Source organism: Nicotiana sylvestris, chromosome 5 (genome assembly GCF_000393655.2).
Source record: "Nicotiana sylvestris chromosome 5, ASM39365v2, whole genome shotgun sequence".
In the NCBI taxonomy this organism is placed as follows: Eukaryota; Viridiplantae; Streptophyta; class Magnoliopsida; order Solanales; family Solanaceae; genus Nicotiana; species Nicotiana sylvestris.
In genome coordinates, this window is record NC_091061.1 from 41,019,286 (window position 1) to 41,091,374 (window position 72,089).

Genomic DNA, 72,089 nt, shown 5'->3' on the forward strand with positions numbered 1-72,089 from the left:
TGGTTTTGGGACTGTTTTTCGGCAGTTTTGAGGTGATTTTTGGCTGGTTTTTTAGCTCAGTTTTCATGATTACTTTGCTACGTTTTTTCAGCTGAGTTTTGGACTGTTTCACGGGGAAAAAGCTGGGTTTTCGAGCTGTTTCGGGGTCGTTTTTGTGGTTGATTTCAGTTGTTTTTCTTTAGCTTTGCTGGCTGCGTTCTTTGATGGGACAGAGGTATTTTCATGGCAGTTTGAGTAGTTGTTTTGGTGGAGGAAATAGATCTCTTTGTTGCTAGTTTCAATGGAGTTTCCAAGTGAGTTTAAGGCTGATTTTCATGGCCTTTTGGGAGGCTGACTTTGTGGTGTTTTCAAGTGGAAAAGGGATAACATTTTGGACTAGTTTGCTCACAGATAGAGGATGGTTGTTGGCTCTTGTCATGGCTAGATTTTTGGGGTAAGATAACAAAGACAATGACAAAAATGACGGCTTTTGATTTTAAGAACCTAATCAGTAGAAAATCAAATATCTTAGACAATCAAATTCAAACATCAGGCACGAAGCCGATCCTTGGAATCCAACTCAATATGCCAAATTATTACTCTACTTGCTTTAGATGTAATATCAAATTTATATAGCTGAGTTTATATACACTGATTTCACGTTTTTATTACCCGTCGTCATGACCCTTCATCAAAATTAAACTTCTTCTTACTCAAACTAATAAACACAGATTCATCATTCAATATGCTTATCCAAAGTAAGGCAACAGATTCAACCAAACAACAGAAAAAATTGGAGCCAAAACAAATCAATATTTCATTCATTCGACCTAGAAACAATCAAAGAAACTGGAAGTGTACATACCTAGTATTTAAAACAAACTTGTGAGGCCAAATAAGGCTAAGAAGGAGACAGAGTGGAGCTCAGCTGCTACATGAATACAACAACAGTAGATTTTCGAACTCAGCAATTTTTAGAAACCCAGGAAGCGTTTGGTTCTCAAAACTCGCTAGCCATCGAGTTGATTTCAGATTTTTCCCTTGAAATTCCACTTTCCCCTTTTTCTTTTGTTTCTTTTTAGAACTTTGTTTTCCACTCAAGCACATGCACAACTTCAATTTAAGTCCAAATTCAGCTCAAGCAACTATGAATTATTGAAAAAAACAACAGAATTCAGACTAGCTTTTCAAATCTTTTTCTTTTGGTTTTTGATTATGTTTTTCGAGAGTTTTCGCCAAATTTGGAATCTCAAATTCCAGTTGCTGCTAAGGCTTTTTGCATGTATATGTTAGTGAAATCAGAGAGGAAGGAGAGGGAGAAAGGATTATGTGAGGGACCTGAGAGCAAATTGGGATGGATTTTTCATTTCAAAAGAGAGCAGATATGGAGCGTCGTTGCTCTGTATTTTCCAAGGGTCTTAGGGGTCTAATGATCTAATGGATTTTTTCGATCTCCCCCTCTTTAATGTGAGGGATTTAGGGTATAAAGAGGGTAAAATGGTTAATGGGACAATGGTCTGGGCCTTTAAAATGGACTAGGGATTTAAATAAAATGGGTTGTTCCAAGCTGGCCCAGTCTGATTTTGAGCTACAAAATGGCCCTTGTGCATTTCTTTCTTTGTTTTCTTTTTCTTTTCTTTGATTTTAAAATCCAATTAATTAAAATCCTAAAAATTAAAAATCCTAAATTATCCATACGTGTGAAATTAAAATAATTAGCTAATTATAAAAATTATAAACAACACTTAATCCTAAGAGAAAAAATCAATAAAAGTGTAAAAAATGAAGCATGTTTTTGTGATTTTTAAATTTTTTTTATAAAACAAGTAACTACCGATTAATACTAAAAATGTACAAAATAAAACCTAAATGCCTTGCATGATATTTTTGGTTTTGTTCATGATTTAAATAAAATAAATGTGCACAGACAAATGCAAGCAATTAACAAAAAATGCTACAAAAATCTGCGAAATTGCAAATAATGGGAAAGATTTATTTTGTTTGAATTTATGGGAGTAATTCACTTAGGGCAAAAATCACGTACTCACAACACTTATCCCTTTACGCTGCGCCCATTGGACCCGGTCATCATCGACTTCTGTAAAAGGTACGAGGTGTGCCTTGGTCTAATTCACCCTTCATTCTGGAGGATCGTCATCCTTCTCTGGTTGTTTGTGAGCAAGATGGATGGATGATTTTTCACCATTGACCACCTCATGTGCCTGTATAATCATTGACTCTTTCGGGGGGGGGGGGCTGATCAAGCTCGCGCGTCGGGCTAGTAAAGCCCCTTTCTCGAGTATCAATGAAGATCGGGATCGAGGATGGCTAGGCCATTTTTTACAAGTGAGGACCTTGGACCTGATTCCAGCTGATCGCATGCCATTCTTCGAGAAGTAGAATGCAAAACATAAGTAAAATATCATTTTTCAATATTTCATTTTACTCTTTTTCCCTTTCTTCTTATCGGTGCTTAGTGGTAATGCTATTGTCGCTCCCAAATGCAGTTCCTAGACTCAAGGAGTGGATCGAGGGCATCATGTCACAAAAGTCATATTCCGAGTGTGCATAGCGTGAACTCTCGAAGGGCTGGTGAGAGGCCCGTTCTCATGGTAAGATTCCTTTCTTGAGTGAGTAATACTTGGGTTTCTTTTATGTCGCTGAGTTCTTACTTTTTTCGTTTCCCTTTGCAGGTTTATTCAAGGACGTCACACTGAGGCCTCCATCCGATGATGAGGATTGCCCTGCATAGTCCTCTACTTCAAGATAGGGTGAGGAGAATAAGAGAAAAGGGCTCCGAGTTCTCCGAACCCGAAGAAGAAAAAATCGAGGAGAAAGCTGGTGTGCAAATCCAAAGAAAGAACCAGCAACGGAGCGCTCTCACCGGACTCACTCCACCGGCTGAGGACAAGTCCGAAGAAAAAGAAGAGTTTGATCTGTTGGCCAGAGAGTTGTCGCAGCTCGAGGGTCAAGGAGCCTCCAAACCAAAGGAGAAGTTGAGTTGCCTCAACTCAGGGAGGTCGTGGCCAAGGCTTTCAAACCAGAGGGAGGCGAGGACATTTTACCTCAAGTTAGAGAGGCCGACAAGGAGGTCGTGGACGGTGCTTCTAGTGTGGTGGGCAATGCCCTGAAGGACATACTTGGTGTGATAGACCCCTCTGAGTTGCCTTCGTTCACTGAGTCCATGTTTAACGAGGCTTAGATGATGAAAGGATTCCCCAACGAGCGGCCCAAAGGGGCGGCAGACCCCTTCCACAACTTTTTTGATGGCGTAGACTCTACCGCCATGGAGGACATCACCCGGTTGGATGACTTAGCGGTGCCAAGGAAGAGTCCATCTTCGGGAAAAGTAAGCCTTCCTCAAGCCTGAAACTAGTCAACCGGTTCCCAGCTCCAAGTGTGAATCCTGACCGGAAGCGATCGATTATTATGTCTATTTCGGAGGATGCCCCGGTCCTCCCTGCCCCTGTAGACATGGCCAGTTATCTTCGGTGCCTGGTGACCGAGGAGAACCAATCCAAGATGAACGAGGTGGACGAGCCCTGTCTGTTCAATGAAGCACAACAGGCGTTAAACTGAGTAACTTTACATGCCTCTTGATGATTTCTAATCTGTACTTAGATTAATTTGTAGATAATCATAACTTTTTCCTTTTTGTTTGTAGGCCTCAGTGCTTCATCACGAGACTTTTCTCCGATATCAGGAAGAGCTAAACAAATATGAGGCCGAGATTCGAGGGCTCATTAAGAAGAGGGATGCTTACAAACTTCTCAGCAAGCAACGTGAGGGGGAGGTTAAGAGCATTCGGCCTGAGCTAGAGGCGACTCAGAAGGAGCACACCGACATAGTGGAAAAGGTAAAAGTCTTTGAGGTTAGTGACAATGAACTAGACTCAGTGACTAACGCTTCGAACCCACAGGTCAAATATAATCTTGATGAAATCGACCAATTTCGAGCAGAGATAGATGTGATAAAGGTCGAGGTCAAAGAAAGGAAAAGCAAAATAGATCGTTTGGCCTTGAAAAAGGAAACTGCCAGGGCACAGTTGGCTTCTGCTGAGGTCCAACTTCGGGCAGCAAAGGCAAACGCTGTGGTGCAGGCCAAAAAGATTGAGGAACTCCAGTCTCAGCTGAGTTCTGCCGCCCTTAATCGAGAAACTTTAGCCAATAAGCTTGAAACAGCCAAGTCGGTGGCCGTGGTGTTTAAATCTGATGCTGACGAGATGGTGGCCCAATATAAGGCCAACGCCGAGGCAGCTCTGGATCGAGCGAATATATAGTCGAGCACGCGAAGCGGCAGTCCAGAAGGGAGGCTCTTGAGGAGATTCATACTCGGGGTTTCGACCTGTCGGCTGAAATCGAGAGTGCTAATGGGCTCGAAACCCAGGCCAAGAGGTTGGCTTATCTTGAGGATGATGAAGGCTTCGAGAGTTTGAGCGGATCCGAGGGTGGAGGAGACACTGAAGCTCCTGGTGACGAGGTGGGCACCGGTGGAAACTAGGCTGTTTAAATGCCTTGTACATTTTTTAGTTGTTTTTTGTATATTTGTACTTGTGTACTTTTCTTTCTTTTTTGTTAATGTCGTTTGTCCTTTGTAAAAATTTGTATCGAGGTCGTTTTGGCCCTCATAAAAAATCTTTTGATATGTATATGAAGCTTTTTTCCTTCAGCAGTTTTTAAGTTTTTCCTTTGCTTTATTATTTAATTTCAAAGATTGAAATGTCTAAGCATGAAATAGTTAGGTTATGTTCGGAGGTTCAAACAGGCCTTACCTACAACATTATTTTGTTTAAGGCATTGTTTTTTGTTACGGATTTCGAATGTCTCCTAGCCATTTTAATATAGTCGTAGCCTATTTAGTTTAGGTGTTGCCTTGTGGGCTTGTTACCTTAAGTTATCTGGACTTGCCTAAGATAATAGTCCCTGAATGGGGATGGCCGTATCCTTTAAAATTCAGGCATTGCAAAATAGGTTTTGTGCCACCGAGCTCCGATAGCCCAGACCATTCGAGTTTGTCTTCGGACTGTAGTCCCTGAGAAAGAGTGATCATTTGAACTCAGATTAAATTGGCCCTTGGGATCGATACCTTTAGGGGGTTGGATGTAGGAAATTCATCAAGAAATGCAAGAAAAAATTTAAGGGACAAGATATATCCCCAAGGAAGAGACTTCTTTTTATTCTTGTGTGTACTAGTTACACATGTGTACATGCTTTATGCCAGGGATCGAGCAGTTTATGAGGGCAAGGTTCATTTGACCATTTGGCCCATACAATAAATCCTATCGATTGAGTCGAGACCATTCAATCACGAAGTTTCTTTCCTTGTTATAGTCGATATCCGAGGGTAATGCCCCCAAGTATTCGAGGTTGATCATAGAGAGAAGCATCAGATATTGTTGATGTGATCTTTGACACCGATTTATTACCGGTCTTCTATTGTAAGTTAGCACGATCCACTATTGCATCGTTAAAAATCTTGTCGGAAAACGCATTTGGGACAAAACCAGTTCAAGGGAAAAAGAGTGCAACGCATGCTCTCAAACCTAAAATTTGTATCGCTCCTTGTTGGTTACCTTAGCAGTAATATCGTTTCAAGTGAGTTATATTCAAATTGTTCGTAGTTTCTCACGTTCATTGTTCCGAGTTTGTAGGATCCCTTTTCGGTCATCTCAATAATTTGATATGGTCCTTTCTAGTTTGTCCCCATCTTCCTTTCATTCGGGTTTCAGATGCTTAGTGTGACCTTTCTTAGCACTTAGTCCCCGACATTAAAGTGTCGAAGGTTGGCCCTTCGGTTGTAATATCTCTCAATCCGTTGTTTTTGGGCGGCCAACCGAACAAGGGTGGCTTTGCACCTTTCGTCTAGTAGCTTCGGGCTCGTATTCATGGCCTCGACATTCGATTCCTTTGTTGCGTATCAAAACCTGAGACTTGGTTCTCCGACTTTAACCAGTATTAGGGCTTTGGCGCCGTAAACTAGCGAGAACGGGGTGGTCCCGGTGCTGGATTTCGAGGCCATACGGGATACCCATAAGACTTCGGGCATGATTTCCTTCCATTTTCCTTTGGTGCCGGTTAATCTCTTTTTGAGGTTTTGGAGTATGGTTTTGTTGGTCGATTCTTCTTGTCTATTCTCACTAGGGTGGTAGGGTGTTGATAGGATCCTTTTGATCTTGTGGTCTTCAAGAAACTTGCTTACTTTGCTACCGATGAATTGTTTCCCATTGTCGCACATGATCTCGTCCGGCATTTCGAACCAGCATATGATGCTGTCCCAAATGAAATCGATGACTTCCTTCTCCCCGACCTTCTCTTATGCTTGGGCTTCCACCTACTTAGAAAAATAGTCAGTCATAAATAATATAAATTGAGCTTACCAGTTCCCATGGAAGGGGGCCGACGATGTCCATTCCCCACTAAAGCCATGGTGACAAAACCGAATGCAGCAGGTCCCCGGGTTGATGAATCATCAGAGCGTGTCTTTGGCATCCAACACATTTTTGCACGAACTCCTTTGCATCCTTTTCCATGTCGATCTAGTAGTAGCCGGCTCTGATTACCTTTCGAACTAATGATTTGGTGCCTGAATAATTTTCGCAGATGCCCTCGTGAACTTCCTTCAGGACGTATTCGTTATCTCCTGATCCTAGACATATTGCTAGTGGGCCATCAGACATTCTTCTGAACAAGGTTCCATCTTCAAACAAGCTAAACTAGGCTGCCTTAGTACGCAGGGCCCTCGATTCTTTTGGATCCGATGGTAGTTTTCCAATCTTTAGATATTCTACATATTTGTTTCTCCAATCCCAAGTCAAGCTTTTAGAGTTTATCTCAGCGTGACGTTCTTCCACTACCGATCTCATGAGTTGTACGACTTCCCTGAGTTGATCTCGTTGTCCTCGACCGATGACCCTAAGTTAGCAAGGGTATCAACCTCACTATTTTGATCCGGAGGTACGTATTGCAAAGTCCACTCCTTGAACTGATGTAATGTTACCTACAACTTATCTAGGTACCTTTGCATTCGTTCTTCTCTGACCTCGAATGTCCCATTAAATTGGTACACCACGAGGAAGGTGTCACATTTAGATTTGATCACCTCTGCCTCCAAGCTTTTGGCTATGTCAAGACCTGCAATCATGGCCTCATATTCGGCCTCGTTGTAAGTCAATTTCACAGTCCTAATAGATTGTCTAACAACATTGCTTGTTAGTGGCTTCAATATGATGCCAAGTCTGGACCCTTTTGCATTTGAGGCGCCGTTCGTAAAGAGGTTCCAGATTCCCGAAGATGTCCCTGAGTTTACCACCAACTCTCTTTCAACCTCGGGTATTAGGGCCGACGTAAAGTAGACCACGAAATCTGCCAAAATTTGAGATTTAATGGCTGTCCGGGGTCGATATTCAATATCGTATTGGATGATTTCCATGGCCCATTTGGCCAATCGTCCCGAGAGTTCAGGTTTATGCATTATGGTAAGTAGTCGCAACACATGTTGGAAATTGCATACCTTGCCCCTCCCGGACCAGGACTCCACTTACTGCTATCTCCGATATAGTCAAGGTATAGCTGTTCGTCCGCTTTCAGCATGTGAAGCAATGGTCGGCTCGATAGATATCGCTTGAGTTCCTCCAAGGCTCGTTGGTATTCCAGGGTCCACGAGAAGTTATTCTTCTTGTTCAGTAGCGGGAAAAATTGGTGGCTCTTATCGAATGACCTCAAGATGAATCGTCCCAGGGCGACTATGCGCCCGGTTAATCTTTGCACGACCTTCATGTTGTCCGCCACAGTGATATCTTCGACGGATTTGATCTTGTAGGGGTTGATCTTGATTCCCCGGTTGGATACCATGAATCCGAGGAATTTACCTAATCCGACTCCAAACGCACATTTCTCCAGGGTCAGCTTCATATTGTACTTCTTCAATATGTTGAAGGTTTCCTACAAATATTTTAAATGGTTCCCTACTCGCAGAGAATTAACCAGCATATCGTCAATGTAAACTTTCATTAATTTTCCTATTTGTTCCTCGAACATTCAGTTTACTAGGCATTGATAAATGGCACCGGTATTTTTTGATCCGAATGGCATCACATTATAGCAGTATATGCCGTACTTAGTGATGAAGGAGGTTTTTTTCTGATCATCCGGGTTCATCCATATTTGGTTGTATCCGGAGTAGGTGTCAGGAAAATTGAGGATCTCGTGGCCGATCGTGGCATCGATCATGCGATCGATGTTAGGCAAAGGGAAAGAGTCCTTGGGACACGCCTTATTCAAATACTTATTGTCTACACACATTCTTAATTTAACCTCTCGAATGGACCCTATTTTAAGGAGTTTAGATACCTCGTCCTTGATGAAAGTGATCGGACCCAACCCTACACCACTACGAAGTGGCAAGAGCATCGAAGCAGCTTTTACCCGAGATGGTCAGGATCAAATCCACATGGAGCTAGACGTGGGAATTGGATTCCTATCTAAACTAGAGACGCGTATTGCTCTTAATTACTCTTCCAATCATCTTTTGGTTGGATATTACTTCTAATATTTATGCTTATGATAAGCTAAATTAAACTAAGAATGATTGCTTGTAGGGTTTTCTAATTAGTTAAAGAGGCACTAGGGAAGTGACTTTCTCCTAGGTGAATAATTGACGGGATGTAAAGCCTAAGGCAAAGACGTTATGTTGGGGATTGTGATATAGCCAATGCACGGAATTGCTCAATCTATACCTCTCAGTAGTTTGAGTGACTTTGCCCTAATTGACTTTCTCAAGACCAATTGGGTGTCAAAATTGTGCAAGTAATTTAGGCTCAAGTCGGGTATTACTATATCTAGGTTTAACCCTTTAATTGGGGCTATCAATCTCTTGATTACATCCCAATTCCTTGTTGGACTGATTTTCCTAGACTCAAGCTCTCTTTCTCAAGAAGAGCCCAAGTCAAATAGGCACAAATTAGTGTTTTCCACCACTAATTCAACATGAAAAACACAAATCAGTCCAAATATCAACTACCCATAAACATCTAAGCCTTAAATCAAAAGACCCATCAAATACCCACACTAGCATTGAGCCACAACCCTAGCTAATGGGTCTAGCGACTCATAATAATGAAAGAAAACAAAGAAATAGATGAAGAATAACCCATAAGATTTAATTACAAGCTAATAATTGAAGATTCAATGATAAACCCACTATAAAATTACTCAAAATAGTCAAAAACCACCGTTCACGTGCTCAGCTGAAAATTAGATTACAAAAGATGCTCAAAAAATGTGAAAAGAAAGTATTTATACTGGGTAGAACTTTCTAGACAAAAATACCCCTGACGAGGTATTGCGGTCCGCACAAAATGCACCGCGGAACGCGTTAAGGCTTTTTGGCTTGATTCTGCATTCTCTGAATCTGGCCACCGCGGTCCGCATAAAATGCACCGCGGCTGCGGTTGCTTCAATGCGATCCGCACAAAATGGCTTGCGGACCACGCTGGCTTCAATCTCCATTTTTCATAACTCTGTAAATCTCATCTCCGCGGACTGCACAAAATGAAGTGCGGCCACGGTGAGGCTAGTGCGGTCCGCACAAAATGGTTTGCGGCCGCAGTGCTTGAGTTACCAAAATTGCACCTCTCTGAATCTGCTCACTGCGGACCGCACTAAATGGATTGCGGCCGCAGTGGATCTATTTTAACTGTGCTTGGACTTGTTCTTGGTACTTGTGCATGTTTCACTCCTTTTTGAGCTGGTTTTAACTAATTGTCACCTTTTTGACCAACCCTGCAAACAAGTACAACATGTAAGCCTTTGGAACTGTTTTGTATTCATTTTTAATCAAAACGCACGTAAACAGGAGTGTAAAATGAACTAGAATCCCTAGTTATCAACTCCCCTAAACTTAAGCTTTTGCTTGTCCTCAAGCAAACAAAATAAGACCCACCTCCTTAAGAGTAAATCCAAGAAAATTCAGTTGACCTAAAGTGACCTCATATAGCATCAATTGGGACTAACAGTTGCCCTTGATTCAAATGAATCAGTAACAACATTCGACCTTCGAAGCACCATGGTTTTAGTGAAACACAAGAGCATCAAGAGTTTACTCAACCCATCAAAGAAACTCTTTCTACTACTTTGGTCATTGTGGAACCCAAACTCATACTCCTCAACTCTCCCTAAGCAAACCTCACTTTTAGATTGTAGCACTTAGAACGAGGATTGTGGAAAACACACTCATCTCTCTCACAGAAAGATCACAAGTCCGGCTCTAAGTACCATAAGCTTGCCCCTTATGTGAGTTACCACTAATGTAAGCTTCATTCAACTCAAGATCATATAGGGCTTTTGTCGAGATACAGTGAAGGCTTTTGGTTCAGGGTAGGAAATATTTGGTCTAGGTAGGTTCCATCTTCCCTTAAGCACTTCATTTGCTTCATTTTGGCACACATGCTCTTGATTTTTTGAGTCATTTAACTTCTTTCTTAGGGGTTAGAGAGACACACTATCACTATTTCTTGTTCATTTCAAACCTTTTTTCTCCTTTCTCAACTTTCCACACCTTTCATCTCTTTACTTTTGTTGAATCCCTCCATTTGTTTTCTACATTGATCATTCTTTTTGACTTTTTGATTTTCTTTCTTTTTCATTGCCTTTCCTTTTCTTCATTTTGTAACTTTTACCACTTTATTGCATTCCTCGTCTCTCCCCCCAAACTTATACTTTTGACTTGTGCTAAGGAAAGATCGGGTGCCAAGAAAGGGTATTTTTAGAATAGGGTAAAGGCTTGTATCGTGGTTTTTTGAAAGAAAAAGGTCTATGGCTCAAAAGGGCTGACTAGAGATATTATCATTGGTAGGCTATGGAAGTTTTCAAGACATCATTTGGATCAAGGAGAGCCTATAATCATATCTCCAGTCAAACTACACTTAGAATTTCGCCTAGACAAACATTCAGGGCAAGTTCTAGACTAATGGCTCGGGACTTGGACTTGCAATTCAAATTCTCATGACACAAGCTATAGGATTGCTAAAGAGACAGAGTCGGGGGCCCACAACAACCTTAGCTAAGATTTGAGCAACATGAATGATCCTAAAAAACCAATTGATAATTAATGGCCAACACAAGAGTCTCAAGGTCACAACTTTAACCATCCTATACACAACAATTTGTTTTTGATCATAGGATCAAAGGCAAATGTGTTAGGCCCAAGTGAAGCTTTGATTGAGGAACCCTTACTAACTAGCTACTATTTACACAAAAAGCAAAAGAAAACGGACTCAAACCCTTAAGAAGGTTGTCATGCCATCCATCATCGAGAAGAGCCACCCGATTCATACAAATTCCACCTTTGGAAAGAACCGTGACATTAAGAAAATCATAGGCTTATTGAATGCAAAACTCAAAATAAGAAGTTATCAAAATGAAATAAGAAGCAATGAAAGAAAAAAATGAATATGTACAAGAGGGGATTTAGATGAATATACATAAGGGGGAAAGAATATATACATCAGAAAGTAACTTTATATACAAACCAAAGTTGCAAAGTACGAAAAGTGAACTAAAATAGTAAAATTATGTACATACCAAAAGCAAAAAGAAAGCATAATAAAAAGAAAGTAATGTCATATATATAACCCCAAATCATCCAAAATAGGGCCTACCCCCTTAAATGAAAGATAGCATTGACCTCAATGCTAACTAACCAAAATAAGAACAATAAAAGATAGAGAGTAAAGAGAAACTCCCTATTGGCCCTCTGTTTGCATAGGATCATGAGCCTGGGTCCTAGGACTGCTCGGGAACTTGTGTCTCCACTGGGACCTGGGCCTGCACTAGGGACTGAGACTGGCTAGAGGAACCTCCCTACGGCTCATCCAACTCTATCATAGCTTCATCAGCACGGGGAATAACCCTATTCCTCTTTGCTGGCCTCTATGTCTCCTGCTCCGGCTCAGGCTGGGTAGCTGGAGCCGGGTCATGCAATAAAAGGTCCAAAGACAAGTGATCAACCTTCAATTTCTCCACCTCCACCCTCAACTCTTTCACCGACTCCTTGGATGCCCGAGTCTTTCTCAATTTCTTTGTTTCTTTGGTCAACTTCTTCAATGCTTTTCCATGAGAACCCACAACGTCCAATATTAATTCCTGGTTTTCCAGGAGCTCCTTTTGGTTTTCCAGAAGCTCCTTGAGAGTGTCCTCCACTGGCTATGGGACCTGCGGCTGAGGGAGTACCGACTGGGCTACCACCGAGGTAGAAAGTACATACAACTTAGAACTGGCTGCCTGCATCCAGTTGTTGATACTAGCAAGGGTCTGGCTCAAGCGGTGGGCAGTCAAAGGGTATGTTGCGGGTGAGGGGATATCTGGAACTGTAGAAGTGAAGGGTCCTGGGGCCATATCTGGGGTAGTTGAAGGAGGCTGAGTAGGAGCCACTACTACTACTACTGTCTCTTCATACTGGCCAGTAGAAGGTATTGGATTTGCCCTTGGGATCCTTGCCTTTGGGGTTGTCATCACCTTGTAGGCTATACCAGGAAAAGGGTGCCTTCGGCTTCACCTTCACATCAAATCTCCTTTTTTCAACATCTTGATCCTCAAAGTACATGGTCAGGAAATTGGGAAAGGGGTATGATCTATCACCTTCATTGACCACCCGTGTGATCACCCTCGACGTCACATTCCCGATGTTGATCGGGTAACCCGCCATGATAGAAGCTACTATAATTTCCTGGGAGATAGGAAGAGAGTTCTCATGAGTGGTGGGGTCTAGCCTGCTGCGTACAAACGTCTCCTATCCTTTCGCTTCAAAGTTGAGGGTTATCCTCAAAAGTTTTACCCACATTGTCAACCATGCTGGGGTGGTACCTGGGATTGCCAAGTACTCTTCTAACCATGGACAGGCATCCTCCCCCAAAGCTACTTTTTCTAAGTAAAATGTCTCATCCTCCTCTGGGAAGACCCGGTAGTCATTGATCGTTTTTCCATCAAACTTTATTTTTAAATTTCGCACCTTAGCCACTGTAGTACCCTTTTTGATGTGGGCAACATTGGTGTAGAATTCCTTGACTAAGTTCTCATTAGCATCCTCCGCGTGGCCTATGAAATAGTCCTATCATACTCTATCTCTGAATTGCCTCAGCACATTGGGGTTGTGAGGCAAAAGGTCCTTTGTAATGAATTTTCGCTCCGGTATCAACTTCCTCTCGGGCCACCATTCTCTGAACTTATGGTATGCCACTTCACTCACAAATCCATCTTGCCACACTTCTAGTTTTCTGGTTCTTGCCACCCCTCCTACTTGGGGCTCACCCCCTCCTTCTTCTATAGGATCCTCACCGGGCGTTGAAGCTGTAGGTAAGGTGGAAGAGGCATTGTCACCACTCTCAGCTGAGCCCTCATATGACTCAGAAGAAATAGCAACTGAAGCTTGAGCAGTAGGAGTGCCCGGAGGTGTATCTCTCAATCTAGGCCTCTCCGGGCAGTCAGGAACATATTCTGGCACGGAGTCGGAGTCGGATGCCTCCCGGGAGGGCACATACTCACTTCTCGAATGGGAAGCAGATCTATCTACAACCCTTATTGATTTTCTGGTATCTTTTATTGCTTGACGAGCTTGTGGGGTCAATCTGATCATGCCTCGTCCCCTACCCCGGGAGGACTCTTCTTTGCCTTTTTGTTTATCACTTCTGCCTCCTGATTTCACCATTATCAGCAAGGAATCATTTAGTTGAAGCTTGTTAGTATCAGAAGAATCAGTGAAAGACATAATTGTAGGAAACAAAAGAAAATAGCTGCAGACAGCAGACTGCGGTCCGCACAAAATGCAATGCGGCCGCAAAGGGACCACTGCGGACCGCATAAAATAGCACCACGGTCTGCATTGTGGTGGGGGTCAGACTACCCACTCTCTAATAAAGGCCACCCCAAACCACACAAAATGGCATTGCGGACCGCGGAGAAGCACCGCAGACCGTAATAAATCCACCGTGGACTATGGCAAGTTATACCCAACAACACCAACCTAGGGTTTCAATTTTCTTCACATTTTTAGTTTGATTTTCACCTATTATTGATTCTTAGGTGTTCAATCAGTATTTTTAACTAATTAGTACTAATCTAAACAACTTATGAAACCCTAACCTAAAAAATTAAAGAAAAACGGGAGAAGAAACGTAGAACTAACAATTTAAAAGAAAATAAAACACATATAAAAGCTAGGGAAAGATTAAAAGTACCATAAATGAGATGCAATGTAGATGAATGAGACTCAGCAATTGAATTCATGCAGCTAGGCATGATGAACATTGATTTTTCTATTTATTGTGCAGAAGAGCGAAAAGTTTAAAATGAAGGCCTCAGGTCCTATTTATAGAAAAAGAACCTAGGCCCACTTCACCTACCCATTGCGGACCTCACAAAATCGCACCGCAGTCCGCGGTACTCACAAGTCAGAAGCATTGGGGAGATGTCCACTGCGGACCGCAAGAAATGCTTCGCGGCTGCAGTGGTCCACGGCGGACTGCACAAAATGCATTGCGGTCGTGATGGTAAACTTCAAAGACCCCTCCTTTTTGAACAATCCACTATGCGGAACACATTGAAATGTTGTCCCCACACTAAGGCCATTGCGGCTGCAAGAAATGCAATGCGACCGCAGTGTAAACTTCAGAGAGTGCACATTTTTTCCAACTTGGTCCTGCACTACATCAAAACAATCCTACACACATCTCACAACCAGTTAGTCCAAGAGCAGATCCTATACTATAAAGAAAATCAAAGAAAAGCAAAAAAAAAGACACACGGGTTGCCTCCCAAGAAGCGCCTGATTTAATGTCGCGATATAACGCAGGTTACCATCAAATCACTTTAGATGGAGCAGTGCCACCATGTGGCTGTCATCAATTTTGCCCATGTAGTGCTTGACCCTGTGCCCATTAACTCTTAAAATCTCCCCATTTTTGTTCTTCAAGTCTAGTACACCAAACGGAGTCACAAACACCACTTTAAAAGGTCCACTCCATTTTGACTTTCCCGGAAATAGACGTAACTGAGAATTGAACAAGAGAGCCAAATTACTCACTTTAAACTCTTTGCCACGAGCATATTTATCATGAAGGTACTTCATTTTGTCCTTGTACAAGGATGAAATGGAGTAGGCATGGGATCGAAATTCATCAAGTTCATTAAGCTGCTCCACACGAAGATTTGCTACCACATCCCATTCAGGATTCAGCTTTCTCAAAGCCCACATGGCCTTGTGCTCTAACTCAACTGGTAGATGGAAAGCCTTCCCAAACACCAACCGATACGGAGACATACCAATTGGAGTATTGTAAGCAGCCATATAAGCCCATAGACCATCATCCAACTTCTTTGACCAATCGGTCTTATTTGCATTGACCGTCTTTGACAATATACTCTTGATTTCCCTGTTTGAGACTTCAACTTGGCCACTCGCCTGAGGATGATAAGGAGTAGAAACTTTGTGACTGACACCAAACTTTTCAAGCAAAGTGTCAAAACCTCTATTACAAAAATGAGACCCCTCATCACTTATGATTGCACGAGGAGCGCCAAACCTTGTAAAAATGCTCTTCTTGACAAACACAACAACACTCCAGGCCTCATTGTTGGGTAAAGCCACGGCTTCAACCCACTTTGAAACATATTCAACCGCCAGAAGAATGTATGTGCTCCCACACGAGCTAACAAACGGGCCCATAAAATCAATGCCTCATACATCAAAAATATCAACTTCAAGAATGGTATTGAGAGGAATCTCATCTTTTTTCGAAATTCCACCCGCTCTTTGACATTCGCCGCATCTCTTCATAAGTTCACTTGTATCTTTGTACAAAGTTGGCAAATAAAACCCACAACTAAGGACTTTTGAAGCCGTCCGCCCTGCCATGATGGCCACCATAGGGAGAGGAATGACAAGCCTCGAAGATACTCAATTGCTCCTCCTCCAGGACACACCTTCGGATCACACCATCCGTGCAGATCTTGAACAAGTACGGCTCATCCCAATAGAAGTCCAAACTATCTTATTTGAGCTTCTTCCTTTGGTTAGAAGAGAGCTCACACGGGATTATACCAGTCACCAGAAAATTAGCAACGTCCGCAAACCATGGTATACTATTCACCGACACAGAAAGGAGTTGCTCATCGGGAAATGAATCATTGATCTCTAAGCCATCACAAGGCCTCCCCTCATCCTCCAAGCAGGACAAGTGGTTTGCCCCTTGGTTTTCACTACCCTTCTAGTCCACAATCTCCAAATCAAACTCTTGCAGTAACAAGACCCTTCGCATCTGTCTAGCTTTGGAATCCTTCTTCGTCATCAAGTACCGGAGTGCGGCATGATCGGTATGAACTATGACCTTGGCACCCATGAGATATGGCTGAAATTTCTCCATTGCGAACACAATGGACAAAAGCTCTTTCTCAGTCACTGTGTAGTTCACTTAAGCATCATTCATTGTCTTGCTCGCATAGTACACCGGATGAAATATTTTTTTCACTCTTTGACCCAAGACCGCCCCAACCGCAACATCACTCGTGTCACACATAAGCTTGAAAGTCAAACTCCAATTGGGTGCGGTAATAATAGAAGTGGCAGTTAACTTGTGCTTGAGAAGTTCAAAGGCTTGCATAAATCTCTCATCGAACATGAACTTGGCATCTTTTTCTAATAAATTGCATAAGGGATTCACTACCTTCGAAAGTCTTTGATAAATCTCCAGTAGAACCCCGCATGCCTAAGAAAACTTCTAACTCCCATGATAGGAGTAGGGGGAGGGAGCCTTGAAATCACATCAATTTTTGCTTTGTCCACCTCTATACCATGATTTCAAATTTTATGCCCAAGAACTATGCCCTCCTCAACCATGAAGTGGCATTTCTCCCAATTAAGAACAAGATTGGTTTCTTCATAACGGGCCAACACTCTATCAAGATTTTTTAAACATTCATCAAACGAGTCACCCATAACACTAAAGTTGTCCATGAACACCTCCAAAATATCTTCCACCATATTGGTGAAAATGGTCATCATAGTTCTATCCATCATTTGTAATCTCATGGAAGTTGACCTCAGTTGCCCAATACCCAAAGTCTTGAAAACTGAGTAGGGCATCAAGTTGATACTTGCCCCCAAATCACATAGAGTTTTTGCAAAGTCTGCACTCCCAATTGTGCAAGGAATGGTGAAAGCACCGGGATCTTCTAGCTTCGGGGCCATTGAGTGCACTATTGCACTAACTTGGTGGGTCATCTTGATAGTTTCACAATCCATGGATCTTTTCTTTGTCACCAAGTCCTTCATGAATTTAGCATAACCCGACATTTGCTCTAGAGCCTCCACCAAAGGCATATTAATGGATAAACTCTTCATCATGTCAATAAACTTCTTAAACTGGTTCTCATTTTTCTGCTTCGCGAGCCTTCGAGGATAAGGTGGAGGTGGCCTTGGGAAAGGAGCTGTGGCTTTAGGCACAACCGTTTCCGGCATGTCTATTACGTGTTCCCTAGATAGGTTCACGTCATTCTGAGTTTCCACCTCAGCATCTTGAATATCAATCCTCACATCCTCATTCACGTTCTCATCAATCACATTTTCAACCACCAAAGGAATTTCATCTTCTTGCAACTCAACTTCATCACTCAAAATTTCTTTTTGCTTGGAGGCATGCACATCACAACCTCATCCACTTCTTGTAGTTACCACCATAACATGATTGTTCCCTCCCTTCGGGTTAACTACCGTATCACTTGGTAGAGCCCCCTTAGGGAGAGTATTTAAGGATTGTAAGATTTGCCCTAATTGAACCTCCAAGTTTTTGATTGAATTATTGTGGGACGCCAACTGAGCATCAGAATCCGCACTCTTTTTCATCGTTTGTTCAAACATCATTTCAATTCTCCCCATTTCATTATTGGAAGAACTAGGACCTTAGGTTGGAAATGTGGGTGGATTATTCGGTTGTTGATACATCGGGGGCCTCTAAAAGACTTGCTCCTGGTTTCTTTGATTGCCATTATTCCAACAACCCTGATTGTTGTTACCACCCCAGTTGTTGTTGTTGCCATTCCAATTACCCTGATTGTTATTCTGATTGCCCCAATTGGAATTTTGGTTGTTGTTCCCCCAATTACTATTTCCTTGTTGTTGTTGATTGCCCTAATTGCCTTAGGGTCTCCATTGTTGTTGGTTGGAAGAATTTCCCCTTTGGCCCTGATAGTTGTTCACACATTGCACTTATTCATTCTGCCCATCATAACCATCATCTTGGAATCCACCACAATCATTGTCATATTGATCTGAACTCCCTTGGTTCTGTTGACCTCTTTGTCTTCTTTTGTTCGCTAGCATGTTGACACCCTCCATAGCATTTAATTGGCATGGATTTTGAACCTGATGTAACTGTGCCTTTGCTAGCTGGTTCATTGTTTTTGTTAGCTCTACTATTACCTACCCATGATCATGTAGCTCTTTGTGCAAGTGAATGACCGTGGGGTCACCCTGTGGCACATTGGCTCTACTTTGCCAAGTTGAGGACGTGTCAGCCATCTTGTCAAGAATGTCACAAGCCTCATCATAAGATAGCTTCATGAAATTACCCCTAGCAAGTTGGTTCACTATGCACTGATTTGTTGTGTTAATGCCCTGGTAGAAAGTCTGTTGTATCATTGCCTCAGTCATATCATTGTTGGGACATTCCTTTAACATGGTTCTGTATCTCTCCCATATCTCATGTAATGGTTCGGTGGGATCCTGCTTGAAAGCTAAGATCTCATCCCTTAATGCTGCCATGTGCTCTGACGAGAAAAACTTTGCAATGAATTTATCCGCCAACTCATCCCAAGTAGTGTTGGAATGGTTGGGAAGTCGTTCAAGCCAATCCAATGCCTTCCCTCTAAGTGAAAAAGAGAATAATCTCAACCGAAGTACATCCTCTGACACATTAGTTTTCTTGCTCCCCCAACAAGTATCGACGAAACCCTTGAGATGTTTGTAAGCATTTTGATGGGGAGCACTCGTGAAATACCCTCGTTACTCCAACAATGTTACCATCATATTTGTAATTTGAAAATTGCCCGCCTTGATCTAGGGTGGGACAATTGTACTAGCATATCCTTGGTTGGGAAGCACTCTACCAGCCACTCTTGGAGGTGGCGGGGGAGGGGGTTGGGAACATTATCATTGACCTGGTGGCCTCTCCTTTGTCCTTGAGGTACAATAGGGACCTCATCATCAATATTGTCATCTACCTACTCCCCCGATGGAAGATCTCCAAGACGTTCATTGTTTTTTGCCATTTTGTACCTAAATATGCGACACACACAAATTAGTAACGCAGAAGAAAAGAAGAACAATACACAAAACTATTTAGATAGATAGCCAAAAATGTTAACTCCCCGACAACGGCGCCAAAAAGTGATTGGAGCCAACCCTACACCACTATGAAATGGCGAGAGCGGTCGACGCAGCTTTTACCCGAGATGGTTAGGATCGAATCCACAGGGAACTAGAAGTGAGAATTGGATTCCTATCCAAACTAGAGACGCATATTTCTCTTAATTACTCTTCCAATCATCTTTTGGTTAGATATTACTTCTAATATTTATGCTAATGATAATCTTAATTAAACTAAGAATGATTGCTTGTAGGGTTTTCTAATTAGTTAAAGAGGTACTAGGGAAGCGACTTTCTCCTAGGTGAATACTTGACGGGATCTAAAGCCTAAGGCAAAGATGTTATGTTAGGGATTATGATATAGCCAATGCACGGAATTGCTCACTCTATACATCTTTGTAGCTTGAGTGACTTTACCCTAATTGACTTTCTCAAGACCAATTGAGTGTCAAAATTGTGCAAGCAATATAGGCTCAAGTCGAGTATTATTATATCTAGGTTTAACCCTTTAATTGGGGCTATCAGTCTCTTAATTACAACCCAATTCCTTGTTGGACTGATTTTCCTAGACTCAAGCTTTCTTTCTCAAGAAGAACCCAAGTCAAATAAGCACAAATTAGTGTTTGCAGCCACTAATTCAGCATGGAAAACACAAATTAGTTCAAATATCAACTACTCATAAACATCTAATCCTTAAATTAAAAGACTCATCAAATACTCACACTAGGGTTGAGCCAGAACCCTAGCTAATGGGTCTAGCTACTCATAATAATGAAAGAAAACTAAGAAATAGATAAAGAATAACCCATTAGATTTAATTACAAGCTAATAATTGAATATTCAATCATAAACTCATTATAAAATTACTCAAAATAGTCAAAAACCACCGTTCACGTGCTCAACTGAAAATTAGATTACAAAAGATGCCCTAAAAGTGTGAAAAGAAAGTATTTATACTGGGCCGAATTTTCTGGACAAAAATACCCCTGACGAGGTATTGCGGTCCGCACAAAAAGTACCACGGACCGCGCTAAGGCCTTTTGGCTTGATTCTACATTCTCTGAATCTGGCCACTGCGGGCCACATAAAATGCACCGCGACTGTAGTGATTTCAATGCGGTCCGCAGAAAATGGCTTGCGGACCGCACTAGCTTCAATCTCCATTTTTCATAACTCTCTGAATCCCATCTCCTTGGACCGCACAAAATGAAGTGCGGCTGCGGTGAGGCTACTGCGGTCCGCACAAAATAGTTTGCGCCCGCAATGCTTGAGTTACCAAAAACTGCACCTCTCTGAATCTCGTCACTGCGGACCGCACTAAATGGATTACGGCTGCAGTGGATCTGTTTTAACTGTTCTTGGACTTGTTTTTGGTACTTGTGCATGTTTCACTCTTTTTTGAGCTAGTTTTTACTAATTGTCACCTTTTTTACCAAACCCTGCAAACAAGTACAACATGAAAGCCTTTAGGACTATTTTGTATTCTTTTTTAATCAAAACTCAAGTAAAAAGTAGTGTTAAATGAACTAGAATCCCTAGTTATCAGAAAGCATGTTTGACCTTGGATTGGGCCTCCTCTTCTTCTTGACCGGGTGGCATTTCGGGTCCAAGCTTAGCTTGTGAGTGGTTATCTCCGGCAGGATCCCTATCATATCAAGATGGGGCCAAGCGAAACAATCTATGTTAGATATAAAAATTGAATAATTTTTATCCAGAGCTCGGGACTTAACCCCGTGCCTAGGTATACCTTTCGATCGGGTAGATGCTCAATCAATATGACATGTTCCAACTCCTAGACGGTTGATTTAGTGGCATTGGAATCATCGGGGACTAGAAAAGATCTAGGAACCCGTAATCATCGTCTTCAAAAGCCCCCTATTTCTCCGATTGGGTTGTGGTCGATGTCGGAAATTGATATTTAGCCTCTTGCTTTTTGACCGAACTTGGTTCCTCTAACGTTGCGAGTGCGGATATCGAAATCACTTCATCGACCGCAAACATTTCCTTTGCGGCTAGTTTTTCTCCGTAGATTGTTTTAATCCCTCCTAGTGTTGGGAATTTCAATACTTGGTGAAGAGTCGAGGGCACTGCCCTCATGTTGTAGATCCATGGACTCCCGAATAGGGTGTTGTACCTCATGTCTCCTTCGATCACATAAAACTTGGCCTCCTGGATGATCCCGGCGGCATTCACTAGCAATGTTATCTCCCCCTTAGTGGTTTCACATGCCATGTTGAATCCGTTTAGAACTCAGACTGCAGGCATGATTTAATCTTGTAGACCGAGCTACCCGGATCAATTTGTTACACCTAATTTTCAGTGATGACAATAGAGAAAATCTAATTGTATCTATTTGATTGTAGGAAATTAGGAAGTAGCAGTACTTTAAAAGAAGTCTTTCTGGTAAGGACTTCAGAAAGGGAACGAGATCAAAGACAACATGAACGGTGCTAAATCAAAGGAAGTCAAATCCATCAAAAAGGAACAAAATCAAGTCCAGATGCTAAAGTTTCAACCAAAGGACATCGAGGCTCTCTCAAGAAGGAAACATATCAAGTGCAGCTGCTAAAGAATATCAGTCCACACTTCAAGGACTAAATTAGAATATGAAGATACTAAAGATTGATCAACCAAATCAATACCACAAATCACTCCTTAAAATATGGCTATGAAAGGGGAAGGACGTAAATGAATCCAACCCATCTCATATGCACAATTCGGAGGCACCCCTTGGGTCAAATCTCTTAGATGATTATTTGCCTCAATCAAATATCAATCTGCAACGGCTATTCAAACTCTCCTATAAGAAGACCGCAAACTTAAGAAGATGATTCACGCAACTATACAAACAGTTTCTAAGCCTTTCTGGTTCTTAGCACAAACACTATATTCTTGAGTCTTCAAGTGTCACAAAAGATAAGAAGAGTTAGAATACAAAAAAAGAGTTGTGTCAACATTGCAAAAATCACTATTGTTGTATATCGTTGATGGTGAACGTACTAAAACCATCAATACTATAATCATTATAAAAGATCTAAGAGAACCCTTGTGATCAAAGGGAACTGGACGTAGGTACCACACCGGTATAAAAATTAATGTGCCTTCTTTACCTTCTGTTCATTTAGTTCATTCCTACTGAAATTATTCACTGTGCGAAGTCTAGTCGACTAAACATACATTTAGTCAACCAAGATTTTTATATCAGCTACAATTCACCCCTCCCCCCCCCCCCCCGTACTTTCAATTGGTATCAGAGCAAGGCTCAAACTTTGCTTAACAGCTAGTGAGGAAAAGATCAGGGGATCAAAGAAAGTCACTGGAGCGCTATTTCAAGAAGGACCTCTCAGGTACAACCCTCGTATTTCAACAGGCAATGCTTTTCTCATTAGAAAGTGCGTATGAAAACATACACTATATCATATGACATTAAAGTTTTGCGCGTGATCAAAAAGGGAAATATTCCAATTCCATATAAGAAATATGAAAATGGTCAAGTCATAGTATCAACTGATCTACCTGAATTAGATAACTACACTGAAGAACAATCAGCCGTCATAACAGTGAATGCTAAAGCAAAAAATCTGTTGTACATTGCTATCAATGGAGAAGAATATGAAAAGATATCAAGCTGTGAAACTGCTAAGGAAATGTGAGATAAATTAGAGGTCACATATGAAGGAACCAACAAAGTGAAAGAAACAAGGATCAATCTTCTAGTTCGCGACTATGAATTAGTTCAAATGAAAGATGGAGAATCAGTAGAGGAAATGCTCTCCAGGTTCAGCAAAATCCTTAGAGATTTAAAGTCCTTGGTAGACCAATAAAAAGTGGAGAACATGTCTAAAAAATTATAAGAAGTCTTCCCACGATTTGGAAACCCAAAGTTATTGCTCTGGAATGTCATGATCTTGACAAAATATCCTGTGATGAACTTAGAGGTGATCTAATTGCTTTTGAGAAAACTCACTTAGACAGGAAGATTCAACAAGAAAAAAGAAGAAACTTGCATTCAAAGCAATTGTGGCTGAACCAGAAAATGAAAATGAAAAGGAAGGAGGAGAACAAGATGAAAACATAGCTATGCTCTCTCAAGTTGTAACAAGCATGATGAGGAAAAAACAGAAATAGCAGGAGAGGCAAATCAAACTTCAGAAAAGGAAGGTCGAATAATGATAATGATAAAAATGATGAAAGATACAGAAATGTGGAAAACATGGACACATTCAAGTTGAATGCCCTGAACTAAAGAAGAAACTCAACAAGAACTTTCAAAAGAAGAAGTCCTTTGGAGCTTGGAGTGATGAAGAAAAATCCGACCATGAAGAAATTGCAAATATGTGCTTCACGGCCATAAAAGAAGACAACAATGAAGACTCAGGTGAACTTGGACTCATGGAAGACGTAGGAACATGTGAGAAAGAGGACTCACACGAACTTGGTCTTATGGTAGAAGAAGGAACTAGTGAGGTACATCTTCCTACATGTCCTAATTGTTATGGGCTCCAAGAATTTGTTGATATTGCTCTTGCAGATATTAAGAGAGTTCTAAATGAAATCAGAACAATCAAAAGAGAAAATAAATAATGGGCTTTGAAGTTGGAAGTCTGTGAAATTGAGCGAGATATGCTTCAAGATAAAGTTAATGAACTTCAACTGAATGGATTGCATAAATCCACCAGTCATAGTTCTGTTAAATCAAATCAGATTGCTCCTCATACATCTTTGATTAGAACTAGAAATCCTACTGCATGCTCTTATTGTGGCAAAAATGGTCACAATACTAACTAATGCAGGAATAGAATCAGAGCAGAAAGAGGCTCTGAAAATCCCAACAATCCTTCAGGATTTTATTGCGGAAAACTTGGCCACACTTAGAATCATAGCAGGTTCAAGAATAGCAGAAGATGGGTCTAGAGACCTAAATCTTCTAGTCAAGCTAATACTCAGAGCTCTAACCATTCAGGACCCAAGCAAGCTTGGGTACCTAAAAATAAGTAATCTTTCTTTTTTGCAGGAACACCGAAAGAAGAATCGAAAAGGAAAATGGTATTTTGACAGCGGCTGTTCCAGACATATGACTGGTGACAAACAATTATTTAAAACATTCACCAAAGTAGATTGAGGAATAGTTACCTTTGGAGATAAATCAAAAGGAAATATAATGGGAGTTGGAAAGGTTCCTCTTAGCTCAACATGTGATGTGGACGAAGTATACCTAGTTGATGAACTTGGTTACAATCTTTACAGTATCAGTCAACTATGTGACAATGACTATGAGGTTCATTTTAAGAAATATGGTTGGTTTATTGAAGATGAATCAGGCAAAGTTATTCTTTCCAACAATAAAGACAGGAATATCTATACTATCAGTAATGTAGATAGTCTTGGTAATCAAATTTGTCTAGCATCTATGATTGATGATCACTGGGTATGGCATAGAAATCTTGGACATGATAGCATGCATACTATTCAAAAACTTTCCAAACACGATCTTGTCATTGGTCTTTCAAAACTAGATTTTTCAAAAGATCATATTTGTGATGCATGTCAATTAGGAAAACAAACTCGTTCATCTTTCAAAATCAAAAATATTATTTCTACTAATAAAACTCTTCAACTCTTGCATATGGATTTGTTTGGTCCAACTAGAACTGCTAGTGTTGGTGGTAGAAAATATGCTTTTGTTATTGTAGATGATTTTTTTCATTTTACTTGGTTTTTTTTCCTGAGTCATAAAGATGAAGCTCTAAAGAATTTTGAAGTCTTCTGTAAGAAGTTTTAACATGAAAAGGGATACTAAATTTCCACTATCAGAAGTGACCATCGAGGAGAGTTTGAGAGTAGAGCATTTGAAAACTTCTACAATGATCAAGGAATCTCTCACAACTTCTCTTCACCAAGATCACCTCAACAAAATGGAGTGGTAGATTGTAAAAATAGAACTTTGCAGGACATGGCAAGAACCATGATTGTGGAAAACTCTCAAACTCACCACTTCTGGGCAGAAGCCGTGAGCACAACATGTCATATTATTAATAGATGTCTGATTCGACCCATTCTTAAAAAAGACTCCATATGAGCTATGGAATGGTAAGAAACCCAACATCATTTACTTCCACCCCATTTGGATGCAGTGCTTCATCCACAATAATGGAAAGGACAATTTGGGTAAGTTTGATCCAAAAAGCGACGAAGATATATTTCTTGGATATTCTCCCTCAATTAGAGCATATAGAGTTTATAAAAAAATAACTTTATGCATTGAAGAATCAATTCATGATATTTTTGTGGATACTAACCCTCGCCCAAGGGACGAAAAACTTCCTGAAGATGAGTAAATTTCTATTGTCCCAAAGTTTGTTATTGTAGGGAAAGACAGTCAAGATGAGTCGACCAGTTAGCAGAATTAGTCAACTGAGGAGCACATTGAAATCCAGAAATCTTCTTCTACAGAACAGTCAACCACTGAGGAAAAGGAGCGAATCACAAACCTCCCAAATGAATGGAAAGTGAATCTGGATATCCTCACAAATTCATCATTGGAAATCTCAAAAGTTCAACTCTCACGTGGCCTTAATATCACAACTTGAGCCAAAGAAGGTGGATGGAGCGCTTAAAAATGACTATTGGATCAAAGCTATGAAATATGAACTTGATCAATTTGAAAGAAATAAAGTGTGGGATTTAGTTCCAAAACCATCAAATGCTTCAGAAATAAGTTGAATTAATTTGGTCAAGTGGTTAGTAAAAAAGCACAGCTAGTTGCTCAAGGTTACTCTCAGCAAGAAGGAATCAACTACGATGAAACATTTGCACCTGTAGCAAGATTGGAGTCTATTCGAATACTACTTGGTTTTGCTGCTCATAAAGGATTCAAACTATTTCAAATGGATATAAAAGGTGCCTTTCTAAACGGATACATCTATGAAGAAGTATGCGTGAAGCAACTTCCTAGCTTTGTAAGTGACAGCTTCCCAAATCATGTATTCAAGCTTTCTAAAGCTCTATAGAGACTCAAGCAAGCCCCCGATCCTGGCATGAAAGATTAAGTTATTTCCTTATAAATCAAGGTTCTAAACGAGGTATTATCGACACAGCCCTATTTATTAAGCACTCAAATTCAGGTAATCTTATTACTCAAATTTATGATGACGATATTATTTTTGGAAGTCCTAACTCTGTACTATGTGAAGAATTCGCTCACACTATGAAAGGAGAATTCAAAATGAGCAAGATGGGAGAGCTAATTTTCTTTTGGGCTGCAAATCAAACAATCTCTCAAAGGGATCTTTATCAGCCAAACCAGGTACACCAAGGAACTTATAAAGAAGTTTGGTATGGAGAATGCAAAGTCCATTGGAACTCCAATGACTCTAACAACTACGCTTGACGAAGACAATAATGGAAAAAGTATGGATGAAATAGTGTATAGAGGAATGATTGGATCTTTATTATATCTCACTGGTAGTCGACCATATATAATGTTCAATGTTGTAAATGTGCAATGTTTTAGTCAGCTCCAAAGGAATCCCATCTCACTACAGTTAAATCCATTATTAGATATCTTATTGGGACCACTGAATTAGGATTATGGTATGCTCACTCTAACAATTTTGTTTTAATAGGTTTTTCATATGCTGATTTTGCAGGTGATAGGATTGACAGGAAAAGTACTAGTGGCACAAGCCAATTGTTGGGAAATGCAATACTTTCGTGGCATAGCAAGAAACAAATTTTGTTCCTTTGTCAACTACTGAAGCAAAATATTTAGCTATTGGAAGTTACTGTACACAAGTTCTTTAGATCATGCATCAACTTCTCGATTATGATTTATCTCTTACCTCTACTCCTATATTCTATGATAATACTAGTGTTATATGTTTGTCAAAAAATTAGGTGCATCACTCTAGGGAAAAGCATATAGAAATCAAGCATTATTTTATATGTGATCATGTTGCAAAAGGTGATATTGTATTATAATTCATTAGTACTGAGTCTCAACTTACTGATATCTTTACAAAACCTCTTTTAGAAGAAAGATTTTGTTTACTGCGTAAAAAGATTAGCATTATGCCTTTCTTTTTAAAAATCTTTCGTATCTATATAAAATATTTTACTTCCTTACTTAAGTTTTCTTAATTGATGAGTGTATTAATTTTTATATGAGTGTAATTTTTACACTTCCATTGGTACCGGCAAAGCAACTCCTCAGAAGTGTCACTTTCTTTTGAACCTGGCTTTTCCCTTAACCGATACAACCTTTCAAACCGAGGGGAAATGAATATATACAATACATCAAGTGAAAGGGAGGAATATATATATAACAAAAGAGAAAATAAAGATAAAAGAAAAAGAATATTAGGGTTATTACAGGCCAAATGTCAATGTCATAATGAATCATCCAAAATAGACCACTCCCCTGAATAAAAATAAGCATCGTCCTCAATGCTTAACAAAAATAAGAACAAGGAAGGGTAGAAAGTTAAGAGAACTCCCTATGTGGTCTCAGTGTGCATGGCAGTATCAGCACCCTCTGGAACCTCTAACTGGATCTCATCATCACCTGGATGAGGGACAACAAGTTTGGTGAGAAACTGGAGCATCTCCTCAGCGGTGTGGGCAGCAAGGTATGGCTCTTCAAACTGTCTAGCTGCTATCTCTGATGCCTCACGTACTAATGGAACTACTGGTGCTGCGGGTGTCACTAGTGTTGTCTCCATCAGACGGTCAAGTGGAATATCCCCAGCTGAAGCAAGCTAGGCCACCTCTTTTCTCAATTTATCCACTGACTTCTTCGAAGCCTAAGATCTCCGCATCTTTTTCACCAGTTTGTACGACTCCTCAATGACTTCCCCATGTGCCACCAAAGTCTCCATAATGGTCTTCTGATTTTCCAGGACCTTTGACAAAGTTTTCTCCATTGACGGAGGTACCTGTGGTGCTGCTAGGGTAGAAGATTGTGCTGTAACAACATTGGATATGTTAGACAGCTTTGAAGTAGTTATCTGCATCCAGTTGTTGAGACTCGCCAATGTCTGGGAGACTTGCAGCGCAATCTGTGGATAAGTGGATGAGGCTCGAACTAACAATAAAGCTAATGGTCTAGAAAAAGAAGGTGCGGACCGCACAATTTTGTGTGGGGCTGCAAAATGGCTTTGAATTTTGACAAGCCAATCTTCAGAGAGCATGCACTTTTGGTCGTCCCGTTGTGCGATCGCATGCAAATCTTTGTGGCCGCAGAGTGATTGTGCAGTCCGCATAATTAGTGTGCGGTCCGTACTTTTGCAATACTTAGCCAAATATTTGATGCACACTCCCTACTATGCATACCCATTCCTGCATACACTTCAAAACTAGCTAGCAAAAAACAAAGCCTATCTAATGAAGAAGAAAATGACACATGGGTTTCCTCCCAAGAAGCGCCTGATTTAACGTTGCAGCACAACGCAGATCACCAATCATTTGAAATGAAGAACCGCCACGATATGGCCATCATCAACCTTGCCATGATAGTGTTTTACCCGTTGCCTATTGACTCTAAACACCTTATCATTCTTATTTTTCAAGTCCAAAGCACCAAAGGGGGTTACATTCACCACTTCAAATGTGCCACTCCATTTAGACTTCAACTTGCCCGGAAATATCCGTAACCGTGAATTGAACAATAGCACAAGATCACCTTCTTTAAACTCCTTGTTATGGATGTACTTGTCATGGAGGTACTTCATCTTTTCCTTGTATAGGGATGAGCTTTTGTAGGCATGATACTGAAATTCATCTAGCTCATTCAATTGTGCCACCCTTAAGTTTGCGGCGACATCCCACTCAAGGTTCAACTTCTTCAAAGCCCACATGGCCTTATGCTCAAGTTCCATCGGAAGATGACATGCCTTCCCAAACACCAACCGGTATGGAAACATCCCGATCGGTGTTTTGTAGGTCGTCTTATAAGCCCATAGAGTATGATCAAGTTTTCTCGACCAATCCATTCGGTTGGCATTCACGGTCTTTGATAAAATACTCTTAATATCCCGGATAGAAACTTCAACTTGTCCGCTTGCTTGATGATGATAGGGGGTCGATACTTTGTGAGTGACACCATAGTTTGTGAGTAAGGTACCAAAAGCCTTGTTGCAAAAATGTGAACCCCTGTCACTTATTAAGGCCCTTGGAGTACCGAATCTTGTAAAGATGTTCTTCTTCAAGAATGCCACTACACTCGTCGCTTCATTGTTGGGCAAAGCAATGGCCTCGACCCACTTAGAAACATAATCAACCGCGACTAGAATGTAGGTGTTCCCACAAGAGCTAACAAACGGACCCATGAAATCAATACCCCACACATTGAAAATATATATCTCCAAAATGGTGGTGAGAGGAATTTCATTCTTCTTTGAGATTCCACCGGCCCTTTGGCACTCATCACAATGCTTGACAAGCTCACTAGCATCCTTGTAGGGAGTAGGCCAATAGAATCCACAATTCAAAACTTTTGCCGCCGTTCTTGCTCCAGCATGGTGACAACCATACGATGAAGAGTGGCAAGCCTCAAGAATTCCTACTTGTTCCTCCTCTAGCACACATCATCGAATCACACCATCGGTACAAACGCGGAAGAGGTACGACTCATCCCAATATTAGTCAAGGCAATTCCATTGAGCTTATTTCTTTGGTTTAAAGAGAACTCATTCGGTACAATGTCACTCACAAGATAATTGTCACGATCCGGATTTCTCACAGTCGGGATCGTGATGGCGCCTACTCTTGAAGGCTAGGCAAGCTAACAGATACATTTCTAATGCATTAATTATTAACCCAAACAGTAATAAATAATAACTAAATAAGCAGATATAAAGTGCAGAAATTTCATAATAGTTCAAAATTCTAAAACAAGGCAACCCCAATGATCCGGTGTCGCAATTTCACGAACATCTAAGAATCTCTAAAAATACTGGTTTAAAGGAAATACAACTGTTCTCGAAATGAAAAGAGACAGGAAAATCTAGGATGGAGGGAAGGGGACTCCAAGGTCTGCGAACGCCGGCAGATCTACCTTGGGTCTCCTGTGGACTGAAGGCGGCAACCTCAAACTCTGATCAGTATTGTCCAGTACCGGGATTTGCACAAAAAGTGTAGAGTGCAGTATCAGTACAACTGATCTCATGTACTGTAAGTGCCGAGCCTAACCTCGACAAAGTAGCGACGAGGCTAGGACATAACAAACAATATAAACTTGTGCAGTTAAACAATATACTAAAAGAATAACAAGTATTAAAAATTGAGCAGAAACGAACGGAAAGGGGAAACATGCTATGGGGGTTCCAACACAAGGAATAATAGCAGTAAAGGAATCTAAGCAGTTAGATCAATTAGACCAATAACAACAAATAAACACAGCAATAGAAAATGCACGGCATCAGCCTTCGTGCTTTTACTCTCAATCCTCACCATGCAATCAATAATAGAAACGTGCACGGCATCACCTTTCGTCCTTTATCACTCTTCCTCACTATATGAATAATAGAAATGTGCACGGCATCACCCTTCGTGATTTATCACTATTCCTCACCATATGAATAATGTAAATGTGCACGGAATCACCCTTCGTGCTTTATCACTCTTCCTCACCATAAGCAACAACAGAAACAATAACCACCCGGCAAGGGCATCACAATCAAATAACTTCATTTCATCATTTAATTTTCACAACAGAAGTCTCAACTTGAGCCAATACTCAACAAATATCCAAAATCAAGAAAAACATAGTAAGACTTGTTTAACATGAGTAATAACTAGTTTCAGCAAGAACAATACGTATAAAGGAACACAACGGTCACAAGTATAAGACTCACTCGCATGCTATGACCCTACAACAATGTATAGATACTGGTCACCACACATATACGTCGTACCTAAAAGCTAAACAAGTAGCAAATAAGGCAACAACACCTAATCCCTCAAGCTAAGGTTAGCCACATCACTTACCTCGATTCCACGGCCAAACTCAAGCCTCAAATACCGTTTTACCTCTCGATTCCACCTCCAATCCGCTTGTATATAGTCATAATTATCTTAATAACATCAACAAATGCTAGAGAACTCAACTCCAATGCTTAATTATAGATTTCCCAACATTTTTCCCAAAATGTCAAAAACAGGCCCCAGGTCCGCTTGGTCAAAACTCGATGTTTGGACCAAAACCCGATTACTCATTCACCTCCGAGCTTGGATATACAATTGGTTTTTGAATCCGACCTCAATTTGAAGTCTAAATCCCTAGATTTTGTGATAAAATCTTGTAAAAAGATGAAATAGATTGAAGGAATTGAGTTAAGAATCATTTACCTATATTTTGGGGAAGAACTTGCTCTAGGAAAATCGCCTCTTGGAGTTTAGGTTTTTAAAATTTGAAGAATGAATGAAATTGCGCATTTGCGACCAAGACCCCTTTTACTCAGCTACAGATGTCGCATTTGCGACCAGAGCTTTGCAAATGCGAAGCTCGCAATTGTGAAGCCCTCACAATTCCTACTGCCTTCGCAAATGCAAGGAAAGTGTAACATTTGCGATCACAGACCTCGCAATTGCGAACAAATGATCGCATTTGCGATCTGTTCCCCTCCCAGACTCCCTTCGCATTTGCGAAGGTTTGTTCGCATTTGCGAAGGTTTGTTCGCATTTGCGAACTATGCTAGCCGAGCCTTCTAATCGCATTTGCGAAGGCTCGAAAATACGGACCCTGCCGGGCTTGCAATTGCGATGCCTAATCTCGCAATTGCGAGATCAGAGGCCTACCACAGCTGAAGCATACCAACAATATTTTCCTAAATCCAAAACACTTCGTGGCCTATCTAAAACTCACCCGAGCCCCCGGGGCTCTAAACCAAACATGCACACAAGTCTAAAAACATCATACGGACTTGCTCATGTGATCAAATCACCAAAACAACATCTCAAACAACGAATTTAACACCATAACTCATGAAATCCTTAAGAACATTGAATTTTGTATTTTCACAACTGGATGTCCGAATCACGTCATATTAGTCTCGTTTCTTACCAAATTTCACATAAACGACTTAATTACTATATCAAACCTGTACTGGGCTCCGAAACTAAAATACAGGCCCGATACCAACCAGATCACACACTATTCCATTTCCAAAAATTCTTATATTTCTAGCAAATAATTTTCTTCAAAAATTCATTTCTCGAGCTAGGGACCTCGGAATTCAATTTCGAGCATACGCCCAAGTCCCATATTTTACTACGGACCCTACGGGACCGTCAAATCACAAGTCCGGGTCCGTTTGCCAAAAATATTGACCAAAGTCAATTTTAATGGCAAAATTCAATGGTTTTCTTAAATTTCACATAGAGGCTTCCTGGAAATGCACCCAGATTGTGACGAAAATCGAGGAGAATGGAAATGAGGTTTTTAAGGCCTCAGAACACGAAATTAGATTCTAAAACGAAAGATGACCCTTTGGGTCATCACATTCTCCACCTCTAAAACAATCGTTCATCCTCGAACGGATATAGAAAAGTACCTGAGTGGGTGAAAATATGTGGATATCTTCTCCTCATATCGGACTCAGACTCCCAGGTATATGCCTTAACAGGCTGACCTCTCCACTGCACACGAACTGAAGGGAAATTCTTCGATCTCAACTGATGAAGCTGCCTGTCTAAAATAGCTAACAGCTCCTCCTCACAGGTCAAGTCCTTGTCCAACTGGACAGTGCTAAAGTCTAACACGTGGGATGGATCGTCGTGATACTTCTTAAGCATGGACACATGAAACACTAGATGCACAGCTGATAAACCCGGTGGCAACACAAATCGGTAAGCCACCTCTCCCACTCGATCAAGGATCTCAAAAGGCCTGATGAACCTAGGGCTTAACTTGCACTTATTTCCAAATCTCATCACGCCCTTCATGGGCGACACCTGAAGCAACACTCGCTCTCCGACCATGAATGCTACATCACGAACCTTACGGTCAGTATAGTGTTTTTTCTTGGACGGAGCTATACGAAGCCTATCCTGAATGATCATAATCTTATTCAAGGCATACTATACTAAATCCGTACCCAACAACCGAGCCTCCCCTGACTCAAACCACCAAACTGGAGATCGACAATGTCTACCATATAATGACTCATAGGGAGCCATCTAGATGCTCGACTAATAGCTCTTGTTGTAGGCAAACTCCGCTAACAGCAAGAACTGATCCCAAGAACCTCTAAAGTCAATAACACAGGCGTGAAGCATATCCTCCAAAATCTGAATACTACGCTTGGACTGTCCGTTCATTTGAGGATGAAATGTTGTGCTCAACTCAACCCGCATACCCAACTCACATTGTACAGCCCTCCAAAAATGCGAGGTAAACTGCGTACCCCGATCAGAAATGATAGACACGGGCACATCATGAAGATGAATGATCTCACGGATATAGATCTCAGCCAACCAATCAGAAGAATAGGAAGCTGCCACAGGAATGAAATGCACTGACTTAGTCAGCCTATCCATAATAACCCATACTGCGTCAAAAATCCTCTGAGTCCCTAGGAGTCCAACAATGAAGTCCATAGTGATACGCTCCACTTCAACTCAGGAATCTCAATCTTCTAAAGCAAACCAGTAGGTCTCTGATGCTCGTACTTTACCTGCTGACAATTCAAACATCGAGCTACATACGCAACAATATCATTCTTCATCCTCTTCCAGCAATAATGCTACCGCAAGTCCTGACACATCTTAGCGGTTCCCGGATGGATACAATACCGAGAACTATAGGCCTCATCTAGAATCAACTCACAAAGTCCATCCACATTAGGCACACAAACTCAATCCTACATACTCCAAACTATATCATCTCCAACTGTAACCTACTTGACATCTCCGTGCCGCACCGTGTCCCTAAGGACAAACAAATGAGGATTATCATACTGTCGATCCCTGATACGCTCAAATAATGAAGAACGAGTGGTTGTGCAAGCTAGAACACGGCTGGGCTCAGAAACATCCAACCTCACGAACTGATTGGCTAAACCTTGAACATCCAAAGCAAACCGTTTCTCACCGACTAGAATATATTCAAGGCTACCCATACTAGCTAACTTCCTACTCAAAGCATTGGCCACTACATTGGCCTTCCCGAGATGATACAAAACGGTGATATCATAGTCTTTCAATAGCTCCAACCACCTCCTCTGCCTCAAATTTAGCTCCTTTTGCCTGAATAAGTATTGTAAACTCTCGTGATTCGGTGAACACCTCGCATGACACACCATATAAATAATGCCTCCAAATATTCAACACATGAACAATGGCTGCTAGCTTCAAATTATGAACTGGATAATTCTTCTCGTGGATCTTCAACTGTCGCGAAGAATATGCAATAACCTTGACATTCTGCATCAACACCGCACCAAGTCCAATACGAGATGCATCACAATGTACTGTATATGGCCCTGAACCTGTGGGCGATACCAACACCGGCGCCATAGTCAAAGCTGTCTTGAGCTTCTGAAAGCTTGCCTCACACTCGTCCCGCCACCTGAACTAGGCACCCTTCTAGGTCAACCTGGTCATTAGGGCTGCTATAGATGAAAATCTCTCCATAAACTGATGGTAGTAACCCGCAAAACCCAAGAAACTCTGGATCTCTATAGCTGATGTAGGTCTAGGCCAGTCCTTGACTACCTCAATTTTCTTAGGATCCACCTGAATACCCTTTGCTGATACAACATGACCCAAGAACGCAACTGAACTCAACCAATACTCACATTTCAAAAAATTAGCATATAATTAGCCGTCTCTTAGAGTCTGAAAAACAATTCGAAGATGTTGCTCGTGCTCCTCTCGACTACGGGAGTAGATCAAGATATCATCAATAAAGACAATAATAAAGGAATCCAGATAGGGCTTGAACACCAGGTTCATCAAATCCATAAATGTTGTTGGGGCATTCGTCAACCCAAATGACATTACTAGAAACTCATAATGCCCATATCGAGTCCAAAAAGTTATTTTAGGGACATCAGATGCCCAAATCCTCAACTGATGGTAGCCAGACCTCAAATCCATCTTCAAAAACACCTTGGCACCCTGAAGTTGATCAAATAAATCATCAATCATCAACAATGGATACTAATTCTTGATTGTAACCTTGTTGAACTACTGGTAATCTATACACATTCGCATCGATCTGTCCTTCTTCTTAACAAACAATACCGGTGCACCCCAGGGTGAGACACTAGGTCTAATAAAGCCCTTACCAAGCAAGTCTTGCAACTGTTCTTTCAATTCCTTCAAATCTGGCAGGGTCATACAATATGGCGGAATAGCAATGGGCTGAGTGCCCGGAGCCAAATCAATGCAAAAGTCAATATCCCTGTCGGGTGGCATCCTTGGTAGGTTTGTAGGAAATACCTATAGAAACTCCTGGGCAACTGGCACAGAATCCATCAAAGGAACGTCAGCACAAGAATCACAAACATAAGCCAAATAAGTCAAACACCTCTACTCGACCATACGTCGAGCCTTCATATACGAGATAACCCCACTGATTGAATGACCAGGAGTCCCTTTTTACTCCAATCGAGGAAACCCCGACAAGGCTAAGGTCACGGTCTTGGTGTGACAATCCAATATGGCATGATAGGGTAACAGCCAATTCATCCCCAAAATGACGTCAAAATCCACCATATCGAGAAGTAAGAGGTCTACACTAGTCTCCAGACCCCCAATAACAACCACGCACGAACGATAAGCATGATCTACAATAATAAAATCACCCACCAGCATGGATACATATACAACAGCACTCAAAGAATTACGAGGCACAACCAAATATGAAGCAAAATAAGAAGACACATAGGAGTATGTAGACCCTGGATCAAACAAAACTGAAGCATCTCTACTACAAACCAGAACAGTACCTGTGATAACTGGATTGGAGAACTCAACCTCAGTCCTAGCTAGGAAAGCATAACATCAGGGTTGGGCCCCACCACTCTGAACTACATCCATGGGATGGCCTCCACCTCTAGTGGCCTGACCTCCACCTATAACACCTCGACCTCCACCTCTAGCTGCCTAAACCCTACCTATAGTTGGCTGAGCACGCGGTGGAACACCCGATGCCGGAACCATGGCACGAGAATCCTGATGTTGAGAACTGCTTGAGGCTCGAAGGCAAACTCTAGAAATATGCCTCATATCGCCACAAGTATAACAAGACTTCGGTTGCTGAGACTGCTGACCCTGAAACTAACCCTCACGGCCTGAGTAACCACCTTGAAAACTCTAGATCAGAGGTGCACTGATAGGAGCTGGTGGTGCACTGTAGGGTAGCTGATCAGAATACTGCATATGAGAACCACAGCCACCTGGAGCACCGTGGGAAGCCTGAAGTGCTGAATGAAATGGCCTGGGAGGATGGCCCCTACCAAAAGAATCCCTACCTCCAGAAGAGACACCACTGAATCTGCTAGAATGGCGAGGCCTCTTGTAAGACCCCTGACTGCTCCCCTAAGCTAGAACCATCTCAACCTTCCTGGCAATATTGGCCGCATCCTGAAAAGAAATCTCGTTCCCTATCTCTTTAGCCATCTACAATCTAATGGGCTGAGCGAGTCCATTGATAAACCTCCTCACCCTCTCTCTCTCTCTCTCTTTCTCTCTCTCTCTCGGTGGGGAGTATAAAAAGAGCATGACAGGCCAAATCAATAAACCTCATCTCGTACTGGGTGACAGTTATAGGACCCTACTGAAGAAGCTCGAATAGACTGCGATACTCCTCTCTTTGAGTGACGGGAAGGAACTTTTCAAGAAATAGCTACAAAAATTGGTCCCAAGTCAAAGCATGCGACCCAGCTGGTCTGTCCAAACAATAATCCCTCCACCATTTCTTGGCGTAACCTAATAGACGAAAAGTAGCAAAGTCGACCACATTGGTCTCCACTATCACTATGTTTCGTAGAACCTCATGACAATTATCCAAATAGTCATGGGGATCCTCTAAAGATGTACCACCATGGGTAGTAGTGAAAAGCTTGGTGAACCTGTCCAATCTCCACAAAGCATCTGAAGAAATAGTTGACCCATCACCGGTCTGAGCTACCATACCTAGTGGAACTACCCCAACTAGATGAACTACTAGAGTCTGAAACTGGGGAGCCATCTGCTCCGGAGTGCGAGTAGCGGGATTCTGTGCTCCTTCCCTAGCTTGAGAGACGGCTGGTGCTACAGAAAGTATTTCGGCCTTAGTAACACTCTCCATAAGGCCCACCAGATGGACCAAAGCGTCTTGAAGTACCGGAGTAGCGATGAACCCCTCCGGAGCCTGAGCTGGATCTACTGGAACTGTTTGGGCTGGAACCTCATAATAATACTCTACCTGAGGCTCCACAGCTACTGATGTTGCTCTAGGCTGAGCCTTGCCCCTGCATCGGCCTTGTCCTCTACCATTTGTAGGAGCTGTCGCTGGGGGCTCGGGCTGCTGATCAGCTGATGAACCGGTACGTGTTCTCGCCATTTGTGAAAGAACAGAGTAGGAGTTAAATTAGCATCGAGAAATCAAATCGCATGACAGAGACGAATAGATGTGAAGTTATTCCTAAACACTGTAGCCTCTGGGGATAATCATAGATGTCTCATTAAGATAGAGTGTCCTCATTTTATATCAAAACAATCAGCTCTTTCAAAAAAATTAAAAATCAATCTTTTTGGTAGATTTTTCTACAAAATCTGCTCTTAAATTCAAAATGCCAGACTTTCTGATTCAAATATTGTCAAGTATTTCAAACAGAATCTGCTCTCCACTATTCAAAGACAGACTTTTATTCAAACACTGTCCAAAGGTCTACATTTTCTTACCAAACAATTTGACTTTTAAGTGTTGTACTCAAAGAGTCTTGAAGTAGTAAATAAACAATCAAACAAGTATCATATACTCTTAAGTATTTTTCACTACCTCACTTTTATCAACACAAAACTATTTTACTACTTCAACAATTGCAAAAACAGAAAATTTGACATTTCAAACTTCAAAAACTAATGCTAAAATAATTAATAATAGACAAAAATAAGATCCGAAAAAATAAAAATAAAATAAAAAATTAGCCACGAAAAATAATAGGATTTTTACCATTTTATAATTCAAGTGGCCGAAAAAATAGTGGTATGCCAAAAGAGGGTGTTCGGGGAGGTCGCCGAAATTTGGCCGGATTTTGATTGCCGGATTTTCATGGTGAAATTGGTATCAATAGCTAGGTCTTGAGGAGCTCTATCCATTGATGTAATTATTGTGGGGTGGTAGTGGTTGGAGCTTCAAGAATTTGGGCAAAAAAGTGACGGGAAAGTTTCCTAGATCTAAGATTCAAGGAGTTTAAGGGATTTTTGAAGGATTTGGTTTGGAGATATGGAAGGAGGAAGTTGTGGAGATTACATAGTGTGAATTTGGAGGTGTTTGGAAGTGGTCCGCCGGCGGCGGTGGGCGGAGCTGGGGCGGCGTAGAGAGAGTGAAGAGAGAGGAGAAGAGAGAAGAAGGAGAAAAGAATTATGGGTGAAAATGAGGACAATTTTCAGATTTTTGAGGCTTTAAATACCTAAGCCAAGAGTGAATGAGATCCATTGGATCAAGATGGAATGAATGGGTATGATTTGATCTTGTTTCATTTAGTGAAACGATGTAGTTTTGATGCAAAACTACGTAGTTTCAGACCCTTTCAATGGCAGCCCTTTATCTTGCACTCTTGGACACTTTTTCTTTCAAATTTGGCCAAATTTCTTCCTTAATCCTACTTATTAAACTAATTTTACACAAATAAATTAATTAAATAACTTATTCTAATGATCAATTAACTAGATTAATTCACCAACTGAATAGCTAGTTAATTCTTAAATGCACAAATGAAGAAAGAACTATTTTTTATTTTTAGTATTTTATGATAGGAAATATGCAATTAAAATCACAAAAATTGAGAAAAATAATTAAAATAACAAAACACAAATAACTTTAGGAGGTGTTAAATAGTGCAAAAATTAGGTGTTCACAGCTGCCCCTCTTTGCTCGAGAACATGAAGAGTTTTCGTGCAAAGAAAAGTGAGTGTCATAGCTAATTTTTGCTCACATGTCACTCCAATTGAAGCAATTTTTTTTTTTGAAAAAAAGGTGACCGAACCTTGCTTCCGTGGCTGCCTACATATCCTTGGATATAAAGGAATCAGGTCAGTGTAGTTCTGAAAAAATTTGGTAGCTGGGACTACCGGACACTAGAGTTAAGACTGTTTCTGCTGTAGCTGTTGTTGTTGCTATTGTTGTTACTCGCTTCTTACATCAAAAAAGAAAAAGAGAAGAGTACTATATATGTCTGCAAACTAAGAGTACAAAATTCCTATCTATGCGTCTTCTGGAGTCAAATCTTGATTTTTGACCTCCTCGCTTGCGTTGACCTTAGATTGGATTTTGATACTCTTTGAAGAAACGATTATGACTCAATTTCAGTTGCTTGCTTTCCTGATCTGAATTGAGAAGATGAATCTTGAGAAGCTGGGTTACTGACACATTGTCAAAGTTAACTCCAACTATCCTGTGATCGAAAGACTTCTCCCTTCTAGTGAGAAACTGAAACTGGAAGCTTTAATCTTTACTTGTGCTATATGGCCGAGCCTGCAAAACCATCAAAGACAAACAAAAACTTTTCTGCCCCAGTCTGGCACAAGAAAATTTTTATGAGTTATTAGAGAAATTTGTAAATTATCTAATTTATTGAAAAGGTAGACTGAAATAGTAGTATAAACTAGCTAAAAGAGATAAAATTTGGTAATGAATGATTGTGTAACCAGGGATCGGTATCCCGTACTACAGAAAGGAAATGTAACCAGGGGTCGGTACCCTATCTTACTGGAAGGAAATAGAATCGGGTGTTAGCACCATGTATTATTGATAAAGTGTTGAATCCTTCTAGGTGAAAAAAGGTTCGATCTGAGTTAAACTGTATTAAACAACCTGAGCGAAAATTACTTCTACCCGAAACTATGAGCTGGATCCTCCTAGGAGAAACGGTTCTACCTGGGTTAAGCTACGTAAAACACCTTGAGCGAAGATTACTTCTACCCGGAACTACGAACTGGATCCCCCTAGGAGAAATGGTTCTACCTGGGTTAAGCTACGTAAAACACCCTGAGCGAAGAGTACTTCTACCCAGAAACTAGGAGCTGGATCCCCCTAGAAGAAATGGTTCTACCTGAGTTAAGCTACGTAAAACACTATGAGCGAAGAGTACTTCTACTCGAAAACTATGAGTTAATCCCCCTAGGCGAAACGGTTCTACCTGGGTTAAGCTACGTAAAACACCCTGAGCAAAGAGTACTTCTACCTGGAATTATGAGTTGGATCCCCCTAGACGAAATGGTTCTACCTAGGTTAAGCTACGTAAAACACCTTGAGCGAAGAGTACTTCTACCCGGAAACTGTGAGCTGGATCCCCCTAGGCGTAACAGTTCTACCTGGGTTAAGCTACGTAAAATACCCTGAGCAAAGAGTACTTCTACCTGGAAACTGTGAGCTGGATCCCCTTAGGCGAAACGGTTCTACCTGGGTTAAGCTACGTAAAACACCCTAAGTGAAGAGTACTTCTACCCGGAATATGAGTTGGATCCCCCTAGACGAAATAGTTCTACCTGGGTTAAACTACATAAAACACCCTGAGCGAAGAGTACTTCTACCCGAAAACTATGAGCTGGATACCCCTAGGCGAAACGGTTCTACCTGGGTTAAGCTACATAAAATGCCTTGAGCGAAGAGTACTTCTACCTGGAAACTATGAGCTGGATCCCCCTAGGCGAAACGGTTCTACCTAGGTTAAGCTACGTAAAACAACCTGAGTGAAGAGTACTTCTACCCAGAAATATGAGCTGGATCCCCCTAGGCGAAAAGTTTCTACCTGGGTTAAGCTACATAAAAACAACCTGAGCAAAGAGTACTTCTACCCAGAACTATGAGCTGGATCCCCGTAGGCGAAAATGTTCTACCTGTCTTAAGGTAATGTAAAACAACATTTGCGAAGAGTACTTCTACCCGAAAATATGAGCTGGATCCCCCTAGGCGAAAAGGTTCTACCTGGGTTAAGCTACGTAAAACAACCTGAGTGAAGAGTACTTCTACCCGGAAATATGAGTTGGATCCCCCTATGCGAAAAGGTTCTACCTGGGTTAAGCTACATAAAAATAACCTGAGAGAAAAGTACTTCTACCCAGAACTATGAGCTGGATCCCCCTAAGAGAAAAGGTTCTACCTGGGTTAAGCTAATGTAAAACAACCTGAGCAAAGAGTACTTCTACCTGGAACTATGAGCTGGATCCCCCTAGGCGAAAATGTTCTACCTGGGTTAAGCTAATGTAAAACAACCTGAGCGAAGAGTACTTCTACCCGGAAATATGAGCTGGATCCCCCTAGGTGAAAAGGTTCTACTTGGGTTAAGCTAATGTAAAACAACCTGAGCGAAGAGTACTTCTACCCGAAAATATGAGCTGGATCCCTCTAGGCGAAAAGGTTCTACCTGGGTTAAGCTACGTAAAAACAACCTGAGCGAAGAGTACTTCTACCCGGAACTATGAGCTGGATCCCCCTAGGCGAAAAGGTTCTACTTGAGTTAAGCTACGTAAAAACAACATGAGCGAAGAGTGCTTCTACCCGGAACAATGAGCTGGATCCCCTAGGCGAAAATGTTCTACCTGGGTTAAGTTTTGGTGACATTCGTTATTTTAGAATCACCATTCTGCATGCTGTGTTCCTGCCTTAAACAAAAAAATATTTGTGAGTTTTCAAAGTGGTGGTTGGTTTTGTGGCCTTGATTGTTTTGATCACTTGATCTCGGCCCTTTCAACTGAAACTGGTTGCTTCCTGAATACCGATTGTCTTTCTGACTCTGGAGAAACTCTAGCTTATCTAGACTTTGTCATGATGATTGGTTGGTGGAACTCAACCTTTTCGACTTTATCTTGCCTTCATAGCCTTTTCCTTCTGATTTCTCTTTTTTTTCTTCTTTTTTTTTATATTCTTTTTTTTCATCATTTTTTTTCTTTTCTTTTCTTCGGAGCATTGGGGAACTTTCGGCTCCTCAAACTTTGCTGCAACGGCTAGTCGTGTGGGACTTAACCTTTTCCAATTTTATTTCGCCTTCGTTGGCCTTTCTTTTCTGGCTTCTTTCTCCCAACTTCAAATTCGGAGCATTTAGGATGCCTTGGCTTTTTTCAACTCTTTGTCGAGATGGTTAGCCACGTGGGACTCAACCTTTTTAACTTAATTTGCCTTTATAGGCGCTCCATTTGATTTTCTCTTTCCAAGAGTTTTGATTTTGAAGCATCGGCCGCCATGGCTAATTGGGGTCAACTTGATGCCCGTACGAGGTTGGGTGCCTTTCTGCACATTAGCTCATGCCAAATGAGAACCCTATAAATCAGTCTTGCCATCCTTTCTTTGTCTTAGTTTCGGAATAGTGTTATACCGAAGGGATTCAAAGAAAACAAACAATGGAATGGATAATGAGTTTAAAACAAGAAGTGTCCCTTTCGTGGAAAGGAAAGAAGGACTTATCTGGAGTACATGCGAACTTCAATGAACATGACATGCCTTTTGGACTGGATGCCTGATCTGTGTAAACCGTTCGACTCTCAGAAATTCATCACAATTTTTTCCTCAAAATCGAGAAACCTTGCCAGGACTTTGTCGGTGCCGATGGCTGTGAGGATCCTCTTTTTGATCAGGGGAGCCCTTTGCGGGTTTTCACGAGCTGACCTCTCTCATTTTTCTTCTCCCCTTATAGTGCTCTTTACGAGTTTTCACTAACAAGACTCTCTTATTTTTCATTTCTCTTCTTACCATCGCCTCATGGTGACCGTGTGGGTTTTCACCAATAAGACTCTCTCATTTTATTTGTCTCATTTTTATTGCATCGGATCCATGTAATTGTATTCTCTGATCCTTGAACATTCTCACCGATTGATCGGAAGGACTTGAAAGGGTTTAGGTAAAAATGATTTGGATCGAATTACAACTTTGGAACCATTCAGGCGGGATCATCACCGGACCATTACAACATCTGCCCCAGTTTCACTTTAGGGGGAATTAGGATTTTTATTTTGGTGTGACTGAACCCCAGAGAGGGGTTGCCTACGTATCCTTTCGGAATCAAGTCGAACGTAGTTCAGAGAACTTTTTTTTTCTTTCGTTTTTCTGTTTTGTTTTGTTTGCTCTTTCTCTTTCCTTTTCCTCTTTTGTTTTTCTTTTTCTTTGCCTTTTCTTCCTCTCTTTTTTTGTACATTTTTTTTCTTTTTCTTCTTCTTTTTTTTCATTTCATTTTTCAATAACACTTTCAAGTTCCAAAGAGGGTGATCAAAGAATGGGAGTCGACTCAAAAGGTTTGCAAAGGGTTGATAGTGTTTGGTTAGCGAGAATGAAAGCATTCGTCATCCCAATTGGCGAATATTAGTACTATATGGAGGATCCAACATAGTACCTTTTGATTGCATTTGCATTGACAGTTATTTCAGGGACATTTCCTTCGATGTGTCCCAAGTGCAACGCACTCTTTTGGCAGTACTCTTGTTACAATGTACAGACCTTTCTAATCCGGGAACCAATTTTCCTTCAGTTGTTCCAACTCTTTTTTTTATTTCCTTAAACTTTATCTTCATTTCGATCTAATCCTTGATTCATTATTTCGAGGCCTGACAGCTCTCAGTATCTGGGCATGAAGTTCGCAAACATATCATGTTATTGAAATCTGCATTTAACAAAACTTAAAAGAGAATAAGAAAATGACAAGATTAAGAAAAGAGACAATCCTAGACAATGAAATATTAATTTGATTTGATTTTTTGATTTTTTTCAATTTTTGATTTTTTTTGTTTTTTTTATAGAAGAGTTTACATCAGAAAATAAGACAATTAAGTAAAACATCCAGATTACACCCTAAGATAATTCGGACGCAGAAAGGATAGCAAGACTGGCTACTAAGACTCCCGTCTGATAGGGAACTTTCATGCTTGGCGGCCATTTTTTAGCTTTTCTTCTGTCTCGGCAATGGCTACAATGGCCTTCAATGTCGGATCAAATTCCTCACTTTCACAAATCATTTCGACCATTGGCTTGATGTTGTGGTCAGGCAACAGATTGTTCATCACATCAGGAGCTTCTTCATCCCGAAAAATGATTCTTTCAGCTTCAATCAAATCTTCAACTGCCCTTTTGAGGGTCCAACAGTCCTTTGTACTGTGTCCCACTACTCCAAAGTGGTATTCAAACCTAGCGTCAGCTCGGTGCGAGGGGGACTAGGGGTTCGGCCATTTCGGGGCCACTGGCTGCAATAGATCTAGCCTGATTAGCTTTTGGAACAAGCTTGAATACGATTCACCAATAGGGGTGAACTGATTCTTTCTGAAAGGCTCTCTTGGGAGAGGATTATATCGGAGATCATTTGGTTGGGGATTATGTGGACCTGGGTAAGGATGTGCATTTCTGAGAGGTGGAGCTCGGTTTTGTGTATAATGTTGTGGCCGCGTGCAAGGTTGCTCGTTCATCACTGCATACCAATAAAACCAACCACTTGAACAGAACCTGACTAATTTGCTCACACCACAACCTGGTTGGTTTTGAGGCATTTAACACATAGGAAATCGCACGTTGGGGATGCATTGCACCTAGTAGTTAAACATTTCTACCATGTGTTTGAACGGTTGCATGTTTCATCCCGGCTTTAACTAACCCTTTAAGTATGTACCTCTTTTATTTCTACCTCTATTTAATCACTCTTGATTTTTTTCGTCTCTGTCGCTTTTTATTTTTTTGGCATTCTCCTTTCTTTTTTCTTTTTGGTAACTCTTTTATTTTTTGTCACTCTCTTTGTTTTCTCTTTTTTTTTCATTTTTCTTTCTTTTCTTTCTTTTTTTTTTAATTTATTTTTTCCTCAGTTAATTCTATGGTTATGATCGAATCCGATGGGGATTGCCTACATATCATGACGCCGCATGAATCAGATCATTACGTAGTTCAGAAAAATCAGGAATAAAGTACACAAACTAACTCTCGTTTTTTACTCATATACAAATAACTCCACGAAAGCTTCTAACAAGGAAAATAATTTTGGATTTTTTTTTGGTAGAAAGAAAGGATTCAAAAGAAGAAAGAATTTTTTTTTAGATTTCAATTTTTTTATTGAATTGTTGAAAGTGAGACTTCTAAAGAAGAGCGATATTTTTTTTTGAAATTCGATTTTTTTTTCATTTTGTTTTTGGAATTGTTGAAAGAAAGAATTAAAAAAAAGATTTTTTTTTCATTTTTAAAGTTTCTTTTTTTTTGAATTTTTTTTTGGAATTTTTTGAAATAAACACTTCTAAAGAAGAAATAAAATATTTTTGAATTTCGAATATTTTTTTTATTTTTGAAAGAAAAACTTCTGTAGCTGAAAAAAAATATTTTGGAATTCAACAAAAAAATTTTGGAATTTTCGAATTTTTCTTTTTCATTTATTTATTTTTTTGTGATTTTTGAAGAAAAAAAATAAATCTGATTTTGATTTTTCTTTTGTGGAAGAAAGACTTATAAAAGAAAAAAGAAGAAAATATTTTTGATTTTTTTTTTATTTTCAAAAAAATTGGGGTTTCTAAGAAATTATTTTCTAAAGAAGGAAGTAAAAGGAAATATATTTGATTTTTTTTTTTTGAAAATTGGGGGTCAACCCTGATGAAGGTTTCCTACGTACCCCACTAAAATTGTGAGAATCGGACCTGCGTAGTTCAAACCAAGACTACACCATTTTTATATTATTTTTATTTGGTAAAAACGAATTACCTGTACAAAACTGGGGAATGACTTTTCTTTTTCTTTTTTCGCGCAACTAATTTTCTAAAGACGGTCAACAAATGCAAAGCCTTCCAAATGATGCAACAAGTAGCACATAAGTGAACATGATGGTCTCAAAAAGGATACCTGTCTTATACGGACTCGGCCTCTGTGCCGAGCTTCGTTAAGTCAAGTGCATATGATGCAACAAAACGATCCTACTAGGGATAACCAGTCATGTGGCTTGTTCTTCTATATTTTAAAAGTCCTAGGGAATGAGGCGTATCTAGACTGACCATAAAACGAGCGAACAACTCGAGTTGGGAAGGGGTAGCGTACCGGGAGCAATACTTTTTCGGCTTAACTACTGGACCTTCCCCGTTCTTAAATATGGGTGACTAATAATCCTTCACCGGGAGCCCAGGCCCACCGGCTTTATCTCAACAAAGAATGGGACGCGTATCCGTGATTTCCGAGGTTGTATTCAAAAGACTCAAAGGGGGTGCGCAAGAAGACAATTTATAAAACAATTCAACAATATCAAAGTGGTAAAGAGCAAACAAGTAGCACATTATGCCCAAATAGATCACAGTTATATACAAAAAAATTAATAAAGCCAAATAAAGTCAATGTACAAGCTCGAATTCTGGTTGTCCCCAACAGAGTCGCCAGAGCTGTCACGCCCCTTTTTACCCTTCCAAGAGATAATGTAAAATGTTGTGAATTGTGGGTTAGAGAGCTTTTCCAATTAAAGTGACAAATTTGAAGTAGGGATTATTTTATTTATAGAGTCGCCACTTGGAATTGATTTCTACTGGTGTTCCAAGTCACCTTTTATTTGAATCCCTATTCAAAGGAAGGTTTGACTCTATTATTATTGGTCTGCGAAAACAAAGTCCGGGTAAGGAATTTTGTTGACCGGGGAGAAGATGTAAGGCATTCCCTGAGTCCCGTGGTTCTAGCACGGTCACTTTATTGACTACATTTGGCTTGAATTAAACTTGGATAAACTGTGGTTTATTTGATTTTTATGCTTTTCTTATGTCCGTTTTTATTTATTTTAAAAAAATATATATATTTGAATAATAATCTACCACTTAACTAATGAGAGAAAATTATTGTTATGAGTACTAATTTAAAAGATGAGAGTAATGAGAGAAAATTATCAATTGACATTGCTTAAAACTAGTAAGATGTGAGTTTGTCTTGACATTGAATGAGACAGCCCACTATTGGGTTGATGGAGTCAAATGGGCTCATGTCCAAGACAAAATCCAAAAGCCCATATGCTTTTGGACTTTAAATATGCAGATATGGCCTTTTAAAGCTATGTTACAGATTTGGCCATATCTTGCTATTTGCAATCCGTAGCCAACTATTTACAAAAATAAGTTTAAAGATTGTCTTTCTAATCTACAACTTAACTACCTTACTAAATAAGTATTTTTTAAGAGATAAATAAAAAGATTATTGGGACTCTAAAATATTATAATAATAATAATAATAATAATAATAATAATAATAATAATAATAATAATAATAATAATAATAATAATAATAATAATAATATCTTAGCTTGGTGACAACAAAAGGACAAACATGACTACAAGGGTTCAAATTTTAATATATATGCTCCTTTCAGACAACCAAATGCTAGTGGAATTATATCTAATGCTTTGCAAAAATAAAAATAATTAAAGATGCTTAACACAATTTAATTAACTAACATATCGTTATAACATTATCAAACATTCAAGAGCATATAAAAATGAATTACAATAGAAGGATAAAGCTACTAATATTTCCCAGCGTCATTATCTTTCATTCCAACTCGATTTTATGAGTTTACATGGTCCGAAAATTACATGGACAGCAGAAAGAAGAACAAATACAGCAGAGTCAGCTCTTTCCAAAATCAACAGCAAAACAATTAAACGGGCAGCAACAACAGCAAAAGACAGCGACAACCGGTAGATTCAAACCCAAGAAAATAAACTAGAAATACCCCAGCAAAACAGTACAATTATGTAACTCCAGAAAAATCTTTCAAGACTACTCTATTTTCCTTAAACAAGTTTTTCACTTAAGAATCAACTCACAAAACCTGCTAAGGGATATTGTAGCTACTGATTTTTTCTCTTTTTTGTGTGTCTAGAGCTCTCTCATTAAGATGGAGTGTCCTCCTTTTATATCAAAACAATCAGTTATTTCAAAAAAATTAAAAATCAATCTTTTTGACAGATATTTCTACAAAATTTGCTCTTAAATTCAAAATGCCAGACTTTCTGGTTCAAATCTTGTCAAGTATTTCAAACAAAATCTGCTCTCCACTATTCAAAGACAGACTTTTATTCAAACACTGTCCAAAGGTCTACATTTTCTTACCAAACAATTTGACTTTTGAGTGTTGTACTCAAAGAGTCTTGAAGTAGTAAATAAACAATCAAACAAGTACCATATACTCTTAAGTATTTTTCACTACCTCACTTTTATCAACACAAAACTATTTTACTACTTCAACAAGTGCAAAAATAGAAAATTTGACATTTCAAACTTCAAAAACTAATGCTAAAATAATTAATAATAGACAAAAATAAAATCTGAAAAATAAAAATAAAATAAAAAATCAGCCACGAAAAATAATAGGATTTTTACCATTTTATAATTCAAGTGGCCGAAAAAATGGTGGTATGCCAAAAGAGGGTGTTCGGAGAGGTCGCCGGATTTTGATCGCCGGATTTTCATGGTGAAATTGGCATCAATAACTAGGTCTTGAGGAGCTCTATCCATTGATGTAAGTATTGTGGGCTGGTAGTGGTTGGAGCTTCAAGAATTTGGGCAAAAAAGTGACGGAAAAGTTTCCTAGATCTAAGATTCAAGGAGTTTGAGGGATTTTTGAAGGATTTGGTTTGGAGATATGGAAGGAGGAAGTTGTGGAGATTACATGGTGTGAATTTGGAGGTGTTTGGAGGCGGTCCGCCGGCGGCGGTGGGCGGAGCTGGGGCGACGTAGAGAGAGTGAATAGAGAGAGAAGAGAGAAGAAGGAGAAAAGAATTATGGGTGAAAATGAGGACAATTTTTAGATTTTTGAGGCTTTAAATACCTAAGCCAAGAATGAATGAGATCTATTGGATCAAGATGGAATGGATGGGTATGATTTGATCTTGTTTCATTTAGTGAAACGATGTAGTTTTGAGGCAAAACTACGTAGTTTCAGACCCTTTCAATGGCAGCCCTTTATCTTGCACTCTTGGACACTTTTTCTTTCAAATTTGGCCAAATTTCTTCCTTAATCCTACTTATTAAACTAATTTTACACAAATAAATTAATTAAATAACTTATTCTAATGATCAATTAACTAGATTAATTCACCAACTGAATAGCTAGTTAATTCTTAAATGCACAAATGAAGAAAGAACTATTTTTTATTTTTAGTATTTTATGATAGGAAATATGCAATTAAAATCACAAAAATTGAGAAAAATAATTAAAATAACAAAACACTAATAACTTTAGGAGGTATTAAATAGTGCAAAAATAGGTGTTCACACACTTCGATCGGTATCAAGACACAGCTAAAATAAGAACCGGAAGAGAAAAATAATGTATTGCTTTCGAATGCGTGTTACAATGTATTTTACAAGTAATCAGACCCCCTATATATAGTAGGGGAGTCCTACTTTAGGTACAATTTTATAAAAGGTAAAAATCTCTTGATTTGTTGATTTGCCAGTTTTTTATTGATACGTACCGAGATTCCCGCTGTAATATCCCACCGGTCACGGATATTTCGGTCTTATGTTATTTCGGTCTTCCGTTGGTTACGCTGACAATGTTTCCTCGAGCTCGTTCGGGGTCAGGTTCGATTCCGCGATCACGGACTCAATGTTCTCGAGGACAGACATTCTGATCTCTGGTTCTGGCCTGGTGGGACTTGGGGTCGATCTTCAGTCCCTCATATTTCGAGTCCGATCTACCATATCGTAGACTAGCCCAATTTCTACCGTATACAATTGCGGTGAACCTGCTTGAATAAAATGATAGGTCTACCACCGTATACTACGTATCCGTGCACATCTCCTTACATAATAGCAATTATTGTTTCTAAAGGTATAATTTTGCCTCATGTCCTTTTTTGAAATCGAAAATTGTTCCAATTTCCTAATGAGATATGCAACTGAGCCCCAAAATAGAGTTTCAATTCAAAGGTTTACTCTCTCTTGATCGTCATTAAAGAAATTGACATCCGAGGCTTCCTCTTTCCCTTTAAATCTAGTGAAATCCTAAAGTTTTAAATGTACACCTCCTTAACCACATATTCCTAATGAGAACAAATAATAAGACGTTGAAAGAAACCCTTTAAAATTTGTCAAAATTACACGAAAAAGTATTATAAATTATAATTGTTAATAATCCAATATATAATTATGGTCAAAGAAGAACCTCTTTGACTCTCCAATTAATTTATGTGGTGCCACATAAAATGTAACATAGATTGTATTTAAAATATTATTATTTTTTCTTTGAGACAACGTAAGACAAACATGTAACTTAGAATTTCTGTAACGTGCTCGAATATGATTCTGAAATAGTATTATGAAAGCGTCGTCACTTTGGCATGACAAAACTACGTTGAGTCTTTGACAATTACACGAAGAAAAATTGAATGGTAATTCAATAAAGCTTTATATTTCTTAATTTTCTTATTTCTTATTTATGATTCATCCTAAACTTGTACTTTCGTAACTAAGTACCACGTTTATGGTCAATAATGAACTAAGAAATTAACATTCAACTGTATTATGATAGTCATTGTTGCGGCCAAACGCACACGCAAGTATACGCGGTCGTCAAGTAATAAAGTGACTAAAAGTCGGATGTCGAACCCACGAGGACTTGTGATTAACTATTAACTAAATTAGACTATCCTAACTATCTGAACAAGAATTAAACCTAGCGGTATTTGATTCTAAACTAATTAAAATAAAGAAAAATAAATAGTAAACTCTCAACAAAAGAATAGTAGATTTTTATGTTATTAACGTGATTAACGCGATGAAAACGATCTAGGGTTATGGGCTATCTAACAATCATATTGTATTCTTCAATTGAATTAACTAATTAATTTATATGGTTTATTGGTTGACAGGGTTAATATTGCTTATAAGAATCTGTTGAGTTCCTATTCGCCTATTCAAGCTAACCTAACACCTATATGTCTAATCAACAAGAACGCACTTATAATTCTTGTACATCAACCAAGCAAGGCAATTATATATATGTCTATCCTAACCGCGAATCCGTTCTCCGATGCCCAGGTTCAAGAACTTACTCTACTCAATCCTATAAGCAATCTAGAATTCCCACTTTCGAGTTCAATTCTAGATTCGTAGATTGTATTCAATTGGTGATCAAGCAATTAAATAATTAAGCGCAGGATTGAATAAATAAACTAATATGATAAATCAATAAACCAAAATCAATATTTGAATAACAATAGTCATGAAAGAACCACAACCCTAGAACGTGAAGTTTAACTCCACATAGACATGGTAGCAAAACAACAAATCATACAAAGAAACATAAAAATTACTAAGTTTGGTAAAAGAAAGATGAAACCTTTCCTCCATGGCGGCTCTATGCTCCCCCTAGGTCGAATTCCCTTCAAAAAGTGTGTTAGATGACCTAAAAGGAGCGTTTTTGGCCTATATATTGCGTACATAAGTCGTGGGCCAAAGTTCACCTTCTCCTAATCCGAATCAGCTTCCACTTCTCAGCTTCGCATGCTAGGGTCATCCACCCTTTGTTCCTTCATCTTTGATGTTCCCTGGTGCGGATGCTATGGTCTGACTTCACTGCTAAGAGTGCACCAACTAGCCTTCTTTTCAAAGTTAGATGCGACGCATCCACCCTCTTCTCCTCTACTTTGAGCATCTTTTCTTCATATTTTTGCACTCTAAACATCCTAAATCATCACACATAACTTAATTAGTCATAAAACTAATAATTAATACATATTGGGCATTTTTAACACCAAATAGTACCAAAAAGCGATTAAAACATGGGTAAAGTAACATCAAAACATATAGAAATATGTCCAACATCACCACCCCACATTTAAACCTTTGTTCGTCCTCGAGCAACCATCACTATAGTAGACGAAATAAAATTAAGCTCTTATCATTTAAATTATAGTACACCAATGACCATGGTTGATAGTAACAATTAAGCTCTAGCATATGCATTCACATACACTTTTAATGCCAAACTTCAAAAATATTCAAACAAAGACAACATACTCATAACAATCCTAGCCTCAAAAACCGACTTAATGTCATAATGCACTCATGGCTTGAACACTCAACATCGTAGAGAAGTCTAATAATGTAACCATCCCTCATGAAGCCATGTGCCCTCACAACAAAAGCAAAGAGAGTAAGTTGAATCCGCACACCGACCCAAATATGGTTTAAGGACTCACTTGTATATAAAAGAAATCTCTCCTCTGACAAAGAAGTCACATGCATGCAATCGGTACCCTAGGCTTGCCCTTAATGTAAATCTCTACTAATGTAGGATCACTCGATCTAAAATCAATTATGACTTTCCATGGTTGTAATGTAGGCTAAGGGACAAGTAGGATATATTTAGAAATAATGGTTCATGTTAGCACAATGGACAGATTGTAGAATATCTACATTAATATATTCTCGATATGGTAAATATATGGGATATTATTAGGGATATTCTACATTTAGTGTAGAATATTGTGTAGCATTAGTTGTAGAATATATGAAGAATATTTTGTAGGATTTACACTTCAGAAAGGATATTTTCTCTTGTGTATAAATACCAATGTATGTAATGTATTTGAATCAAGTAATTGAGATAGTCATTCTTCAATTTCTCTCATGCTTTCTCTATTCTTGACATGGTATTAGAGCCTTCTTTTCATAGTTTTGATTCTTAGTGTCTTTCATCTGTAGTTCTTTAAAAAAAATTGAAAGTTTATGTCTCTTGGTTCTCTTGATTTTTTGTCAACAAGCAGTCCTAAGCATCTAGGGCTTTTGGTCTTGGTCTTGATCTTGATCTTGGTTATTCTAGCTATTTTTTTCGTATCATTGTGTTTTTGATTTTCTCTATTCAAAAATATGACTTCACATCAGTTTGAGTCCTTCAGTGTACGTTTCACTAGGAAAAACTTTTCTGCTTGGGAATTTCAGTTTCAATTATTTGTTACGGAAAAAGAATTATGGGGCCATATAGATGGAAATGATCCTGCTCTTACTGATCTTACAAAGTTAGGTCAGTGGAAAGTCAAAGATTCTCGGGTGATGACATGGATTTTAGGGTCAATTGACCCTCTTATTGTTCTTAATCTCAGGCCGTACAAGGCTGCAAAGGCCATGTGGGATTATTTACAAAAGGTTTACAACCAAGACAATAGAGCAAGACGATTTCAGCTAGAGCACGAAATCGCTACTTACTCTCAAGGAGGTCTCTCTGTTCAGGATTATTTTTCTGGATTTCAGAACTTATGGGCTGAATTTACAGATATTGTTTATGCTAAAATACCTGCTGAATATCTATCTATAATTCAAGCAGTTCATGAGCAAAGCAAGTGAGACCAATTTTTGATGAGATTGCGATCTGATTTTGAGAGTGTTCGCTCTAACTTAATGAATCGTGACTCGCCTCCCTCCTTGGATGTATGTTGTAGGGAATTACTTCGTGAAGAGAAGCGCAAGAAAGTGTTCATACTGTTGCATTTGCTACTCAAGGAAAAAGAAAGAGCATGGATATGAGCACCACGCAATGCTACAGTTGCAAAGAATATGGTCATTTTGCTAGCAATTGTAGTAAGAAGTTCTGCAATTATTGTAAGCAGCACATGCATATTATCAAAGAGTGTCCCACACATCTTCAAAATCATAAGATCAATGCTTTTCAAGCTGGGATAAATGGTTCGACTGATGATCACTCATCTTCAACTGGAACTAGCAACCAGTTTGCTACTCCAATAGCTAGACAAGTTCTTACTCTTGAAATGGTACAACAAATGATTGTGTCAGCCTTTTTAGCTTTGGGGCTACAAGGTAACGATATTATCTACATTTTGGCTTGTTGATTATGGCGCTTCCAATCATATGACAAACTAAACTAGCATGCTAAAAAATGTACGTGACTATCATGGTCCATCACAAATTCAGATTGTGAATGGTAGTAATTTACCCATTACCAAGGTTGGGGATATTACTCAAACTTTCAAGAATGTTTTTGTATTACAAAAGCTCTCAACTAGTCTTATTTCAGTTGGCTAATTGGTAGATAATAATTGTGATGTGAATATTTCTCGTAATGGTTGCCTTATGCAGGATCAGGTGTCGGGGACAATAATCGCGAAGGGGCCTAAAGTTTGAAGATTGTTTCCTATCCATTCCTCGTGTCCTGTCTTTTGCTTGTACTTCTACAGCTAATAAAACGGAGGTTTGGCATAAGCGTCTAGGACATCCAAAATCTATAGTGTTGTCTCATTTATCAAATTCTGGTTTATTGGGAAATAAAAATCAATTTTTAGCTGTTTCATTTGATTGTTCTACTTGTAAATTAGGCAAAAGTAAAACTCTCCCTTTTCCTAATTTTGGTAGTCGTGCTAAAAAGTGTTTTGATGTCATTCACAATGATGTTTGGGGCATTTCGCCAATTATTTCTTATGCTCATTTCAAGTACTTTGTGACATTCAGATGATTATAGTCGGTTTACATGGGTGTATTTTCTTCGTTCCAAATCTGAGGTATTTTTCATATTCAAGACATTTTTGGCTTACATTGAGACTCAATTTTCTACATGCATCAAAATATTAAGATCTGATTCCGGTGGAGAATATATGTCTCATGAATTCAATAATTTCTTGTTTGATACAGGAATCGTCTCACAACGCTCTTTCCCATAGACACTACAACAAAATGGGGTTGCTGAGCGTAAAATTTTGTCATCTTTTAGATGTAACTCGTACTTTATTGATTGAGTCCTCTGTCCCATCAAAATACTGAGTGGAAGCTTTGTCTACTGCTGTCTATTTAATTAATAGACTGTCATCTAAAGTGTTAAATCTTGAGTCTCCATATTATCGTCTTTATCACCATAATCCTAGCTATCATAATTTTCATACAATTGGTTGTGTTTGTTTTGTGCATCTGCCTCCGTTTCAACGCAATAAACTTTCTGCTCAATCTACTAAATGTGCATTTATGGGTTATAGTACTTTGCAGAAAAGGTTTATTTGCATTATCCAAGTTCCGACAAATTTCGTATTTCTAGAAATGTTGTTTTCTTTGAGAATCAATACTTCTTTCCCACTCATGTTGAGCCATCTTTTGTTTCTCCTCTTCTTCCTACTTTTGAGGATTTTTCATCTTTTTCTAAGCGGTTCAAACCCGAATATGTGTATGAACGACGTCTTCCAACTTTACTCCATTAATAAATTGATATGCCACCTGAGACTGCTCCACAACCAGAATATGAAATATCTTCAAGGCCTGCTCCTCTTGAGCCTACTCGGCGATCTACCAGAGAACGAAATACTCCTAATTGGTATGGTTTTCCTCTACTTTATCCACTATTTCTGTTCTAACTTGTTATTCACAAGTTTGTAAGCATGAATGTTGGCAGAAAGCAATAGAGGAAGAACTTTTGGCTCTTAAAGAAAATAACACATGTGACATTGTTTCATGTCCTTCAAATCTCCGCCCAATTGGATGTAAATGGGTTTATTCAATTAAACTTCATTTTGATAGAACTCTAGATCGGTACAAAGCTCGCTTGGTTGTTCTTGGTAACAAATAGGAGTATGGTGTGGATTATGAGGAGACTTTTGTACCAGTAGCAAAAATGACTACAATGTGAACTATTATTGCCATTGCTGCCTCACAGAATTGGCATCTTCATCAAATGGATGTAAAAAATACTTTTCTCCATGGTGATCTGAAAGAAGATATTTATATGAAACCCCCACCTAGTTTGTTTTCATCACCTACATCAGATGTTTGCAAGTTGAAGCGATCTTTGTATGGATTAAAACAAGCTCCCAGAGCTTGGTTTGACAAGTTTCGATCTACTTTGCTTCACTTCTCTTTTGAACAAAGTAAATATGACTCATCTTTGTTTCTTCGAAAAACATCTACAGGTTGTGTTCTTCTTCTAGTATATGTGGATGACATCATTATAACATGAACTGATTTTTTATTAATCACTAGCCTCCAACAGCAGCTTAAGGATTCTTTTTACATGAAAGATCTTGGTACTCTAACATATTTCTTGGGGTTGGAAGTTCATTATAATTCTTTAGGTATGTTTTTAAACCAGCACAAATATACTCAGGATTTGATTGCTTTGGCTGGTCTTCAAGAATCTTCATGTGTTGATACTCCATTGGAATTGAATGTAAAGTATCGTTGCGATGAAAGGAATTTTCTTCCTGACCCAACTTTGTTTCGACAATTAGTTGGGAGCCTAAATTATCTTACTATTACTCGGCCTGATATCTCTTTTGCAGTTCAACAAGTTAGTCAATTCATGCAGACTTCCCGTCATCTGCATTTGGTGGCAGTTCGTCGCATCATTCGATATCTCTCAGGAACATCAACTCATGGATAATTCTTTCCTAGTGGTTCTCCTATTCAGCTTAATGCATTTGGTGATTCTCATTGGGCTGGATATCCTGATACCCGTCGCTCCGTCACGGGATGGCGCATGTTTCTCGGAGATTCTTTGATATCTTGGAAGAGCAAGAAGCAAGATCGTATTTCAAAATCTTCAACGGAGTCTGAATATCGAGCAATGTCGACTGCTTGCTTCGAAATTATTTGGCTTCGTGGTTTACTGGCAGAAATTGGATTTCCTCAATCTAATCCTACTCCTCTCCATGCTGATAACACAAGTGCCATTCAAATTGCAACCAATCCAGTTTATCACTAAAGAACCAAGCATATTGAAGTGGATTGTCATTCTGTAAGAAAAGCTGTAGATAGAAGAGTTATTACTCTTCCACATGTATCCAGTGATCTTCAAATAGCTGAAATGTTTACAAAATCAATAGCACGACAGCGTCATCAGTTTCTAGTAGGAAAATTGATGCTTTTCGATCCACCAACATCAATTTAAGGGGGGATGTTAGAATAATAGACAGCTTGTAGAATATCACATTAATATATTCTCGATATGGTGAATATATGGGATATTATTAGGGATATTCTACATTTAGTGTAGAATATTGTGTAGCAGTAGTTGTAGAATATATGAAGAATATTTTGTAGGATTTGCTTGTATATAAATACCAATGTATCTTATGTATTTGAATCAAGTAATTGAGATACTTCAATTTCTCTCATGGTTTCTCTATTCTTGACAATTCACCCTCCTAAGCACTTTAACACCTCACCAAATAACTTAAGCGCAAATTCTTCAATCCACTTCAATTTCACAAACAATATTACCCCCAAAAATATTCCCTTTTTCTTTGAGCACTATTGTCATTTACACTCCACTAGGAAAAAAAGATATTTATTCATCTACATTTTTTTTCTTTATTTTTTAGATTTTTTTTCTTTTCAAACTTTCGGAAGTAGTGTCATTTACACTCCACTAGGAAAAAAGAATTTATTCGTCTACATTTTTTTCTCTTTTTTCTTAGATTTTTTGTCTTTCCAAACTTTCGGTAGTGGTGTATTATTTTACAAAACAAGTGCACCCTTCTTTCTTTCATTGGTTCCACTTAAAAGTCACCTCACATTCCCTCCTTACTTCTTCAAACGCTCATTTCACAATTAAAGTGTTTTAAGAGGTAAAAGGATCAAAAATTTCAATTAAGAACAAAAAGGTATAGGCTCGTAATGTGGGTGACAAATAAAAGTCTATAGGCTCAAAAGGGTTAACTAAGGATAAATTTTATTTATGCTAAGCAATAAACTCAAAAAGATCAAAGAAAGCCTAAAATTATTTTTTAAATCGAGCATCACCTAAAATTTCGTTTCAATTTACATACCAGGCAAGTTCTAGACACAAGTACAATACATGGACTACACAAAAATCTCACCACACGTGGCACATGACTCACTAAGGACGGCCCCATTCCGACTCTCAACAAATGCAAGTATTCACGGAGCTATGAGATATTAAGCATTAAGCACAAAATGAACACAAGTCAAGAAAACGAGACATCGCCGTCACAAAACAAGCTATCCAAGTAAGCAAGGCATCATCAATAATTTCAAATCATAGGGAAGATACTACACATGCCAAAGTATAAATATGCTACTATCAAAAAAAGTCAAGGGCGCCTAGGTTCATCATTCTTCCTCCTTTTATTCCCTAAATTCCTAATCTACTCTAAAAGGAAAAACTACCCGGTTCAAACTACATCCCATGGAAAAGAACCGAGGCACAAAGAAAAATCATGGGGGATTATTACTACAAAAAAAAAAACTAAAAGACATGTTTTTGGATTTTTCTATTTTTTAATTTTTTTTTAGACTTTAATCCCTCAAGAAAACTGTCTAGGAGATCCATTGTCAGGAAAAGTCCAAATTTTTATTTTTTTATTTTTCATATTTAAGAAAAAATATTAAGTTATTAAAACTACTACTAATTATCTAGAGAAATTATTTCACCCCACACTTAAAGGAGTGCAGTATCCCCAATGCACAAATAAAATAAAACAATAATGAGGATGGACAAAAACTCCCTGAAAGGCCAAAAGCCGAAGTAATAGCGGCTCACGGGTACTCAGACTTCCCCCAGGCATGGTCCTTTGTGCGGGCACCCCACACATAGTTCTCACCATCTAGCTCGCTTTTTGCACTCTTCCAATGGCTTTGTTTTCTATGCTAGTAATCCTACAAAATCAAAACAAACACTACAAAAATAATATAATAAAAATAAAAAGAAAAGAAAATAGTAAAAATGGGTTGCCTCCCAACAAGCGCCTAATTTAAAGTCGCAACACGACTTGAACAACTTTTTGGATCCGCCTTGAACTTATGAATTGAGCCTCTAATTTGGCTTCAAGCTTTCTACTATGCTCTCGGAGTGGTGTGACTACAAAGATAACCAGGCCAAGTAATAAATTTTTCACTCTGCACTTCTCGGCCTTTAAATAAGGAATGTAATTTTTGCTTTTTGGCACAACAAAGTCAAGAATATAGACACTCTCATACACACCCTTTGACTCCCTCATAGGCTCAGATGGCTCGATTACTATCTTACTATCTAATCACAATGTGGAAAGATGATTGGAATGAGGTCTAATGCACCCTAACTCATGAATTTTACTACTATTTGCATCCCCATATTTACTCACACTCAAGTCTCCCAACGTAATGTTATTTACTCCCTCATATGACTCTAGAGCACTCTTCTCAATATTGGCATCCCCCAAAAAAATATAGTCTAGTGATTGGTATTCTCGTTTAGCTCCTCAATTTGGTCTAGAAGATTTTTTTCAGCTTCACACAACTCATTATTAAATTGTTGGGCGTTACACGCATCAACCTTTGCACTCAAATCTGCATATAAGTTATGTACAGCCAAGCCAAAATTATCAATTTTATGTGCAAGCTGATCTCTCTCCTTAGAACAATCATACACCAATGTTGTTAGTAAACAACGTCGTTCCGCAGATTCCCCTAATCGAGAATATACGTCCCAATATCAACCCTTACTCCCATATTCAAATTCAGATCTCCAAGAGGTCAGGCCATAGCAAGCCCAAAAATACGGGCCATAAAAGTCTTTTGTCAACCAAGTGTCTTCTTCAATAACCTTACCTCCGAATATTTCATCCCTATATGTCATGCTGAGAACTAGAAACATACTAAGAAAAAAATCAAATAGTTATAAAAATAAAATATATACAAAAAGAGAAGGAAAAAAAACTTGTAAAGATAAAAGTAAAAGTCTAATCTAGAAAAATAGTTAATTTCTAAGTCCCTGGCAACGGTGCCAAAAACTTGTTGCGGCTAAACGCACACACAAGTATATCCGGTCGTCAAGTAATAAAGTGACTAAAAGTCGGATGTTGAACCCACGAGGACTTGTGATTAACTATTAATTAAATTAGGCTATCTTAACTATCTGAACAAGAATTAAACCTAGAGGTATTTGATTCTAAACTAATTAAAATAAAGAAAAGCAAATAGTAAACTCTGAAAAAAAGAATAGGAGATTTTTATGTTATCAATGCGATGAAAATGATCTAGGGTTATGAGTTATCTAACAATCATATTGTATTCTTCAGTTGAATTGTCTAATTAATTTATCTGGTTTATTGGTTGACAGAGTTAATATTGCTTATAAGAATCTGTCAATTTTTTTCGCCTATTCAAGCTAACCTAATGCATATATGTCTATGGAGTTAGAATCAACAACAACACATTTATAATTCCTGTACATCAACCAAGCAAAGCAATTAGGTATATATCTATCCTAATTATGAATTCGTTCCCCAATGCCCAGGTTCAAGAACTTACTCTACTCAATCCTATAAGCAATCTAGAATTCTCACTTTCGAGTTCAATTCTAGATACGTAGAAGTATTCAATTGGTGATCAAGCAATTAAATAATTAAGCGCAGGATTGAATAAATAAACTAATATGATAAATCAAGAAACCAAAATCAATATTCGAATAACAATAGTCATGAATGAACCACAACCCTAGAAAGTGAAGTTTAACTCCACATAGACATGGTAGCAAAACAATAATCATACAAAGAAACATAACAATTAATAAGTTTGGTGAATGAAAGATGAAACCCAGCCTCCACGACGGCTCTATGCTCCCCTTAGGTCAAATTCCCTTCAAAAGTGTGTTAGATGACCTAAAAGAGGCGTTTTTGGCCTATAAGTTCTCCTTCTCCTAATCCGAATCAGCTTGCACCTCAGTTTCCACTTCTCAACTTCGCATGCTAGGGTAGATGATTCGCATCCACCCTTTGTTCCTTCATGTCTGATGTGCCCAGGTGCGGATGCTAAGGCGGATGCTAAGGCGGATGCTATATATGGTCCGACATCACTACTAAGAGTGCACCAACTAGCCTTCTTTCCAAAGTTAGATGAGATGCATCCATCCTCTTCTCCTCTACTTGGAGCATCTTTTCTTCATATTTTTGCACTCCAAACATCCTAAATCATCACACATAATTTAATTAGTCATAAAACTAATATTTAACACATATTGGGCATTTTTAACAACAAATAGCACCAAAAAGCGATTAAAACATAGGTAAAATAACATCAAAACATATAGAAATGTGCCCAACATAAGTCACCTTGATATTCAAAACTCATAAAGCTATGCTTTTATTAATAACGATGAGTCTCAATTAGGTGCATTCCTTTAATTTGTGTATGACGGTGACGATTTGTACATGGTTATGGACAACTTTGCCTATGACTATGAAAGGCAGTCCGGTACATAAAGTATCTCGTATTCATGTAGGATCCGGAGAAAGGTCGATCCCAAGGGGGTGTGATAAGACAGTCTACTCTAATGCAAGTATCAGTGGCTGATTCCACAACTCGAACCTGTGACCTATAGGGCATAGGAAACAACTTAACCGTTGTTAGAAGGTTCCCATTTCAACTTTGTCTATGACTATATATGTCGAAAATGACGATAACTTAGCAGACGACAATCAAGGTTTCCAATCTCCAAAAGTAAGTAATTTTGTATTTGATCAGCATGGCCAGCCAACATATAAAGACATGAATGTCGTATCGTTAATCTCAAATTCTCAATGTTGGCCCTCTATGTATTTGTAGTTACTGGCTTTCTGAAAAAATATACTTCTATTGTCGATATAAGTGTTTGATTGGGCATGAAGTTTTAAAAAATATCGAATAAAGACTTTTGAAATACTTGGTTAAAACTAGGGGTGGCAAATGGTTAAAAAAAATAGGTAACCACCCATATTATCCACTAAAAATGGATTGCATAATGAACTTTTAAAAAACGGGTCAAATATGGATAAGAACCATATTATCCATTTAGAAAATGAATAATCAATGGATAACCAATAGGTCTAACTTTTACATTTGTAAAGCCTCAAATTGGGTGTTCCTCAAGTTTGAGAGATTAAGAATTCTCCCAAAAGTGATCATATGCAAGAAGTCATGGATAATATGGTTACTCATATTATCCGCTGGTTAACCCGTTTTTTATCCGTATTAAATATGGTTCGGGTCGGATAATTTATCCGTTTTTTTATTACCCGTTTTCGACCCGAATCATATCCGACCCGACCCGCTCGTTTGCCACTCCTAGTTAAAACAAACCAAAGAAATTTGTATGACTATAGATTATTTCATTAAGGGTAAAATAAAAAATTTAAAATTAAATTTTACTAAAAATATAAATATATCATTCTTTTCGAAAATGATTAGGAATGAAAAAATGTCACATAAGTTGGACAGGAGAGAATTATATACTTATGTCCTAATATAACTTGGAGTCTCGAACAAAATTGTCGACATATACAACCAGGCTGTATAACTTAATTCTAAGCTATATACTTTCTTTTGTTGCTCGAAAGTATAATGATGCTACTTGGATTCTTTAAAAATTCTAAGTGAATAATAAAGAACAAATACAAGAACTAAGCATATATAACGGCCGGGTGCCACAATTTCTTGTTGCAATTTGAAATGTCTAATTAATTATGAGATCACGCACTAAACAAAAAATAATTATGTAAATATATGGGTTGTTTGGTCTCCGTCTGTGTGCCACGTATAATACATCTAACAATTAATCGAAGAGAAGATGACCATATTTCGTGTCATCATAGTGCACAAGTATTGTACGAAAGAGATTTCCCACTTTAATACGTACGTGTGCATAATTTGGAAATCTTTTAAAGAATATTATAAGATTTAGGGTTTTATTGGTGGAAACTTTAGAATAAAGAAAAATTATCATCTAAATATACCAAGAATATATAACTTTTGACTTCAAAGGGCGCCCTACTCCGTACTGAAAGGGCAATACCAAGTTTATCATTAATTAATTTATCAAGTCAAAAGAAGAGCAATGTGTTTCATTAGTAAAAGATCAACCAACATTTATCGTACCTATTTTGTGGTACATTCCACTTAATTTTTAGCACAAAAAGTGAAAGGTTAGGAAATGAAAGTGGCTTTTGATTAAAATCAAGCTGTGTAAGAATAAAAATATATAAAATTACGAGTGGATTTTCTTGCTTTTGTGCTGGAAAACTTTAACTTTTCTTCTTTTACTTTGGCTCTTTGATATAATTGGAGAGAACAAGCTAGCTGGAAATGTGAGGTTGACACCACCTATTGCACACAGTAACTCTGAATTGGATCTGACTAGGTGCATCTGATATATATGGAGAAAAATGTTTTTCTTTATCGAATTACAGTTAAAAATAATAATTTTCAAACAGTTTCCAATATTTAGTTAGAAAAAAAGTAGGTGACAAATCATAACCAAAGTAATAATTATTGGATACTCAAGATTACTATTTTGGTGATACTTTGGCGTACTAAAAGTAGTTATGTTCAATGCGGAGAGATGTTGAATTTAAGCCACTAGTATTAAGAACTTAGATATTTTAAAAGAAAACTAACTTCCATCAATGAGTAACACAAGTGAGAAGAAGTCATTTCACCATTTTGATAGAAAAAGTACGCTATGTGTAGAGGATATACAGTTTCCAACATTCGAAATGACAAAAATGGCAAAGTAAACTCTTTAGAAAGAACATTTTTCAGAAAAAACATTCTTCTTCGTTAATATGTTAACCAAGAAATAATGTGATAATGGCAACGAGGCACATGCAAATGCCACCTCGTCTCGAGAAGAATGTTAGTACTAACTATTATCTGAGGAGTTAATAAACAACATTTTACCATAATTTTCTCAATTATTTTTCTAAAATATTTTAACAATAAAAGATTATTATTTTACAGAACTCTCTATATATTATTCATAGATCGTGACAAGCAGATGGTTTTTCAGAAGAAATCAAAGAACTTCTTGGGAATCCTACATGATCCTAGGGCTGGGTATATATCGGGTAAAACTGACAATCCGAACCGTTAATTGTTTATTGGGTTATCGGTATCGGGTTATTGGGTTAACGGTTCGGTAACGGTTTAGAATTTTTTTACTATTGGGTTATCGGTTCGAGCCTCGGTTTGCCAATTTTGTTAATGGGTTAACCGATAACCCAATAAGAATTAACAAAATTACGACTTTACCCTTAAGTATATAGATATGTTAGGGCTTCAGTTCATTCTCTCCTATTCTTTCTCATCCACACTCTTCAGTTGCTTCATCTTCATTCTTCATAGACCTTAGTAGTTACTCCTAGCGTAAGTCTTTAGTCTTATACATTAGGCTTTTAATTTCTATAACAAAATTCATCTTTATATTGGTATTTTTGACTGTTAATGATTCTTCATTTTTTTTTTTCGTTTCTTAATTTTGTGAGCTCACGTTGTGCAACCTATACCTACTACCAATTTCTCTTCGCACTTATCAATTCTCAATCGACAATCTTCGTCAGTTTTGGGTATATTTTTAACATTATTCTTCCGTACAGTACGCTGAGCTTTGACAACAAGACTACATTTTCTTGCCTTCTAGGTCTTTTTTATTTCTGTGTTAGTATTGTCCATGCACAGATCAAGGTTTTGCTCTATGTTTTTTTTTTCCAGGTTAGGCAATTGACAAACAACATACAGTTTATCTTGCACTGTTAGTACTATATGTTTGGACTTGTTAATTTTAAGGTGAAATTGCTACTACTTTGTATTATTATTAATGTATTTGGATAACTGTTGTTGAAGAATTAGTACTATTCCAGTTGTGGCCACTGGACAGAACGCAGAAATGGGTAGTATACTATATGTGAATTTTTCTCTGTTTTGCTTAATTCCAGTGAATTGTCTTTTTTTTGCTTAACTCTAGATTGAGTTATCTTATCGGGTAAACTGATAACCGAACCGATAATGATCGATAACCGATTAACCGATAACTGATAATCGATAACTTATCGGTTCGGTTATCGCTTTATCAAATTTGTAAACCGATAACAAATATGCTAAACCGATAATATTCAAAACTGAACCGAACCGACCAGTGTCCACCCCTACATGATCCTTTTGTTCTTTAATTTCTCCGATAGATAGCCATAACTTCATTTGAATTTAAATTCTACTGAAAGATACACTGGAGATAACTTTTTACCCAATAATTACATAAACACATGCTACTTTAATTTAAATAACTAAATGAATAATGTCCAAATTCATATGGAAAGTTTACTGGTAGACCATATTCAAAATCTACCATTCTTTTTTGTGTGATGAAAATAGTACAACCGTTATTCATAAGGAAAATATGCTTAGTGAGATTGGTGTACCTGTCGTGTAGTAAACTAATTAATTTGCATAAATAATAGCTGGATTTGTTACGTCCTGGACTAATAAAAATTCCACTAGTACTACTTCAACAGACTAAAATGCAAAATCTCGTTTAAGAATTGGACTAGACGGCCTGCAACTTGTGCAGATCCCAAAACTACAAGAATATTAATAAAATTAAAATTGGATTTCAAAATTTCAAACCTTTTCTATTGACAACATGGTTCATCATCATTGATCTCCAATGAGCACAAAGCAAAATAGACAATGCTCACAAGGATAGACAATAGTAAAGTTCAATCTTTACTCTATCCCAATTAAATAAAGGTAAAACAAAGAAAATAAAAGGAAAGTGATCTCCCCTCAAATAAATATTCAAATGATCCATCATCAAAATTTATAGGCTTATCTCTAGAGATTAACCCGGTGTCATCCACATCATCAGAGTCATGCTTCTTTCTACGGGATAAAAGTGGTTTACCGCCCCCTAAATGGGTAAAGGCAATAAGGTGGCCCATATTGCCATTTTCAGAATAGTTCTGTTGCTTTCTTTCTACAATCTCATTCTGTTGAGGTGTGTACACACATATACTATGATATATAATACCAAGACAGAATAGCAGACTCTTGAATTCAGTGCTAAAAAACTCACTTCTATTCAGTTCTCAGAGTTTTTACAATAGTAGAGATACGTTCTGAACTTGAACAAGAAAGCTTTTCAGCACAACAAAAGCTTTAGACTTAGAGGTCAACAAAAAAATTCAAGTAAATCTACTATAGTGATAAAGAATTGTTTACCGTGAAAATGGTGATAACAATTAAATTTGATTTGGTGGTTCTAAAATTATGTGATCTATTTTTATGCTAGTTGTTAGGCAGTAGAAGCTATGCGAAAGACTTAGAAACGAAATAAGAGTTTAAGAACGAGGTGATAATCAAACCGAATCGCTGCCAATCGGGGCCTCGAGCTTGCCTATTCGAGGGCCTCGGAGTCGAGTCTGAAGCTCAGTTGGGAGCTATCGAAAGTGGTCGATGGTGAATAACAGTTACAAATAGATCAGGGGCGGCTCTTTATGGCCAATAATGAGCAATAAATGATGAACGATTAATAGAATCACAATAAATACGAGCAATAAATTAAGTAACAAGATCAAGAGAATATGTCAGAGAGCAGAGAAAATGTTCTTGTATATTTAGTATGGAGCGACAGATGTTTACAAAATGATAAGGATCCCCTTTATATAAGACGGGGAATCCCAACATAGTACAAGTGCATTTATTACAAAGATATGGAGATGGGACATCTAACTAATGCCAAGATACGAGCTCAGACTAGCCTGACAGATCTTGTCGGTTCCAGCTTCACGCCTTGGGAACTCCCTATTTTCTTCCCGTAACTGTCGGCCTCATACGGTCCCGAGGTCGAGCATCGATGGCCCTCGAGGGACGAAACTCGACCGTGATTTTGAGCCTTTGGGGTGTCCTAACGATGGAAAATTGGATCCTCCGATTTTATCGTATACAGATAGTCCTCGCGTTTCTTAGAGTAGAACGACAAGAAACGACCTTGATAACCATCTTTCCTAATTTCCCACGATAATGTTATACTGATGATGTTACACTCATGAAATAGGCTTTTGTGGCAACCGAGGTGTCCCGCTGACTTGTCTTTTCAACGTCTTTTAATGCACAGTCGATCCTCGTCCTTCTAGGCAATAATATCGCCGCCGATTCAGTTCCCAAAAATGCATTAATTGCGCCTGCCGATATGCCTTTCAAGGACATTGATAGCACCGTCAGTTGTGTTTTTCAAAAGAGTATTGATTGTGTCTGCCGATTACTCTGCCCTTTCACTTTCCTCTTCTTCATCTTTTCCCTTTCCTCTTCTTCGTCTTCTCCCTTGGAGATTCCCTTTTGGAGGACCGAGATGAGCCTCCCGAGGAGGTGGCGGTCGAAGACGTTGCCACCGAGGATGCATACCCGAGGAGATAGCGCTCGAAGATACTACCGCTGAGGATGAACCTCCGAGCAGAGATTAGACTCTAGGCTTTTCTTGCATATGTACCTTTTTTGCTTCTTTGTTTCTGTGTAAGGACCCCTCGTGGGCTTTCGTAATCGAATGTTTATGATTGAAAAATGTTTCTTTAATATGTCTCTGGTGCACACTATTTTCTCTTTATCTATGCTTGTGTAGAATCTAAGTGCATGACCCCATCGGTCGATGCAAATATCGAGCCCGGGTTGTACTGATAAACTCGGGTCGTCGGAACCCTGACTTCAAGTTGAATAAGAGTAAGACTTTTAACCCCTAAATCGAGATTTAGCCTTTAGACCCTACGATAACCTTCTAGGGGGGATTTGTTCGAAATCTCGAGAATGGAGACTGCCTTTAGGCTTTCGAGAGCAATCCCTGAGTGAAGGTTAACTCGGGCCATCTGGAAACTTGTCTTGAACGTAGTGTTCATAGCCTTGAGGCATTGCAGATAGATCCCGGATGAGGCACTGCCCGGGTTTAGATGGTATCCTGAGGTCAAACCCATACGCACAAAGTTTTAAGTGCTTGTTTTTCTCCTTGAGAGGAGCCTTCGAAACCGGGTACCATCTCGAGTCTTATAATGACATCGACGACCCCTTGGAGAGATCCCCGAGATTGGGTGCCATCTTGGGTCTGGCAACGATGCAAAGAGGCTTCATGGAGTATAACCTCTTTTTGATGGAGGTCATCGAGATCGGGTACAATCTCAGGACTGGTGATGTGCCAAAGGCTTCCTGGAGCCTAACTTCTTTTTTATGGAGGTCTTCGAGGTCGGGTACCACCTCAGGAATGGTGATGATTCCAAAGGCTTCCTGGAGCCTGACTTCTTTTTTATGGAGGTCCTCGAGGTCAGGTACCACCTCGGGACTGGTGATGATGCCAAAGGCTTCCTGGAGCCTGAGTTCTTTTTGATAGAGGTCCTCGAGGTCGGGTACCACCTCGGGACTGGTGATGATGCCAAAGGCTTCCTGGAGCTTGACTTATTTTTTATGGAGGTCCTCGAGGTCGGGTACCACCTCGGGATTGGTGATGATACCAAAGGCTTCCTGGAGCCTAACTTCTTTTTGATGGAGGTCCTCGAGATCGGGTACCATCTCGAGGCTTGTTTGGCGAGGGGGTTTCCGACCCCGAACGTCGTACGTCGCTTGTCAAATTGGCGACACGGTTGTAAAGTGGCCGAGGTGACCCCGACGACACATCTTCCCAAAGTGATTTCGGCCAACATTTTAATAGGCCTCTGGGCAGGCAGATCGTTGCCCCTTTTTCCATATATAGGGTTGTGTCCGCCCTTTTTGGAGATTCCACCATTCTGAGGAGTTTAACCTTTTTTCCTGCATTAGGCTTTTCATTATTTCGGTCCTAATGATCTAGTCTAAATTCCTGGTCTAGTTCTCCAATTTTGCTATAGTCATGACTGCTACATCAGGATCCATTTGGCAGGGAGGAGAGAGTTTCGCCCCCGGTTCTTGCCTTGTTGGCTCGGAGCGTTCTGCTTCGAGAGGGGACTTTTCACCAGAAAAATGCCCCGATACTCAGGACCAATGGGAGCATACCTTAGAGTTTACTTCTTCGATAGGAGAGGGACACCTTGAGTTGGTGAGGAAAGACCGTAGATGGGGGGAAAAGGTGGTACTGCAGGTACCTTCCCCGGATGAGAGTATTACGGACCGTGCCGAGGGATTTCTGAAAGTGTTCATGTATCCCTTCACGCTGGTCCCCCTTGACAGGGTTGTGTTTGACTTATGTCGAAAGTATCAGGTTACCTTGGCCCAGGTTCACCCGTCATTATGGCGGATAGTGTTGACAGTGAGATTTTTTGCGGAGAAGGCAGGTCTTGAATTTACGCTTAGCCATCTTATAAGACTATACCGGCCATTTCATCATCAAGGTCTGCTAACCTTATGATGCTGATCGACCATGCCTTTCATTGTCAATGATGAAAAAGACGGGGCCGGGAGTGGATGAGTCGATTCGTCCGAGTACGAACTGCAGATATTATCCCCGTGGATTTTATGCCATTCCTTAAGAAATGGAATTATACACGTAAGTGGTACACTCGTGCCTTCACAGTTCTTTAATTATGGCGAAGGGGTGTTCCATAAGTGTGCCTTCTTTTCTTTTTCTACAGCAATTTCATGGATGCCGGGCGAGGTTCCCGATCTGCAGGATTGGGTTCGGAACTTGGCGACTCATTCGTCTCACAATGAGCATAAGTGGCGAGCTTTATCTAAGGATAGGTGGGAGGCAAAATACCACGGTATGGGTTGTGCGATATGTTCCCTTTTTTGGGTAAAAAACACTTTTTCTTTCTGCGTGCTAACCCTATTATTGTAGGCAATGGGGAGCCTTCCAAGGAGAGGTCATGTCCCCTTGGGGGGGAAAAAGGATCGCTAGCTTCTGGGTTAAAGAATGATAACAATAAGCAAGAGATACGTTTGCAGGGCGACGACGCTCGGGGAGAGGCGAACCTGGGTCGGGGCCCGTAGTGGAAGTATTGCTTGAGCCTGTCGCGCCCGTGATTTCTGGTTTTGGGGAGGCGGTTTATCCTCCGTTGTCGCCTTCTTTTTCCGTAGGAGGCACCTCGAGGGATACTCGAAACCCAGGATCATATGCATCGAGCGATCGTGCCTCAGCCGGGGTCGACTTTTTCGAAGCTGAGGGAACTAGGTTAGCAGATGTGTGCTCAACCTTCTAGGAAGCATAGCGGCTTCACTCTGTGGTGAGTTTTTGGCACAGGACTTTCAAGTTTTGCGCCTTCCCTTCCTTACTGAGTTTTCTTTTGCAGGCCTTCGACAAGCTTAAGTCCGAGCTGCTTCGTCGTGAGGCCAGGCTGCAGAAAGCTCTGGGTGAGGAGAAATCCCTGAGGCTCTTTTGCGATGAAAGGGAAGTCGAATTGGCATACTTACGGTATGAGGCGAGTCTGAGCTCGAATTATGAGAGCTACTTGAAGGAGCAGGTAGTTTTTGTTCCGAGAAAACGGGTGTTCCTGGTTCTAGCTCTAAAAGCTAAAATTCTGTTTATTTCAGTTGCAGAAAAAGGTGGAGGGCTTGTAGCACCTTTGAGATGAGGTTGGTCGAACCAAGCGTAAGTATGATGAGTTGAAGGCTCAGGTAGATGCTCAGGCTTCGACGGAGGAAGGTGCTCTGGCTAAGGCTTCCGCCTTGAGGTTCAACTTCGCTTAGCTTGTGACAATAGCTTGGTCCAAAAAGATACGATTGCATAGCTCGAGATCGAGCTCTCAAAGATAAGGACCGAGATTGTGGATGCCCGAGCTGAAGCTGTAATGAGCCTAACTAAGACTTACCAGAAAGTGGCAATCTATTTGAAGGACGCTGCCGATGCTCAAGCTAAGTTGAGAAACATCCTTGACCGCAAAGATAGGAACAAAGAATACACTCGGTGCAAGTCTCGGAGGAAAACCCTCGAGGAGATCCGTGCCAGGGGATTTGACCTCTTGGAAGAGTTGAAGCAGTCGAGAGTGGAAGAGCGTGGTGCTTGGTTTCTTCTGTCTAACACTGAGGATAGTAAAGATGAGGCCAACGAGCCATAGCCCTAGGGGGGATGCAGATTTTGCTTTCCGATTTTGTACATAGTACTTTCAAAGTATGTTGTAAATGGAGCTTGTGTTTTTTCGCATGTATGCATAAGGAGGAAACCTTGCGGTTTTGTTTCTTCTGTATTTATTTTTGTCTTGATTTTAGCCAGATGAACTGGTCTTTAAGTTGAGAAGAATCCTTAGATTCACGGTATGGCCTTAAGGTTCGTTGGGCTGGCCTGTAGGCTCTTACGCACTTTTACTCTTATGAATATTTAAGCCAATTGTTTTGGGCTCAGTCCCCGAGTCGAGCATTAACTCGAGCTTATTTGACCCTCAAGTTGTCAAATTTTTAGGCTGGCAACAGTGGCTCTTATGCTTTTGGTATGTGGGCTAGCGATAATGGCTCTTACGCCTTTGCCCTTACACATATTTTAGTTAACTATTTTGGGTTCAATCTCCGAATCGGGTTACGACTCGAGCTCATTCGACCCTCAAGTTTTTGAATTGTAACCTGGCCCTTAGGCTCTTACACGTTGGGTCAGTACGACCTTTTATATATGTGGGCTGGCAACACTGGCTCTTACACCTTGGGTTGATAAGACCTTTTATGTAGGCTTTATTTTTCCCTCGATAAGGATTTTTTAAAATAGTGTTTGCCTGACTCTTAGACGGCTTAATAAAAAACCTCAATTGTGAGTCATTATATGGAGATGATCGAGCACCTCGGGAGGTTTGGCTCGTAGGCAGAGTATCTCAAAGTCGGTGTTTAAGAGCTGACATGGTCGAAGCTCATTTGCCTGTATCGAGGGTAACCTGTTTAA